The sequence below is a fragment of the Quercus suber genome, unplaced genomic scaffold, assembly GCF_002906115.3.
Source record: "Quercus suber isolate HL8 unplaced genomic scaffold, Cork oak 2.0 scaffold_697, whole genome shotgun sequence".
Lineage (NCBI taxonomy): Eukaryota > Viridiplantae > Streptophyta > Magnoliopsida > Fagales > Fagaceae > Quercus > Quercus suber.
The window spans coordinates 185,510-257,598 of NW_027070138.1; the positions used below are offsets into that span (position 1 = coordinate 185,510).

The window sequence follows — 72,089 nt, forward strand, 5'->3', positions numbered from 1 at the left end:
TGATTGTAATTTCTACAATCATATTTCCTTGTATTTATGTGGGTTTTTAATTGTAAGGAATGAGTGTGAGAGAGTGTGAAGACTCAAACTTAAAAGGATGAACAAGTAGATTTTGCGAGTGTCTCGTGAGAAGCGTACCGGCGAAAAAGCCATGTGTAGAACACATGACTGGAATATGAAGAGTCATGCCAGCCTGGAAGTTTTCGCAAGTGTCTCACGGGTAAGGTCATCCCATGAAGTACTTACGAAATTCTCTGTTTGATAAAAAGTTGTATTTTACTTTACCAAGTCTTTACCCATACTATATATACCCTCATTACCCACAAATTGTAAGAAGTGTTTTTGAGAGAGAAAACTCTAGAAAATACATTTGAGAGTTAGAGATTGTTATATTTACAATCATCTACACATTTCTTTATGATTTTTCTCGACTCCTACCTTTTCATCTCTATATCCTTGAGAAGTTGATAGCCCAAACACTTACCACACTCATTTTAAGTGTAAAGTGAGATTTTAATGCTGTTGAAAAGTATTGGAAGGAGTCATTCATTAGCGGATGCAATTGGGCTGAATTGCGGGATCCGGAAAGTTAGAGAAGACAAGGTTTCGAGAAGCCAGTTGATAGCAGGAGTTTGGAAGACTCGAGTACATGGGATAGACTAGGCTTGGAGGGTCTTTTATTATTCATATACTCCAACTTTATTCTCTAGTTGATCAATTTCAACTTGGAGGGTCACGGAGAGGTTTTTCACCAAGTTCTTTAGTTTCATCTTCGATAACACGTCTCTGTGTTATCTTGTGTTTGGATCTCTCTTTCCTCCTCTTTAAGCTTTTTTTTTTTATTGTAGATAATGGATGAATATGGTTTAGGGTAGTGTTATCGGTTGTTTGCGCTCATTTACTCTTATTCCACACTTAATTTAAGTTAGAGTAAAAACAATCTAGCCGTAATTTTTAATTGGGGGTTTGAACAAGTTTTTGTGTTTTCACACAAATTTGAGCTTTTAAGGCAATAACATCATTTTGATCCTTACATTTTGGGGTTATAGTCAATTTGGTCCTTATATTTTAGTAGCGGTCAATTTATCCCTATTATTTTCAACATGTAGTCAATTTAGTCTCTACCCTTAACTCATTGACTAAAATTCCTACATGGCAAACGGCTTACATAGCTGGCAGCATACATGGCTAGTAAAACAATAAAAATACATTTGATTATAATTTAAAAAAGCCACAAATAAAAAAAAAATCACATCTAAAAAATAAAATAAAATAATTGAAGGTCGTGAACTAACAAAATTTCACCAAACTTTCTTACACTTTCTTTGCAACCAAACACAACCCAGATTTCAAACCCAAATTTAAAACCAAACACAATAAGGTGGATCTCTCTCTCTCGAGTTTGTGAGCTGGCAGCATACATGGCTAGTAAAACAATAAAAATACATTTAATTATAATTTTAAAAAGCCACGAATTAAAAAAAAAAAATCACATCTAAAAAATAAAATAAAATAATTGAAGGTCGTGAACTAACAAAATTTCACCAAACTTTCTTACACTTTCTTTGCAACCAAACACAACCCAGATTTCAAACCCAAATTTAAAACCAAACACAATAAGGTGGATCTCTCTCTCTCGAGTTTGTGAGCTGGCAGCATACATGGCTTGTCTCTTGATGTGACCTACCATAACAAACAACGGTCTCACAACGGTGCCGCCACCAACAGCTGTGGCCATCGCTCCTTATCTCCCTTTGCTTTTCTTTTTTACTTTCCTTTTTTTTAATTTCTTTTTAATTTTGTCCTCTTGTTTTTCTCATGTATGACTGAAACTCATTTTGTATTTCATTTTCCATTTTGATTGATATAATGGGTTAGTTTTGTTTTAGTTGTGAGAAATCTTTGATTTTTGCTTGGGTTTACGAAGTGGGGTTTGGCCTTTGGGTCACTGTTAGTATTCGAGTTTGCTTCTTCCTCACCTTCTTTGTCCGACCTTCTATGTTGTTGGAGACGTTGAGCTCCTGGGTCCACTTGGTATTCTTTAAACATATGGATGGTTTGGGTTTTTTGTTTGAATGACTATTTCAGTGGGTTTTCTTATTTCTTTGATGTGGGTTTACAAATGAAATTTCTTCAGCTACGTTCGGTTTGCAGAGAAGGTATTAGATGCTGACGTGGCATTTTAATTATAATTTTAGTGGCCATTGTCATAGTCAACTTTACTATTTGTGTAAGCCGTTTGTCATGTAAGCATTTTTGTGAGTGAGTTAATGGTAAAGACCAAATTAACTGTATGTTGAAAATAATAGGGACAAAATTGACCGCTACTAAAATGTAAGGACGAAATTGACTGCTACTCCAAAATAGAGGGACTAAAATAGAGTTTTCGCCTATATATATATATATATATATATATAAGATAAACTAAAAACAATGGACCGCTACTTAATTTAAACATAAATATGAAAGTATAATAAAGATTAAATTCAGTAAAATAGTATTATTAAAAAATAAAAATAAAAATTTATCCCATAAAAAAATTAATATTTTTTTTCATATAAAAATGAATATAAATAAGATGCTTGAATTTATCCTTTGGCTACTTAATTTTAAGGTTTAACAAAAGACTTAAAAAAAATAACAACCATGCATTAAAACACTCGACAATTCAAATAAAATCATGCACTTTAATATTCTTCTATAAAAAGTCAAACTATCCTTTTTTTTTTTTTTTGTTTAACTAAGTTTTTTTTTTTCTTTTTTTACAAATCTAGTATCTTATTTTGTATCAACCTGAAATTTCACACAATTCGATGGTTTGGCTGATCAACCACTATTCTTGTATAGTTTTAATAGCTATAATCTCAATTGTAGCATGCACACATTATTTAATGATATTTATAATTACCTTCTTATTTGATTATATCGCAATTTAATTCGCATTACATTTTAAGATTTGGACATAATCGTTAAAGTATTAACTATTAATCACTCACAATTTCATTTTAGTCCAAACAATTAAGAAGATAAAAATTAACAATTGAAAAAAAAAAATTCATATGAATTAAGATCTAAAAGTATCTTGAACAAGAACACCAACTCAGACTTAAGATCTCAAAATTGAAAACCAAAAATCACAAATAACTCAAAAAATAAGATCACAAAATTAAATATAAGATCCACATCAGAATAAACATGAAAAATGAATTGAATAAGAACATCAATATTCCAAGCTCAAAACAATATTTCCCAAACTATTAACCAGGATCTAAGCATATAGAACAACACATGAACTCCCTAGCAAAAGCAACAAAATATCAAACCCCAGTAGAGTTGTATTTCTCTCTCTCTCTCTCTCTTCAATCATGCACACCACACTCTTTCTCCCTCTCTCTTTCCCAACGGCAGATATGTAACCATACTTCTCTCTATTCTCTTTTGCTGCCAATCTATCTCAATGGTGGCGGCGTGGTTGTGGCAGTGGCGGCGTGAGGGTTATGGGCTGTGGGTTAGGTAGGTTGTGGGTTTTGTGGCATGGGTTTTTGCTAGGTTATGGGGTGGTCCAATGGTTGTGGCACGGTGGTGGCATGGCCATGGGTCTTGGTTGGGTAGCCAGACTCTAAATCTCAAGAGTTCCTCCCACTCTCTCATCCTCTCAGCTCTTGGGTTCCACAAGTGACAAACCCACAAGGTTGGATTTGTCATGGGACGTCCGGATCTGTCATTGTGTTAGCCGTGTTTGGGTGGTCGGATCAATGGTGGTTTGGTGTTTGGGTGGCTGTGGGTTGGTGTTTGGGTTGGCCGAATCTGTGTTTGGGTGGTCAGATCAATGGTGGTTTGGTGTTTGAGTGGCTGTAGGTTAGTGTTTAGGTGGCTGGGTTAGTGTTTTGGTGGCTGAATTGGTGTTTGGGTGAGTTTTTTTGTTGTTGTTGTTGGTGGTTACTGGGGTGCGTGTGGTGGGGGGTTATTTTCGGGGTTTGTGATTTTAGGATTTTAATTTTGTGTTTTTAGATTTGGGTTTATGTTCTTATTCAAGACACACTTAGATATCAATTCATGTAATTTTTTGTTTTTATTTTTGTTTTTAATTTTTTATTTAGTTAAAATTAATAAATTAATTTTTAAAATTTTTTAATGCCAAATAACATTTATTATTATTATTTTAATGGCCACGTCAGCCAACAGTGTACTCCGTTTGTCACGTGTGCATTTTCCGTCTCTGATGTAACAGCAGGGACTAAAACGAGGCGCGTTTTCAAGGATAGAGACTAAAAGCGGTGGAAAAAAAAGTTAGGGACTAAAGTGGAATCGAGTGAAAATGTAGGGACGAAAATGTGATTTTTGCCTTAAACATAATCCAAACAAATTTTATATAATCAAAATTTAAAAAAATCCAATTTTAATAGTTAAAAATTCATTAAAATGTATTTAAAATATGTTAATTGAAAAGATAATTTAATGATACTTAACATTTTCTATTAAAAAAATTGTAATTTTAAAATTTAAGGACCAAAGACAAGTGTGTTTAGGTTTTACTTATTTTTACTAGTATGTATCCCCGTGCTACTGCACAAGAATGGATATGTTATTAATCATGAGTTTATTCATGTTTAAAAGGCTCAGTTAAGTCTAAATTCATATTATTAACTGTAAAATTTCATTTAATAAAATTTAGTAGTATATATATTTTACACAGAAGGATGAACCTTGGTGACAATGTTTATCCAAAAGATCCATTCACGCTTTTGAATCTTCAATCTCGATTGGTGATTGAAATTTTCGTAGCTTAAAAAATTTAAAATTAAAAAAAAAAAAAAAAACCCTTAAAGTTGTACTCATTTTGTAGTTTTACGATGAGTCATTTTGGAACATGATAGGCATTTGTGTGAAGAAAAAAACCTCTAAAGTTCTATGGGTTTGTGTGTGTTTTTATACATCCTTCATAATTGTATTATCACGAAGCAGGTCCAATGGATTTAGATTGGTACTACCGATTCTCAAAGCATGAGTGTTTAATGTTTTATTAATTTCATTTCATTGGCTTCTACACATGATAGCAAAATTAAATATAATTAGATTGTACACATGTATAGTAAAATTGGACTCCAATTTCATATTCTAATTGAACAATTGGAATGATAATATATGATAGTAACAACAATAGGAAAATTCAAATAAAATTTCGGATTAAATTGTAACAATCTGAATAAAAAATTCCAGTAGAAAGACAGGGTGGAGTGATCCACTCCAAGAAGGCGACCAAATTTGCGTAAATATAGAATAATAAATCTTTCTCCAGAAAATTTACATTGTTCATAACCTTTACCTTCACTGAAAATTTTAAAAATATAGTGACTCACATCTGCCATCCAGACATCTACAGCCAGGTCCTCTCCAATTCGCGTGAGATTCCATTGATCACTAAGTTCCTTTATAGCCTGCAAAAAGTATCATCTATCGGTCCGCAGCAGTGCTTTCTTCATTGCTATAGGTGTCAAACCTGAACAAAAGGCCAAATATAAGAATAGTGAATTTTAGGCATAATGTGCATCTAATTACATATTAGCAATTTATAACAAATGTAAATATGCAAACTTTGTAAGTGAATAGTAAACAAAACTCAGTGTCAGAACCAAGAAGAAAGCACTTTAATTCAAAACTTAGTACAAATGTAAAGATGCAAACTTTGTAAGCAATTTATAACAAAAATGCAAACTTTGGCTTTGCTATCTTTTTGGAAATAATGCAATGTATCCAAACCAAGTTCTTATCACCGATATTAATCTCTTTGGTTTTCACATTTGACTGCAAAATAAAAAAATAAAAAAAAAACTTAATTAGCACAGTAACTCATTTGACCCGATACGTAGAAGTGGTTTTAATGAGAATGAGCCCACATACATTTAGCCGCACGATGCAAAATTCAACTTCAATTTCACCGATATTAATTTCTTTGGTTTTCATGTTTGACTGCAAAATCAAGAAAAAACTTAATTAGCACTAACTCACTTGACCCGATACATAGAAGTGGTTTTAATGAGAATGAACCAAGATACATTTAACCATATGATGCGAAATTCAACTTCAATTTCATATTCTAGACACATGGCACAAAATTAGAACTCTAATTAGGAATACACGTGGCACACAATTAGAGTTTTAATTTGGAATTTAATTTCACACTCTCCCTGCTTCACCTATTATTATATATATATATATATAGATATATAGATTTGCTTTTATTTAGGGGAAAAACCCTAAAATAGTGAACCAGATCTCTGACCAATCACCGTCCTTATATTTCCCTCCACAAACCCTAAACCCCTCTTTTTCTCCCTCCCTATATACTCTCATTCAGCGCCTCAAAACTCAGACCCATCTCTCTCTCTCTCTCTCTCTCTCTCTCTTTGTTATTGCCTCAAAGAGTGCAGAGTCTCTTTGAAGCCATGGCTTTGGTAAGCTCTCACAAATCTCTCCTCTGCCCTGTGTTTTTTTGCCAAAAATTTTCACTTCAAGCTTGCATTTTGATGCCCATTTAGATCTGCATTCGTGTTTATTTTGTTGGTTCTTTGTTAAATCCAATTGGGTTTTATTTTGTTTAATTTAATTTTTGTTTTTTTGGTTTTTGTTGGGTTTGTGTATATATGATTGGTTTATGGGAAAAGTCTCAAAGAGAGGAAAAGAAATGACCTTTTGAATTGATGTTTCGATTCAATTGATGGGTTTTATTTAGTTTTTGATTTGCTTCTTAATTAGTCATGGATTTGTTTTGTCTGTACAGTTGTTTAGGTTTTAGATGGCAATGTGGGAATTTTGAATTGATAATTTGGGTGTATTTGGTTCAAAATTTTGGATTTGAATGTGATTAGTTTTCTTTTTATGTTGAACTACGAAATTATTGACACCAAATGGAAATGGGGAAATCTAGGTTCATGTCAATTCATTTTTCGGATGAAGAAGAATTGAATCTAGATTCTAAGAGTAAACAAACATGTGATTGTGGGTTTTCTCTTTGTATTTGTAAATGTAAGTTGCTAAAAACATGAATCAAACTGATTTAGATAAGTAGATGTGACATTTATTAAGATCCTGTAGTTTTAGATTCAAAGGATATGATCCTTTGATCAAGCATTAGTTGTGAGGACACACGGTAATAATCAACATCAGAATTATCTTGAGTGCATGATGTAACTTCATGCAATGGAAAATGGTTTTATGTAATGTATGTGTTTGGTTAACTTTAGGTCCTGCATGCGGGGTGTGCCAACAAGAATGCTTTTAAGGCACTTATTGCTGCGAGAAAATTTACATTGTTCATAACCTTTACCTTCACTGAAAATTTTAAAAATATAGTGACTCACATCTGCCATCCAGACATCTACAGCCAGGTCCTCTCCAATTCGCGTGAGATTCCATTGATCACTAAGTTCCTTTATAGCCTGCAAAAAGTATCATCTATCGGTCCGCAGCAGTGCTTTCTTCATTGCTATAGGTGTCAAACCTGAACAAAAGGCCAAATATAAGAATAGTGAATTTTAGGCATAATGTGCATCTAATTACATATTAGCAATTTATAACAAATGTAAATATGCAAACTTTGTAAGTGAATAGTAAACAAAACTCAGTGTCAGAACCAAGAAGAAAGCACTTTAATTCAAAACTTAGTACAAATGTAAAGATGCAAACTTTGTAAGCAATTTATAACAAAAATGCAAACTTTGGCTTTGCTATCTTTTTGGAAATAATGCAATGTATCCAAACCAAGTTCTTATCACCGATATTAATCTCTTTGGTTTTCACATTTGACTGCAAAATAAAAAAATAAAAAAAAAACTTAATTAGCACAGTAACTCATTTGACCCGATACGTAGAAGTGGTTTTAATGAGAATGAGCCCACATACATTTAGCCGCACGATGCAAAATTCAACTTCAATTTCACCGATATTAATTTCTTTGGTTTTCATGTTTGACTGCAAAATCAAGAAAAAACTTAATTAGCACTAACTCACTTGACCCGATACATAGAAGTGGTTTTAATGAGAATGAACCAAGATACATTTAACCATATGATGCGAAATTCAACTTCAATTTCATATTCTAGACACATGGCACAAAATTAGAACTCTAATTAGGAATACACGTGGCACACAATTAGAGTTTTAATTTGGAATTTAATTTCACACTCTCCCTGCTTCACCTATTATTATATATATATATATATAGATATATAGATTTGCTTTTATTTAGGGGAAAAACCCTAAAATAGTGAACCAGATCTCTGACCAATCACCGTCCTTATATTTCCCTCCACAAACCCTAAACCCCTCTTTTTCTCCCTCCCTATATACTCTCATTCAGCGCCTCAAAACTCAGACCCATCTCTCTCTCTCTCTCTCTCTCTCTCTCTTTGTTATTGCCTCAAAGAGTGCAGAGTCTCTTTGAAGCCATGGCTTTGGTAAGCTCTCACAAATCTCTCCTCTGCCCTGTGTTTTTTTGCCAAAAATTTTCACTTCAAGCTTGCATTTTGATGCCCATTTAGATCTGCATTCGTGTTTATTTTGTTGGTTCTTTGTTAAATCCAATTGGGTTTTATTTTCTTTAATTTAAATTTTTTATGTTTTTTTGGTTTTTGTTGGGTTTGTGTATATATGATTGATTTATGGGAAAAGTCTCAAAGAGAGGAAAAGAAATGACCTTTTGAATTGATGTTTAGATTCAATTGATGGGTTTTATTTAGTTTTTGATTTGCTTCTTAATTAGTCATGGATTTGTTTTGTCTGTACAGTTGTTGTTTAGGTTTTAGATGGCAATGTGGGAATTTTGAATTGATAAATTGAGTGTATTTGGTTCAAAATTTTGGATTTGAAAGTGATTAGTTTTCTTTTTATGTTGAACTACGAAATTATTGACACCAAATGGAAATGGGGAAATCTAGGTTCATGTCAATTCATTTTTCGGATGAAGAAGAATTGAATCTAGATTCTAAGAGTAAACAAACATGTGATTGTGGGTTTTCTCTTTGTATTTGTAAATGAAAGTTGCTAAAAACATAAATCAAACTGATTTAGATAAGTAGATGTGACATTTATTAAGATCCTGTAGTTTTAGATTCAAAGGATATGATCCTTCGATCAAGCATTAGTTGTGAGGACACACGGTAATAATCAACATCAGAATTATCTTGAGTGCATGATGTAACTGCATGCAATGGAAAATGGTTTTATGTAATGTATGTGTTTGGTTAACTTTAGATCCTGCATGCGGGGTGCGCCAACAAGAATGCTTTTAAGGCACTTATTGCTGCGGAGTACAGTGGAGTCGAAGTTGAATTGGTGAAGGATTTTGAAATGGGTGTGTCAAACAAAACTCCGGAGTTTCTCAAGATGAACCCAATTGGAAAGGTGGCCTTCTTTCGTGGAGACAATGCCTTTTACAAGCCATATGTTTCTTATGTGTTTTCCTGAGAAAAGGTCTCTTGTTGTGTAGGTTCCTGTGCTCGAGACACCTGATGGTCCTGTATTTGAGAGTAATGCCATCGCACGCTATGGTAAGGCTGTCTTTTAAACTACATTTGTTATACTTTGAAGGCTGTTTTAAGATTTGAATTTCATTGTTGGTTATTACTTTCTGCAGTGACACGCGTGAAGGCTGATAATCCTCTCTATGGCTCTTCACTGATTGAATATGTAAGTGGTGTGAGGATTGTCTGGGTATCAAAAGATTTGTTTGTTGCTTCCTATGTTCTTGAGTTTGCAGGGTTTAAAATCTTTTGTGTTTACTCTGATACTTTTTTTTAATAAAAAGTTGGAGTCCATTTGAAATATTCTACATCTGTTGGTATATAAAGGGCTTGTTTGGTTTGGATGTTTAAAAGTGTTTAAATCTTGTGGTTCTCAGTTCTAATTCTAATAAGAGTCACTCATATCACACAACTAATTTTTTTCCCTATATTATTGCTATTATTTTCATAATGCTAACATTCTTGTAAATTTTGTCATGTCACATTCGCTTCCTGTTGAATTGGAGACACTTGACATTTCTGTTTTGCAACTTTGTTTCGGCAGGCCCATATTGAACAGTGGATTGATTTTGCTTCAATGGAAATTGATGCTAACATATCGCGCTGGTTATACCCACGATGCGGTTTTATGGTTTACCTTCCACCGGTTAGTCAAGTTATACTTTTGCTTATTCTGTTCTCTTAACATACTTAAAAATCTTCTATCTGGAAATAGTGGAACTTTTTCATTTAAAACTTAGCTCTTAACTTCCTGTTATCTGTGTGAAGGCTGAAGAAGCTGCAATTGCTGCACTGAAGAGAGCACTAGATGCTTTGAATATGCATCTTGCTTCCAACACTTACCTTGTTGGGCATTCTGTGACACTGGCTGATATCATTACGACTTGTAACTTGTATACCGGATTTGGCCGGATCTTGACTAAGAGTTTTACCTCTGAATTCCCTCATGTAGAGAGGTACTTTTGGACCTTGGTTAATCAGCCAAATTTCCAGAAGATATTGGGTGAGGTGAAGCAAGTTGAATCTATTCCACCTGTTCAGTCAACAAAGAAGCCTTCACAGCCAAAAGAACCTGCAAAACCTAAGGAGGTCAAGAAAGAAGCGGCACCACCTAAAGCAGAAGAGGCTGCTGAGGAGGAAGAGGCACCCAAGCCCAAAGCAAAGAATCCTCTTGATCTTCTGCCCCCTAGCAAGATGATTCTGGATGAATGGAAAAGGCTGTACTCGAACACAAAGACTAATTTCCGTGAGGTTGCAATTAAAGGTATATCCCATATATAAGCCTTTTCTTGCCTGTGCATTTGAGTGGATTCATTTTAATGCCAGTTTGTGAATGTGGTTGCTTTTGGTAATAATAGTTATGAGTATGCCAGTGTGAAGTGGTTTGTCATGTCTCTTTTGTTTGTTTGTTTTTGTTTTTGTTTGTTCGATTGTTTGTTTTTTCAATTTTTTCTTTACTTGTTTTTTCATCCAAAGCTTTGTCTTATTAATTTTATTTTGGCTCTGTATTTGTAAAATTATACTTTCTGTCCCATGTTGTCTTTCCACCTTAGTAGGTCAAACTTTTTAAGGGGGTATCATTTAATGCATACTATTGATATTTAAAAATCACTAGTTTCCTATCAAAAAAAAAAAATTCACTAGTTTCCAATATTTTCCTTCTTAATATAAATGCAAATAACGCGTATGGAAAACAAATATTGATTTTTCAAATAAAGCAAAGGGTAAGTTAGGAACGTATTAGAATAGCTGATTCTGTGTCTAAAATTGCGACTTGGCCAGAAGAATCTACTGCAGCAACATCTATCCACCTTTATGAATTCTAACCCCAACCAGCATGACAAGGCTGAATTTATTAGAACATGTTATGCATGATACTAAGGGAAAAAAAAGATTGATTGCATGATTTTTAAGAGATTTAATGAAGGTTGTTTAAGAAGGTTTAGTGGGTAGTCTCCTTGTGCACTTCCAAGTGGACCCCCGAATGAAATGCCAAAGTGGGATTTTGGTTGGGCTTCAATATCTAATATAAAACCATAAAAGTTGATGTTACTTACAATGTTTTATTCCCAATTCAAAATTCCCCTTTTTATGATTTTTATGGAGTTTATAGTTCAGGGATGTTCGTACTTCATATTATGCAATTTCATTTTACTTGTAAAAGGAAAACGAATTTTATATCACTTAAGATTTGGAACTTCCATCGATCAATCTTGATGTGTGTGTGTATATATATATACATATATATTCCTTTCTATTGGCAGCTTTACTTTTTCACACTTCTACTTTAATTTATTCACCTGTTCTATAACTGTTCGCTTGGTGTATGCACTTCTGGGCCTTCTTGGTGTATGAGATTCGATAATTTAATCCTTTTGCACTCTTGTTAGTTCACATTTGTGTGCATGTGTTATTAGTGATGTTAAGCAGTGCATGTGTGTCTGTGTGTGATATATATAATAATTGGATTGCTGTATGTGTTTTTTCATCTTTGCTTCCTCTTGCAGGGTTTTGGGACATGTTTGATCCTGAAGGCTACTCCCTTTGGTTCTGTGATTACAAGTATAATGATGAGAATACTGTATCATTTGTTACTTTGAACAAGGTGGGGGGTTTCCTGCAACGTATGGATTTGGCTCGTAAGTATGCATTTGGGAAGATGCTGATTATTGGCTCAGAGCCTCCATTTAAGGTGCAAGGGTTGTGGCTCTTCCGTGGAACAGAAATTCCTCAATTCATTATTGATGAGTGTTATGATATGGAATTGTACGAATGGAAGAAGGTTGACATTAATGACGAAGCCCAGAAGGAGCGTGTCAGTCAAATGATTGAAGATTGTGAGCCTTTTGAGGGGGAGGCTTTACTGGATGCCAAGTGCTTCAAGTGATAAGGATATACTACTGAGAAGTAGATCAATTGTTATAGGGTCCTCTTATGACAAACTTCAATTCAAATTTTCTAGGTTTTTGCTCCAGACAAAATTGGTTCTTTTCTCATATTTTTGCAGTAGTAGTTAAATGACACTGGTATCATTCTATGTTTTTTGGTCTCATGACAATGTGGTGGGATATCGATAGACGCATTGAATTATATTAGGTAATGGTGTTAGCTCATTGTAATAAGCTTAAAAGCATTAATGGTAACCTTCTGATCAGAGCACACTGATCCAAGAGGTCTTACCAGTTCTACTCCAATTTTATGGGACTAGCACAACACCCGTATTCTTTCTAATTCTAGCTTTTGAATTTATACTGCTTTTTTACATTTATATGTGTCTTTTTTAGTTCTATTGGCAGTTGCTATGTATTAATATATCTGGGAGAGCAGGCTCAGGTGCTTATTCCTCCATTAATCATGTTGGAGCTTACCTTGGTCTCCTGTAATTGTATTGAGAGGTTGCAATGACAGTCACTGGGAATTCTGCATGAGGCACGCACAATTAAGATTAAAAATGTGGCCTTTTGGGTTATGTATTCGTTTTACATTTGTAATGGCTTATAGTTACTAGAACAGTTCTTTGTGGTGCATCTCTGGTTGTTGTGACAATAGGGCTGCGAAATAAATTATGGAATGATTAGTAAGTAGTCTAGAGGATCCAACTCCATCTAACTAACTAAGAAAAAACATCACCCTTGTAAGAGATGCTTTCATTACAAAGTTTAATATTTCAAATGGTGCCCTACACTATATGTTCCCAGAAAAGTTAATGCAAACCATGAGTTAGACTAGTGGATTCCTACTTGCCCTTGATTATGTAGGGATCAGAATGATCTAAAGTTAATTGGAGAATTATATAGTTCTGGACTCCTATTCATTTAATTGGTTATTTTGAAGACATTTTACACCTCCACATACCCGTCCCGCTTGGAAGAGGTTACAAACTTAATTCAAGCTAAGGTGTCAGAGGAGATGAATGGTGATCTTACCAAGGATTTTACCGTAGAGGAAGTCAGGATAGCTCTTCAGCAAATGCATCCAACTAAAGCACCTGGGCCAGATGGTATGTCTGCTATCTTTTACCAGAAATATTGGGACATTGTTGGGTTTGATGTTACTAATATGGTGTTAAATGTTCTAAATTCAAATGCTTCTTTATCTGATATTAATAATACTTATATAACATTGGTGCCAAAAGTTAAAATGCCCAACAGGATGAAGGACTTTCGCCCAATCAGTCTCAGTAATGTAGCGTATAAATTGATCTCCAAAGTGCTTGCAAACCGTCTTAAGACTGTGCTGTCTCAAATAATATCTGAAAATCAAAGCACCTTTCTACCTGAGAGGTTAATTACAGACAATGTGCTTATTGCCTTTGAGTTAATGCACTATTTGGATCACAAAAAGAGTGGGAAGGATGGCTACATGGCAGTCAAGCTTGATATGAGCAAGGCTTACGACAGAGTAGAGTGGAATTTCATTGAGAAGGTGATGAGGAGGTTGGGTTTCCATGAGAAATGGGTTGGATGGGTGATGAAATGTATAACAACAGTCACATACTCGGTGTTGATTAATGGGGAAGCTCATGGTCGAATTTCTCCAACTAGAGGACTTCAACAAGGCGATCCATTATCGTCCTATCTTTTCCTTCTCTGTATGGAAGCCTTCTCTACCCTTATATCTGATGCAAGTAATAGGAATCTTCTCAATGGAGTGTCCATTTGTAGGGGCTGTCCTAGAGTCACGCATTTATTCTTTGCTGATGACAGCCTGTTTTTCTGTAAGGCTGAGAGGGAGGAGGTCAGCAAGTTTGTTGAAATTTTGGAGCTTTTTGAGGCTGTAGGGCAAAAGATCAATATGGATAAGTCTTCGGTAATCTTTAGCTAGAATACCCTGTTTGAAACAAGAGGGGAGGTCTTGGAAATTCTAGGGCCAATGCAAGAATTAAGGCAAGGAAAATATCTTGGGCTCCCATCAGTAATAGGCAAGTCAAAGAATCAGGTTTTTGCAAAAATCAATGAGAAGGTTGGAAAAAAACTCTCTGGATGGAAATAAAAAATGCTTTCAGTAGGGGGAAAGGAAATTCTGATTAAAGCAATCATGCAGGCAATCCTTACTTATTCTATGAGTTGCTTCCAACTTCCAAAAGGACTATGTGAAGATCTAGAAAGAATGGAGAGAAATTTTTGGTGGGGTCAGAGAGATCAAGAAGCAAAAATGGCCTGGGTCAGTTGGAGGAAAATGTGCAAATCAAAAGCAGATGGTGGTATGGGTTTCCGCAACATCCAAGCCTTCAATTTGGCAATGCTTGTGAAGCAAGCATGGCGTATTATGACGAACCCAAACTCGTTGATTGCAAGAATTTACAAGGCCAAGTACTTCCCCTTTAGTGATATTTTGGGTGTAAAGCTTGGATGCAGCCCTTCTTATGTGTGGAGAAGCATTTATAATAGCTTGGAGGTTATTCGGAAGGGTACAAGATGGAGGGTTGGTAATGGAAAGATGATACATATTTGGGAAGACAAGTGGTTGCCTAATCCCACTACTTACAAAGTATGCTCCCCCCTACAAGATATTGGAGATTTTCCAATGGTGTCATCGCTAATCGATGAAGAAACAAGGCACTGGAAAGTGAAGATGGTTAAGAGGTTTTTTCTTCCTTTTAAGGCTGAAACCATCCTTAACATTCCCCTCAGTTATAATTTTCCGGAAGATAGAATAATTTGGTTGGGAAACAATTGAGGAGTGTTCATTGTTAGGAGTGCATATTATGTTGCGCTTCCTATTGTGGAAAATTCTGAAGAGGGTGAATGTTCAAGTGGGGATTCTAGGACTCGCTTATGGAAAACTCAAGCTCCTTGCCAAAGTCAGAATTTTTGCTTGGAGGGCTTGTATGGATGGGCTGCCCACTAGGCTAAATTTGGCCAAGAGAGGTCTAAATGTGGGGGCTAAATGTCCACTCTGTGAGAAGGCTGTTGAAAGTTCTAGCCATGCCTTAATTTATTGTAATAAGATTTGTGAGGTTTGGTGGAATTGGCAGGATTGTCCAATAAATCTATTGGCTGTGAACAGGTGCTTTGTGGGCTTAGCCTTGGAAATATTAGATGCTGGCTCTCCGAATGACCTTGAGACTCTCCTTGTTACTGCGTGGGCTATTTGGTTTAACAGAAATCAAGTGGTTCATGAGTCTAAAAGCAGTCCCCATTCTTAAATCTGGAACTTGGCAGTGCGTACATAGGAGGATTACAAAAATGCTGTACTGTTTTGTCGGGTTCAACAACAACAAGCCCCAGACGTTGGATGGGCAGTGCCTCCTCCAGATGTATATAAGATAAATGTTGATGGCGCTACGACTGGGATTGGATGTAGGTCCTCTGTTGGTGTGGTTATTCGAGATAGTAGGGGAATGGTTGTTGCTGCGGCTTGTAAGGTGCTGAATAGGGACTATGGGGCGGCTGTTACGGAAGCTTATGCAGTGGATGAAGGGATTCGGTTGGCTATGGAGATGGAACTTCAATGAATTATTGTGGAGTCTGACTCTTGTGGGGTGGTTGACGCTATTAACGAGAGCAGTTGCAATGGTGAGTTTGGGATGGTCGTCCAAGGTTCTTTGGAGTTGTTGCGGTCTTTTAGGAGCTGGAAAGTGCGACATCTGAAAAGGGACTACAACAGAGCCGCGCATGAGCTGGCTCAGTTAGCTAAGACTTCCGGTTCTTCTCAGCATTGAAAAGGAATTGAACCACCTGTCATACAACATGTGTTATTACTAGATAGAGCGAAGTGTTAGCTTTGTCTTGTTTTTTGTTAGTTTTTACCTGTTGTTGTGCTATGTTGTTATCCAATTTTAGATTAATGAAAATTCAGTTTCAGTTTCAAAAAAAAAAAAAAACCCAACTTAAACAATTTGAATATACTTATGTAATGTCTATTTGAATTATTAATGACATAGCCAAATCCAACAATTTATGTATTTTATAATAAATAAATAATTTTAAAAAAATGCAAGACATGAGTTATCACTTTTAGCGAAAGACGCTTGTTATCACATGACTGAAGCTTTCACAGCAATGCTAAGGAGCTTGCTTAAAATGATATTAAAAAAGTGAAATTTTGATTTGACATGAATTTTGAAATTTTCAAGTTTTTTTAATTATGCACAAAAAATAAATTCATTAATCAAATAATAAATAACATTTTTAAATTTTGACATGTCAAGTTAAAACATAAAAAAAAAAAAAAAAAAAAAAAAAAAAATTCATTATTGATGAGTGTTATGATATGGAATTGTACGAATGGAAGAAGGTTGACATTAATGACGAAGCCCAGAAGGAGCGTGTCAGTCAAATGATTGAAGATTGTGAGCCTTTTGAGGGGGAGGCTTTACTGGATGCCAAGTGCTTCAAGTGATAAGGATATACTACTGAAAAGTAGATCAATTGTTATAGGGTCCTCTTTATGACAAGCTTCAATTCAAAATTTCTAGGTTTTTGCTCCAGACAAAATTGGTTCTTTTCTCATATTTTTGCAGTAGTAGTTAAATGACACTGGTATCATCTTATGTTTTTTGGTCTCAAGACAATGTGGTGGGATGTCGATAGACGCATTGAATTATATTAGGTAATGGTGTTAGCTCATTGTAATAAGCTTAAAAGCATTAATGGTAACCTTCTGATCAGAGCACACTGATCCAAGAGGTCTTACCAGTTCAACTCCAATTTTATGGGACTAGCACAACACCCGTATTCTTTCTAATTCTAGCTTTTGAAATTATACTGCTTTTTTTACATTTATCATTTATGTGTCTTTTTTAGTTCTTTTGGCAGTTGCAATGTATTAATATATCTGGGAGAGCAGGCTCAGGTGCTTATTCCTCCATTAATCATGTTGGAGCTTACCTTGATCTCCTGTAATTGTATTGAGAGGTTGCAATGACAGTCACTGGGAATTCTGCATGAGGCACGCACATTTAAGATTAAAAATGTGGCCTTTTGGGTTATATATTCGTTTTACATTTGTAATGGCTTATAGTTACTAGAACAGTTCTTTGTGGTTCATCTCTAGTTGTGACAACAGGGCTGCGAAATAAATTATAGAATGATTAGTAAGTAGTCTAGAGGATCCAACTCCATCTAAGTAAGTAAAAAACACCACCTTGGTAAGAGATCCTTTCATTATAAAGTTTAAAATTTCAAATGGTGCCCTACGCTATATGTTCCCAGAGAAGTTAAATGCAACCCATGAGTTAGGCTAGTGGATTCCTACTTGCCCTTGATTATGTAGGGATAGGAAGATATAAAGTTATTTGGAGAATTATATACTTGTGGACTCCTATTCATTTAAATCCAACTTAAACAATTTGAATATAATTATGTTAATGTCTATTTGAATTATTAATGACATAGCCAAATCCAACAATTTATGTATTTTATAATAAATAAATAAATTTTAAACAAATGCAGGATATGATTTATCACTTTTAGTGAAAGACACTTGTCATCACATTAATGGAACTTTCAAAACAATACTAAGGAGCTTGCTTAAAATGGTATTAAAAATGTGAAATTTTGATTTAATATGAATTTTGAAATTTTCAAGTTTTTGAGTAAAATATTATGTATAAAAAAATAAATTTATTAATCGATTAATAAATAACATCTGTAAATTTTGACATGTCAAGTTAAAAATATGTAATCTGACTGATAAATTTTCAAATTTTACACAAAGATGGAAAGCTTGTCCGCCCAAGTCCATATATTTCCCTCCACTACTAAATACTCTCGTAGAGCTCCTCAAAAGTCAAAACTCAGACCTTTATCTGCCTCTCTCGCCTCAAAGAGTTCAGAGTCTCTTTGAAGCCATGGCTTTGGTAAAGCTCTCAGAAATCACTCTCTTCTTTTTTTCGAAAAATTTTCACGTCTAGTTTGCATTCTGATGCCCATTTAGATCTGGATTCGTGTTTATTTTGTTGGGTCTTTGTTGAATCCAATTGGGTTTTGTTTAATCGGTTTTTCTTTGATTCCTGTATATCTGATTGGCTAATGAGAAAATACTCAAAGAGAGGAAAATAATTGACTTAATGAATTGACCTTTGGATTCAAGTGTTGGGTTTTGTTTAGTTTTTTTATTTTCTTCGTATTTAGTCATGAATTTGTTTTGTTTGTACTGTTGTTTAGGTTTTAGATGGCAATGTGGAAATTTTGGATTTATAAATTGGGAGTGTATTTGGTTCAAATCTTTGGATTTCAATGTGATTAGTTTTCTTTGTATGTTGAACTACGAAATTGGAGGCATGAAGTGGAAATCTAGGTTCATGTCGATTCATTTTTCGGATGAAGAAGAATTGAATCTAGATTCGAAGAGTAAACAAATACGTGATTGCGGGTTTTCTCTTTGCAATTGTTTTCTCTTTATTTGTAAATGAAGGTTGTTAAGAACATGAATCAAACTGATGTAGATGTGACATTTATTAAGAGCCTTTTGTTTTAGATTCGAAGGATATGATCCTTCGATCAAGCATTTGTTGTGAGGATACATGGTAATAATCAACATCAGAATTAACTTGAGTGCATGATGTAACTTCATGCTATAGAAAATGGTTTTATGTAACGTATACGTTTGGTTAACTTTAGGTCCTGCATGCGGGGAGCACCATCAAGTATGCTTTCAAGGCACTTATTGCTGCAGAGTATAGTGGAGTCGAGGTTGAATTGGTGAAGGATTTTGAAATGGGTGTATCAAACAAAACTCCTGAGTTTATGAAGATGAACCCAATTGGAAAGGTGGGCTTCTTTAGTATAGACAATGTCTTATACAAGCCATTTTTTTCTTATGTGTTTACCTGAGAAAAGGTCTCTTGTTGTGTAGGTTCCTGTGCTCGAGACACCTGATGGTCCTGTATTTGAGAGTAATGCCATTGCACGCTATGGTTAGGCTATCTTTTAAACTACATTTGTTACACTTTGAAGGCTGTTGTAAGATTTGAATTTCATTGTTGGTTATTACTTTCTGCAGTGACATGCGTGAAGGCTGATAATCCTCTCTATGGCTCTTCACTGATTGAATATGTAAGTGGTGTGAGGATTGTGAGATTGTCTGGGTATTAAAAGATTTGTTTGTTGCTTCCTATGTTTTCAAGTTTGCAGGGTTTAAAATCTTATGTTGGTATATAAACTATAAAGGGCTTGTTTGGTTCGGATGTTTAAAAGTGATTAAATCTTAAAATTTGACTCAATTAGTTTTTCCCCAAGATACTGCTTGGTAAATTCAAATATAGTATAGGATTGAAGGATTTTAAAAGCAAAAGTAATAAGGACAAAGTTTCCTACACCATTAAAAAATTAACATGACTACTGTAATGACCACACCCCAACTGTATAAATATTGTCTACTTTGGGGCCCATGTGCCTCCTGGTTTTGTTCTACCCTAAAGCACATAGCAGTGGGGGAAAAGGTTCCTACGCATTAAAGAGAGATCACTCCTTATAAGCGCATCAAAGCAAACAATATTTGCACAATTAGGGTGGGGTCGTTATAGATGGTATCAAAGTATGCTTATAAGAAGTAATCTTCTTTCAATGTGTAGAGACCTTTTCCCTTACCACTGCGTGCTTTGAGGGAAGAACAAAACCATGAGGGGTATGGGCCCCAAAGCAGACAATATTTACACAGTTGGGGTGGGGTCTTTATACCTACATATTTTGAAAATTTAATCGTTAGATTATATATTCTTAATATTCTTAACATACATGTCAAATTTCGTTCAATTCAGATGTTATCTACTATTTGATCCGTAAACTTATTTTTATGTATAATTTAAGACTACAAAAACTTGAAAATTAAACATTTGATTAATGATATAACTATTGATCTTTGATCTTCTTGAAATTTTGCAAATATGGAGGATATAATAAGAAATTGCAATCTAATGATGAATTTGTCAAAAATCACATTCAATAAAAAGATAGAGAGGGAGTTTGTAGCCATTGCCTACAAACTAGTAGCATTGTAAGATAGTTTTGTTTCATAAACTTTGTTCAATTACTAATATCATTATAAGACAATTGTTTACTCAAAAATGAAAAAAGTTCGTGTATTTGGATTCTAATTCTAATAAGAGCACCCATATAACGCGACTAGATTCCCCCCCTCCCCCCCTATATTATTGCTATTGTTTTCATAATGCTACCATTCTTGTAAATTTTTTCATGTGCTTCCTGTTGAATGGAGACACTTTTGACATTTCTATTTTGCAACCTTGTTTTGGCAGGCCCATATTGAACAGTGGATTGATTTTTCTTCAATGGAAATTGCTGCTAACATAGTGCGCTGGTATTACCCATGACGGGGTTTAATGGCGTACCTTCCACCGGTTAGTCAAGTTCTGCTTTTGCTTATTCTGTTCTCTTAACTTAAATATATTTTCATCTATCTGGAAATAGTGGAACTTTTTCATTTATAATTTAGCTCTTAACTTCCTGTTATCTGCATGAAGGCTGAAGAAGCTGCAATTGCTGCACTGAAGAGAGCACCAGATGCTTTGAATACACATCTTGCTTCCAGCACTTACCTTGTTGGACATTCTGTGACACTGGCTGATATCATTACGACTTGTCACTTGTATACCGGATTTGACCTGATCTTGACTAAGAGTTTTACCTCTGAATTCCCTCATGTAGAGAGGTACTTTTGGACCTTGGTTAATCAGCCAAATTTCCAGAAGATATTGGGTGAGGTGAAGCAAGTTGAATCTATTCCATCTGTTCAGTCCAACAAGAAGCCTTCACAGCCAAAAGAACCTGCAAAACCTAAGGAGGTCAAGAAAGAAGCAGCACCACCTAAAGCAGAAGAGGCTGCTGAGGAGGAAGAGGCACCCAAGCCCAAAGCAAAGAATCCTCTTGATCTTTTGCCTCCTAGCAAGATGATTCTGGATGAATGGAAAAGGCTGTACTCAAACACAAAGGCTAATTTCTGTGAAGTTGCAATTAAAGGTATATCCCGTATATAAGCCTTTTCCTGCCTGTGCATACAAGTGGATTCATTTTAATGTTAGTTTTTGAATGTGGTTGCTTTTGGTAATAATAGTTATGAGTATTCCGGTGTTAAGTAGTTTGTCATTTCTCTTTTTTTTTTTTTTTTTTTTTTTCAGAGCTTTGTCTTATTAATTTTATTTTGGCTCTGTATTTGTAAAATTATACTTTCTTTGTCCCATGTTGTTTGTCCACCTTAGTAGATCAAACTTTTTAAGGGGGTATCATTTAATTCATACTGTTTATATCTAAAAATCATTAGTTTCCAATATTTCCCTTCTTAATATAAACTCAAATGAAGCATATAGAAAACAAATATTGATTTTCAACTAAAGCAAAGGGTAAGTTAGGAACATATTAGAGTAGCTGATTATTTGAATAAAATTGTGACTTGGCCAGAAGAATCTACTGCAGCCGTACCTTTATGAATTCTAACCCAACCAGCATGATAAGGCTGAATTTATTAGAGCCTGTCATGCATGATATTAAGGGAAAAAAGTTTGGATGCATGCTTTTTTAAGAGATGTAATGAAGGTTATTTAAGAAGGTTTAGTGGGTAGTCTCCTTGTGCACTTCCAAGTAGACCCCCAAATGAAATGCCGAAGTGGGATTTTGGTTGGGCTTCAATTTCTAATATAAAATTTTAAAAGTTGACATTTTGGCTACTTGCAATGTTTTATTCCCAATTCAAAATTCCCCTATTATGATTTTTATGCAGTTTATAGTTCAGAGATGTTCATACTTTGTATTATGCAATATCATTTTACTTATAAAAAGAAAAGGCATTTTATATCACTTGAGATTTGGAACTTCCATCAATCAATCTTGATTGTTTCTTGAACCTACTTATATATATTCCTTTCTTCTAGCAGTTCTGCTTTTTCATACTTATACTATAATTTATTCACCTGTTCTATAACTGTTCGCTTGGTTTATGCACTTCTGGGCCTTCTTGGTGTGTGAGATTTAATAATTTAATCCTTTTTCAGTCTTGTTAGTTCACATTTGTGTGTGTGTTAGAACTCCAGTTATTTAGTGCTGTTAAGCAGTGCATGTGTGTCTGTGTGTGATATATAATAATTGGATTGCTGTATGTGTTTTCAACTTTGCTTCCTCTTGCAGGGTTTTGGGACATGTTTGACCCTGAAGGCTACTCCCTTTGGTTCTGTGATTACAAGTATAATGATGAGAATACTGTATCGTTTGTTACATTGAACAAGGTGGGTGGTTTCCTGCAATGTATGGATTTGGCTCGTAAGTATGCATTTGGGAAGATGCTGATCATTGGCTTAGAGCCTCCATTCAAGGTGCAAGGGTTGTGGCTCTTCAGCGGAACAGAAATTCCTCAATTCATTATTGATGAGTGTTATGATATGGAACTGTACGAATGGAAGAAGGTTGACATTAATGACGAAGCCCAGAAGGAGCGTGTAAGTCAAATGATTGAAGATTGTGAGCCTTTTGAGGGGGAGGCTTTACTGGATGCCAAGTGCTTCAAGTGATAAGGATACTACCTTGAAGTAGATCAATTGTTATAGGGTCCTCTTTATGACAAGCTTCAATTCAAATTTTCTAGGTTTTTGCTCCAGACAAAATTGGTTCTTTTCTCATATTTTTGCAGTAGTAGTTAAATGACACTGGTATCATCATATGTTTTTTGGTCTCATGACAATGTGGTGGGATATCGATAGACGCATTGAATTATATTAGGTAATGGTGTTAGCTCATTGTAATAAGCTTAAAAGCATTAATGATAAGCTGTGGATCAGAGCACACTGATCCAAGAGGTCTTACCCGTTCAACTCCAATTTTATGGGACTAGCACAACACCCATCTTCTTTCTAATTCTAGCATATGAAGTTATTTTGCATTTTTACATTTATATGTGTTTTTTTTTAGTTCATTTGTCAGTTGTTATGTGTTAATACATCTGCTAGAGGAAGCTCAGGTTCTTGTTCCTCCATTAATCATGTTGGAGCTTACCTTGCTCCCCTATAATTGCATTGAGAGGTTGCAATGACAGTCACTGAGAATTCTGCACGAGACACGCATATTTATGATTAAAAATGAGGCTTTTTCTCTTTTATGTAATCGTTTTACATTTGTAATGTGGGTTTCTCATAGATACTCTTAACAGTTCTTTGTGGTGCCTCTATGGTTGTTATGACAACAGGGTTACATTGCGAAATAACATGTGCAATGATTGAGATGTAGAGAGGATCGAACTTTACCTAACTAATTAAATAAAAAAATAAAAATTTGTGCCATTGTAAGAGATGCTTTAATTACAAAGTTTAAAATTTCAAATGAAGCCCTACATTCTGCATTCCTAGAGAAGTTAAAGGTACCCATAACTTAGGCTTTCAAATGGTGCCCTACATGGCGTTAAAGGAATCATCTAAGGTTTCTAGGAGAATTATTCTTGTGGAGTTTTATTCATTTAAGGCAAATGTTAACAAGAACAATGAGATACTTAGTGTGTGTTTGGCTCTAAATTAAAAAACCAACTTAATTTACCATTCAACTTATTTTTATTACCATTCATGGGTTTTACTGCACCTTTTGGTATTATTAATGGGTTTCACTGTATTATTTCAGCTAACTTTTACTTTTATCTACAGTGCTTTCAGCAAAAAGTTTTCAATTTCAACAAAATAAGCGAATCCCAAATAAACCTTCATTAAAGTTGAGTTATTGTGAGATCTTGTTAATAAAAAATTGGCATAAATGAATGAGAGGGGCTAGAAATGGCTAAAGTGATAAGCGTGGAACTCAAAAGCATGGTTTTAAAATCGGACCAGCTAGTCCGACCGGTTTAAGCACCAATCCAGTCTGATAAAAAACCCCCCAAAATGGGTAAAAATTGATAATAAAAAATAAAACCCAGTCAAAACTAACCAAATTGGGTTGAACCAGGAGCCAGAGGCAAAAACAATTTTGCCCCGGTCTAATTTTTAAAACCATACTCAAAAGTTAAAATGATACTCTTTGGACAAAATTGCCCTTTGTAAGAGATGCTTTCGTTACGAAGTTTAAAATTTCAAATGGTGCCATACATTGTGGCATTGTGCGTTCTTAGAGAACTTAAAGGCAACCCATAACTTAAGCTGGTGGATGTGGATGATTCCTCCTCCTTGTCCTTTGTTATGTCAAGATCAGAATCATCTAAACTTTCAAGGAGAATTATTCTTGTGGAGTCCTATTCATCTAAATCTAACTTAAACAAAATTTGAATATAACTATATTAATATCTATTTAAATTATTAATCACATAACCAAATCCAATAATTTATGTATTTTTCAATATAAAATAATGTTTAAAAAATGCAAGTCACAACTTGAGCTTTGAAAGCAAAGGAGTATGTATGCAATATATATTCCAAATTTTTTACCATTTGTTGAAATAGGTGAAATATATATAGTTATTATATTGCCATAATTTTATTTACACAATAATAAAATAAATTAAACATCTATCCAAAAAGATATATATAAATTAAACAAGTACATAATAACATATTTACTCCTTTAGATTCTGCCCACTAGCAAGTCATATTCACATTTTAGGCAGCCAGGGAGAGTCAACATTGTAACGCGGAGACCCATCACGACTTTGAAGTTGCAGTTGTTGTACATAACGTAACTACATATTTATTAGCTGATGGTAACAAGAAAGAATTCCAAAATGGGCACATAGGTCTTTTTCCTTTTTCAATTTTCTTTATTCCCAAACAGAGAAACAGAGAGAAACAGAGAGAGAGAGAGAGAAAGAGAGAGATGAGTAGAATTCCAAGCCTAAGATCTCTGCAATCCCTTTTCCTCTTTTGCTTGATCTCTCTGCAATTCATTTCAGGTCTCTCTCTCTCTTTGTTATTATTATTTCAATGTCTGAATTTCACTATTTTGTTCAAACATATATATTTTTTGTTTGGTTTATGATAAAAAAGACAAAACCGTACAAGAATTAGAAACCAAGGAACATAAAGAGTAGTGGGTGCTTTTATGTTGTTCTGTACAAGAATCTCTCAGTTGGGTCTCAGATCAATTTACTTTTAGCTTTGCGTTGGCCAATTGTTTTTGGGTTTTCTTGGAATGAATAGAAAAAGGAGGGAATGCATGGTTAAGGAATTGAAAAGTTTTAATTTTTTTTTTCCTTCTCTTATTAGTTCTATGTAATTAGCATGTTTAATTTCATTGCTTTTCTGCGCCAATTTTCCTGGGAAAACGGAAAAAAGTAGCTCTAGAATTCGAACTAACTGATGCATAAAACTACAAGATTTGGTTTTTCTTTTTCTACTTTTTCTTTGCAACCAAATATATAGGTGGAGTGTTTTGCATGTTATGGAACCTTGCCAATTAGGGACAATATAACTGGCTTTTTAGTTGTTTTTAATTTGGATTTCATTTTCTGATAGATACGATAGGATTTGAAATTATGGTTCCATCCATGATTATTGCTTTTTATCATCAGGCCATGGACGAGATTCGAACCTAGTTCCTCATTAAATGATAACGGATCTTACTAGTTAAGCTAATTGGGACCAACTTTAGTTTGGGAAAATGAATGTAGACGAATTAGATATAAAATAAAATTCCAGTTCAATTATATTATTGGTTCAGCTTATATCAGAACGGAACCAGTTCTGTGGTTTACCAGACATCACCTAATTGCTCATTGTAAATACAGTTTACCTAGTAACATGACTTGGTTTCATTCTGTTACTCTATAGTTAGATGGGGCATGGATCAGGTGATATGTGTTGTTTGGAAATGAAAATTACATAAAAAGAAGTTTAATTTGAAACTCAAAGTTGTTTTCTTTGTTTTTAGTTTCATCAATATCTAAACAAAGGGTTTAATTTGTTATTTTGTGATTTATCTAACAATTTGTGTGTATTTGAAGGCTTTGCAAATGATTCTCCAAGTACAAAAGATGAAAATAATGCTGGGAGTCATGGTGCTTCGGGTAGTTCTGTAGGTATCAAGATAGTTATTGTATGCCTGGGTTTGGTGGCAGTTTTTGCTTTTGCTGTGTTGTTATTCAAGATATGGCAGAAAAAGAAGAGAGAAGAGCAGCATGCTCGTCTTCTAAAGCTGTTTGAGGATGACGATGAGCTTGAGGTTGAACTTGGTATTCGGGACTGAGATCCTTTCTCATTCATGTATTGACTGTAATCAAGAGGTGTGCCTCATGGCTTTTGTTTTGCCTTTCATTAGTAGCAACCACTGCTTTGTTGATATAGGTTGTTTGAAACTTTATATTTATAGCTTTTTCTGCATTATATCTTTATTGAATACTGGTTTGTAGATCTTATTGTGATTATGCTTATAGGTGATCTATTCCAAGGGATTGTTGATTTTTCCAAGAAATGAGTTTTGTTGTGAACTTAGATTTTTCAAGGCTTTGGCATTACGGTTCTACTAGCTCCTCCTCATCCCGCCCCTCCCTCTCATTCTATGTGTTACTGTCATTTTTGTATGTTATCATTTCCTGCCTCTAGTACATCTTATTGTGAAACAATGATGTTATTGCACCCCACATATTTGCACCATGATAGCAAATCAGCAAGGTCTATCATTTTACACTTAAACAAATTAAAATACAATGTAAGAATATAAATGCACCACCTCTATCTAGCTTGTAAGAATAACCCATGAACTGTATATGGACATTGGACAAGCAGGGTAAAATTAGTTGTTGGAGAACACATTGGAGAAAGTATAAACACCTTCCAAATTTACATCCCAGATAATGGATGATTTCACCCCTTTTCACTAATTGGTCAGCTTCCAGATACATTTTCAGCATTTATAACCTAAGCTATCCTCACCAAGCTTTTGGAATAGATGATGAGGATAGCTTGGTGATGATGATTTATAAGCAATTCTACTTTCAACTTGCATTTGAGAAGGAAATGGTATATTCTGTCATATGATTGAGAGTATTTAAGACTTTTAAGGATTTTGATCATTATCTGTGAACATTGCCTTTGAAGCAGAATTGTGTTTTTGAAACAGATTTCTGTGTGTAAAAATCTGGAGGTGACATGTTTGAGAACAAGATGATTGGAAGTTGTCTGAGATAGTTTGGCACGTATTAATTATTATGAAGAAAATGAATGTCACGGTTTTACTTGAAACAAAAGCAAGGCCAACTAGGATGTGGGCCAAGTTGGTTAGAAACAATATGACAGTCTATGACTAATGGAATAAAATAATATTGATGGCACTGGTTGTTAATTGGTTGTGCTGTCTACGATTCCATGGAATAAGAGTGTTGTTGAAGTAGTCAGTTAGGTGCAATATCACAGTTATTGTGATGTGGAAATTAATATTTATTTTGATTAGGACATCATTTCTCTTCTTGTTGGCATGATTAGTGATTTTGATGATGTTGGTGCCCCTTCACTATGGTAGTTTAAAACATCAACTAGTTTCTTTCTTTCTGCATTTAAATGGGGGTAAGCGGGTCTGGTATTGCTGGGAAAAAAAAATAGAGAGAGAGTATTAGACGAACAAGAAAAAGAGTAGTTATAGGAAAATCTGATGCATATTTTGTATTTTAAATTGGTTTAATGATGATGATGTTGGCAGTTTGCCTTTTCATTTTGAAAGTTTAGGACTACCATAATGAGCTATATGGTTTGTCTTTGTTTTTTTATTCAGTTGGATGATACTATAGGCAAGTCAAATGAGTATTTTGCTATATGTTCCGTGATTAAATTAAATGTAAATATAATTTTTTAGTCTTGTGTGTTCAAGATCAAGTTGGAAGGCCTTCCAAATTATTGCCGCTGTAGCTAAACTAGAGCACTCCCGTGAGATGTAAATAGCCTCAATGCGTATAAAAAAAAAAACAAAAAATAGCCTCAATGCATATTTTTAGAAGTCTGCATTTCATATCATTATTACTCATTCTTAGGGGATTTTAGAAACTATTGACTGACCAATGGATAGGACTATATACTTCAAGATCTAGCTCACCACAGAAAGAAGCTACAGGGTCTGGTCTCCTGCCACTGGTTGTGTAAAGATCAACTTTAAAATTAGACCCAAGAAATCAGTGAGTACACATGGGAAGTCAGCCATTCTGATGCAGAAAATTGGTGGTTCATGAGCTATGTTGGAAACTCTCTGATTTCTGAGGGGAAAGCAACCTGTTATTAGCTTCCCTAAATGCAAGATTCTTTGCAGCCCCCCGAGATTAATCTCATGGAATATGTGAGTTTCATGCAGATTCCCTCCTGGAAGGTTGTTTTATTCTCATCATAGATCAAGTAGGCTAGCCATTCATTTTTTATATTAGTTTTTCAGGTTCTCTTCTAATGGACAGTCTGTTTGAAATGCATTATTTAGTTCTCTAGAATTTGTAGCTATTACATTCTTCTAGCCAATTTTCATCCTAGGCTTACAAAAAGTCTTACCTCAATTACTTAGCTAAAAAATATGATATCCATGGTTGAAGGGAGACTAAATATTTCTTGTCAAGAAGACGACATTGGGCAGAAACAACATGACCCTAGACATAAACTGAATATTGTATGGCATGTTTTTTGGAGTGAAAAAATGACATTCAGCAACAAATGCCGTGTTGAAGTTGTGTTTTTCTCTTATTATTTTAAAAATGTCATGTTGCTTCATGCTTGCATAATGGTATACTTAAAAATGTCATGTTGTTTGCATAAAATAGTATATTTCGTTTAACAAATAGGGAATGTTGATCTTGTCATAAACGTACATGTTTAGCCCCATGCGTTTCTCAATTTATTTTTTGACACAGAGGAGGGAACTTAATATATTACTACTTCCGTCCCACTTTGTTTGTCCTCTATTCCATTTTGAGATGTCTCAAAATATTGTCATGTTTTTAAAAATAAAAGTCATTAATTTACTAATGTTCCTATTATACCTCTATTTTATTAATAATTCAATTTTTTGATAAATTTATTTAAGGGTAGTCTTGGAAACTTATACAATTTTAAAAGGTAAATAAGATAATAAATGATGTTCTCTTAAAAAGTTTAATTTTTTAAACATGACAAATAAAGTGGGACGGATGGCGCACTTAAAATCAACTTGACAATTCAAAAATATTACTCCACAAGCAAAGTCAAACACTTCGTTTAATCAAACCTAGCCGCAGGAGTATACATATTGTGATATTAAAGCCTTTAGGGAAAATTATTTTATATTAGATGAGCAATTTTTTATCTCTTCTTATATTCTATCAAAAAGGAATATTTTTTTCTTCTTATAGTAATGCACTCACTATTATGTGGGTAGGATATATATATATATATATATTATACATACAATTTTTTATCACTAAATGTAATATATATTACATTTAGTGTACTAAATAATTACTTTTAACTTAAATGAATTAAGTTCTACATTGGTATTGAATTGATAAATTTCACAGTGAGTCAACTGATTCACCACCAAATTGGGAGATGTTTAAGCAAAAGAGTGGCAGCTTGGTAAGAATTATAGCAGACTGAGACCAAATTTTCATAGCCCCAAAACTCATACAAGCCCTCCACGATTAAATATTTTGCATTCAAATATAAGTCTGACATTTAGCAAGTGAGTTTGGCAAGCTCCACTCACAAAAAGAAAATCACCACCCCCATTTTTAAAAAAAAATTATGGTTACCATACTTTCAACAAATAAGCAATTATTAAAGCGCATCTAACCAAACTTTGGTATTTTAAGAGGAAAACTGGGGTTGAAAGTGATTCATTAGGGTTGAAGATGGCAAGTCTATTATATGATTATTGAGCTAAATTGACAAATAAAATTATGATTAAGCAAATTGCACCAAACAACTTTGATAGTTGAGATAGACTCACACACACACACACACACATATATATATATATATATATCTTTTTTTGTTTGCTTCAAGAGGAAGTGGATATTTAAATAATAATGTCTTTGATTATATTGAGCATCAAAAACCAATCTATCATCAATTTGATTTAAATAGCCCAAACTTACTCTAGAATTATCAATCCTTTGCATTATCCATTTTGTTTTAATCCGTCTTTCAATTACTTTAGAATTAAGAATTGTTTGTATCTAATAAATAAATAAATAAAAAGTATTTGAAGTTCTGGGTATATAACTCAATTCACAAAATTAATTTTACTAAAAGCCAGGTTTTTGTAAATTTAATAATTGATGATCCAATATAATAGCCAATTAGCCATACACTTGGCTTCAAAACTGTTCTAGCTTGAATGAATAGCATATTTTGTTTTACAGGCAAGGTAGTATACTCTTGTGGTATATTTGGCACAGGAAACGTGAAACCAATAAATTCCTTGTAATAAATACTCCATCACATATAGAGCTTGACATTCAAACTGAAACAAAGGGCCATTTTCATAATAAAAAAAAAGATAAACAAAGTGATGAGCCATCACATATTCACATGAGTTCCCCCCTCACATAAATTTCCTTATTTATGTGTTATGTACTATCTAAATTTGTATAGTCTGACTATGAATAGCTACTGGTATAAAGTACATCAAAATATCACTATTGGTGATAACATATGAATTTGATCTTGTGTTTGTGAGTCACTGGACTTCATCCTATTGTAATGGAAAGTGTGGAATAAAAAATACTGATAGAGTGAGACAAGTGTTGGGAGATGAAATATGAAAGAGAGGGGAAATATGTATTTTCATCTCATTAAAAAATTGTGAGGGAAATTCAGCAATTTTGGCCAAACCAGAAACAATGCATTCGGCCATTAATTTGTTAAAAATAATAAAAAAAAAAAAGGAAAAAAAAACGTCTTATCAATGTTTCCAATCTTTCACGTTTCCAATTTTCCACATAAAAGTTGAGCGATTAAAGTCAAGTGACATAACATGTTCTTCTGACTCTAACCTTTAAGTTATAAATTAATGAACCATTTTAAGAAATTTAATACATATTTACATAAAATTGTTTTTTGATAATTAGAATAATTTGTTAAGAAAAAGGAAAAGAAAAAAAAAAAGTGTCTTATCAATGTTTCTAATTTTCCACAGAAAAGTTAAAAGAATAGAGTCAAGTGACATAACATGTACTTTTAACTCTATCTTCTAGGTTCTAATGCTCCTTTTTCATTATTGTAATTATCAAAAAGCAGTCTCATATAAGAAGAAGCCATTACAACTACTTCATCAATGGGTGACCTTGACAAAAACCTTTTAGAAAATAAATATATATTTTTCATCCACATAAGATATTTATTCATGTTGAAGGGTGGTTTTGTCATGTAATAATTAACCATGATAATAATAGTTAAAATTTTAATTATTTATTTTCTAAATAAATTTGTAAACTTTGTATTAGGTTATTTGAAACAATATATAAACACACAGAATTTTTAACCTTTGAGAATTGTAATTTTTGTGAGTGTAAAAACTCTAAAAATGTATGGCACTTGATATGTAAATTTTATAGCAACTGAATAGGTCTTGATATGAAAATTCATGACTCTTTAATCGAAAATTTGCACCACTTTGTAAGTTATGGATTCCCATCATTGTCAATTGTCATGTTGATGTTAGGACCCACTCTACAAAGAAAGAAGAGCCTGCTTTATTTTCATCACATGATGGTCACATCTCATGCAATCATAGATCAAGATATATCAATTTCATAAGCTAAATTTACCACCTAAAATATTATATATATATATATATATATTAACCTTTGAATTTCTTAACTAAACTGATTTTATATTCAATTCTATAATTAATCATGATCTTATTATTTTCCACTATATTGAAGGTTCATGCATGCACCTCAATTCAGAACCTCAATTTCACACTAATATATTTAATTAATTTAAGGGAATGTCAAACATAGTGTGAAAAACCTCAAAATCGTACATCACAAAACCCCAACCTCAAAATTCTTTCAATTCACATTACACAGTAAGTTTCAAGGGAATTTACATCACCCAGTGTTATGACTTTTTATTTATTTATAATTATTTGACCATCTTTACATGTGTCACATGAGTGGTAGAAAATGTCTATTAATTGGCCTACAGTTTCTATGACTTGAATTGTTTTCCATTGACTCATTGTCTTTAAAATAAAATATAAAATAAAATAAAATAACAAAAATGAAAGAGAATACTTGTCCATTTAAGGCATTAACTAATGCATTTTACTCCCATTCCGTTATTTAGACAACAACAATGTTAGGGGTACAACTTTTATCATCATAAAATTTATCCATATAGATTAGAGTAAATATTGTTATGAATTAATATTGATGTTATTTGTATTCTACATCGATAGATCATGTCAGTGATTTTTTTTTAATTGTGTTTTTAGAAAATACCCCCCCCCCCCTCCAAAAAAAAAAAAAAAAAACTTATTTAGAAAGCCCAAATATTTTCTTAAAAATAATTAAGTTTGTCAATTTTTCAACTTTCCAAGCATCCATATAATTAATGCTCATACAATATTTCTCTTTATTATTATTATCTTTTTCTTTCCTTAACCTATTGAGAGGGAATAATCTTGGCCAAATCATCTTAATTAATCATGTTGGATCGATCTCTACAATAATTTCTTTAATTAAAAAAAATGTCTTTTAAGAAAAAAAAAAAAAAAAAAAACCAGAGAGAATATCTCTCAAATCAATTGTACTCAAGTCCTATTAGACCATTCCACACGTTGCCAAACCTACATGGCCTTCATGAGAGCTTTGTCTCACTAGTTCTACCATAGGTCTATAATCTTATGGCTTTATTTTTTATTTGACCAACTTAACATGCCTCACATAAGTGGCAGGAAATTTCAATTGGCCTATAGTCTCTCTATGACTTGAAAAGTTTTCCATATACAAGAGAATACTTGTCCATTAAGGCATTAACTAATGCATTTTGCCCCATTCCGTTATTTAGACGGCAACAATATTAGGGGTACAACTTTTATCGGCATGATATTTATTCAAATGGATTAGAGTAAATATTATTATGAATTAATATTGATGTTATTTGTATTCTATATCAATAGATCATGTCAGTGATTTTAAAAAATTATAGAAAATACTCCCCAAAAAAAAAATATTTAGGAAATACAAATATTTTCTTCAAAATAATTAAGTTTGTCAATTTCTCAACTTTCCAAGCATCCATATAATGCTCATACAATATTTCAATTTATTATTATTATCTTCTTCTTGTTCTAAAACCTATAATAGTGCACTTAATATTTTCAACTAGTAACCTAATGGTCCGTTTGGATTAAGGGGAGAGGGAGAGGCTGTTTTTAGGCAATCTATTTACTCCCCTTTAAGCCCCTCCCTCCACCCTTAATCCCTAAGTAGACAAGCATGGTCCATTCTGTAAATTGTGCAGATTTTTCTAAACTGGAGATTAGAGTCATTAGACCATAGATATAAATGTCAGCAAATTGACAATAGCCATGGTGCTAAAAAGTCTACAACCTATAGATTTATAATAATTATTCTACACTATTAGGCCAAGACATTAATATAAGTTTATTTTAGTATAGGCTGATTTAATATGTATCCCACAATAAAAATAAATGAATTTACTAGTTAAACTAACAAAGAATTCATCTTCAATTTGTAAAGCCAAGTGACCAAACCTTTATTGATAGAACACAATTCTAAGAGTGTACAACACAAATTCAAAACCAGAATAAAACATAAATTCTAAGAGTGTAGAACTTGCGCCTTGATCAGTTTTAAATGATAAAAATAAACCTACTTTGTAATTTATTTTTAATAATTTTTCCATTCATGTTAATTTCCCTTACTCGGTCAAACCCTGCATTGACTATGAAAACGAAATACCAACCACCAGGGAAAGCTCATATATATGCATGGTGCCAATGTGCCTAAACCATAGCATTTAGGCTCTATTAGTGACAAATACTAATTGGTTAAAAAATAAAAAGTGACACACGATAAATATAAGACTACATGCCCAACTTTTATTACAACAAAGGCTAGCGTCAAAAGGTAGTACTGAAGACTAAACAAATTTCATAATAATTGATTGATTGAACATTACTTTCAAGTGGGTCCTTCAATATTAATGATACTACTTTTACTTGAATCAATCACATCACACTATTTAACTAATAATTGTGAAAAATGAAAAAAATGAAAAACTTTTGCCTTTCTATATTTCTTTTAATATAAGATTCTTGGAATCTATTTGTTTTATTGAAATTGAAAACTTTTTTTAAAAATATGTAAATAAAAATAAAAGTTACTAAATATATAGATAGGACCATAAATAATACAAAAAGTGCAATAGATCATGAATAATAATAATAATAAAATAAATAGTAAAATAAGTTGCAAAAATAATCTTTACAAACGGACACTAAGACATAAACACCAATTATTTTCTTTTCTTTCCTCGTTTACAATGAACTCAAATTTGCATAACACTAATATAAAAGATTGGTATCACCAATTTTATTCTTCCCTTTGCTTTATTATATATAGATTTGCTTTTGCGCCTAGAATAAACAAATATGCGCTGAAGACGAAGATGTTGTTCAAATGGAATTCGTTAGTTTTCTTATTTAAACTTACTGAATATTTTATTTTATTTTATTTATTTATAGGTAAAATTACTGAATTGTTTTGTTGTAATATTATTTCATGATCATTTCCAATTTCGGTATTCTATACAATCAAGCCATCATTCAATAAATCATGTTAATTAGACTTTGGCAGTGTGGTTATGCTTAAATCATACCTTCTAATATTACTCCCTCAATTAGCATCAGATGATTAAATTGGTTTTTTTTTTTTTTTCTCTAAACCATACCACATTAGCTATTCATTTTTTTTTTTTTTTTTAAGTAAACATGAGCTATTCATTTTTCAAGGTAACATTGTGCCTAAGAACAACGTCCATATATGCAAGGAAAATGTGGCCCTAAACCATAGATTTGAGCTCTATTATTGAGACATACTAAATGTTGTTAAAAAAAGAAAAAGTGATTAAATGCTAATTTTTTTTTTTGAGAAGCCGATTAAATGCTAAATATAATATGCCAAACTTTTATCACCATCTCAAAAGCAAAAATTTCATAATAATTAACATGTCCTATTGTGATTGAAACATCATTTTTACTAGGTCCATCATTAATGATATATATTTATTTATTATCAATCACATCCATTATGTTAGTAGTAGTAGTAAAAAATGATAAAAATCCTACAAACTTTATTACATAAATTAATGTGGTAATAAATATGATTTGGGAATTTTGATAGCATAGTAAATTAAGAAAAATTCAAAAAATACAACATATTTTTCTATATAACTTTGCAAATTATGTAACAATGAATTTGATTGGTAAATTTTCAAAAACATAAAAATAAAATATGAATAATTTTTTTGTAATTAGTAACAGTACATAAATTTGTATAGATTATATAGTAAAATTAGTAACATATCTATCATCACACATATATGAATGTTTGAATTGCTATTTTCTAATTGGCAGGACTCAATTATTTTGTAAAAGTTAGATGGTAAAATTTATAACATCCCTAATATAGTCAACAAAAATTTATTTCCCTAGACTGATTGGCATCAAAATGACCATATATAATGTGTTTTTTTTTATTGTCCGTCATTGACATCCTAGTGCACATATTTGGACTGCACATGTCCTAATCTAATGCAGAAGATACATTTTTGTTTCCTTCACACACATTATCAATCAGTCTCAGACACAGACACCATCATATGAATAAGGCATGCCTGAGACACATATGAAAGTTGGATTCATGAGATAGATTCTTGAAGGGCATGTTAGTCACTCAAAAAATAAAAAAACAAAAATATTGGATAAGCTTTTGCCCTATTTGGTGCTCATTGCACCTGCAAAAGCATCCACCTTGCACAAAAACTACTACGTCTTGTATGGAATTTTAGCAAATCACTATTCCCCACGTCATTTTCTCTCTCTCCTCTCTCTCTCTCTCTCTCTCTCTAGGTAGACAAAGACAGAAAGAGCTATTAAAGGAGGAGAAGTAGTACTAGAGCTCTATGCAAAGTTTGTTTGGTATTAGAAAAAAATTCCAAAAACTAACTAGCAGGGGTGAGTTCCAAAGCCAGGTCTGTGCTTGCCTACCTCATCACATCTCTTCTAGTTGTAGAATTTATTTCAAAGTAGGTGTAGTTTTGAATTCATCTCTTGGATCTGTTTTCAGACAAAAGAATATTTTGTCCAAAGCCAGTGCTGTTTCTTAAGCTTATTTTCTAGCTTTTCCATGGCTTTTTATGGAAATATTTTTTTTTCCTCAAAATGATTAATGAAAACTTTGCTTGATGTTACTGATTTTGTTCTTTTTATATATATATGTATATATATATATATATTGGCTTCTAGAGCTCTCGGTTTTATGTAATAAGTTCATGATGGTGCTTCATAATTTCAGTGCTAGTTCTTAAGCCTATTTTCTAGTTTTTCTTTTTCTTTTTCTTTTTTTCCACAAAATGATCGATGAAAAATTTGCTTGATATTATTGATTTTGTTATTTTTATGTACTTTTTTTTTAGTTCTAGAACTCACGGTTTTATGTAATAAGTTCATGATGGTGCTTTATATTTCAGTGCTAGATAATGTTTCTTAAACTTATTTTCTAGCATTTCCTAGGCTTTGTATGGATATGTGTTTCTTTTCCTTATTCTTATTTTTTTCCCCTCAAATGATTAATGAAAAATATTAGGCCATTGGTTCAAGTCTCATGCCAAGTTTGAGTCCTAATATATATTTTTCTGATTTTTACAACAAAAAATTCTCAATTTTCTTGAGCTGATCTGAGTTGATTTTGACATTTTTCTAGTCTTTGAGCTTCTCAATCTCATGTAGATCATGGATTTGGTTAGTGTAACCATAAAACCCTAAAAACACACACATGTACAACACTTGCACACAAAGACACAAACACAAAAAAATCGTAGTCATTTTACTGTAGGATCTGGCTTTGTTATTAGGTCAAGTGCATGTTTCAACAGTAGTTCATAGCCCTTAATTTATGCTTCTCCTTAATATTGAAGTAATTGTTCACTGTCTATGACGTCATTTCTTCTTAATAATTGACATTCATTCAACACATTAAACCAATACCTTTTGGCAATTCCGCAAACTCGTTTTGGCAAGCATCAATTTTCTGTTGCAACTTTCAAACTAATCAACTCTACATTAGTTGAAATGTTTAATTACACACATCAAAGACAATATTTGTGTAATAGTCTCATATTGAACATATAAAACCTACTGATTTTGCTAGAGAAAGTAACATATAACTACATGATGTCACTTGCTAATGTGTTTAGGCCTCTCAGGTTGTGCAATGGGGAGAAGAAAGATTGAGATCAAGCGGATTGAGAACAATACAAAACGCCAAGTCTCCTTCTGCAAGAGGAGAAATGGACTCTTAAAGAAAGCTTGTGAACTTTCTGTCCTATGCGACGCTGAAGTGGCTCTTCTCATCTTCTCCAGTCGTGGACGGCTTTATGAGTATGCAAACAACAGGTGAATTAACCTCACATATCTTCATTTTCATTGTTTATCATGTTTCTCTGCTCATTGGGTGAAAATAGCTAAATCAAACATATGTATTTGTCTTGTGGGATTTCCTAATTCATCTATAGATCATGTACTTATTTATTTTTCTTTTGACATTGATACCATGGATCTTTATAATTTTATGTTTATTCGGTATTTCTTCAAATAAAAAATTAATAAATTCTAAGTATATATATTTTATATGTGGAAATTATGGTCTTCTTTTGTGTCATGACTTGTGTAATGATCTAATTAAAAGACGAGTGAGGGCAGAATGTATTCAAAATAGGTAAATGAAAGTGAAGATACAAACATGGAGTTATAATTAAGTACTATATTATGACATTTTATGAGCTTAAAGAAATTTTTGGAAGCCATTTTTTTAAAACATGGCTAATTAACATATATATATATATAGAGAGAGAGAGAGAGAGAGAGGGTTTTTTTGGCGGGGGAGACTAACAATGATTTGTGTAAGCATCATTCATGCTGCTACCTAGAAAAAAGGAAAAAATAAAAAAACTAAGTTGCAGTTATCTCTTAAAACAATATAATAGAATTTTCATGTGATATTCTTTGAATTGAATTACTTTTTAAGAAATGTCTGCATTAATGTGTGTATATTAATATGGAAAAAGGGAGTTTCAAATCCCATGAGATGATCTAGAAACAGGTATCTTTAACTTGGAAAACAGGCAGTGGAGTTGTGATGCCTATTATGCCAAGAACTTGGTTGATACCGTTTGAGTTTGCGTGAAACAATTGAGTTAGAATGCACGAACACTTCATTTAGGGTGTCATACCTGTATCATATCTGTGTCTTATCCGTATCATACTAGTATTATACTTACCATTTCATATTATAATTTTTTAAAAATTACTTGTATCACTATGTTATACCCGTACCTGTATTTGTACTCGTATCCATGTCCGCATTCGAGGCACAAACCTTTTCGCTTCATCCACCACGATTAATAGTTTATAACTTGGAGAGCAAATAGACATTTTACATACTCTCCTCACTCTCACTCTCTCAGATTTGGCTTTGTCGTCTACAGGAAAAATGAGAGAGATCCTTCATTTCATATACTCAGCGATATGGATTAAACTATACACGAAAACCAATTGGTTTTGCTAACAAAACAACGAGAGAATTACATACAAATGCAGGATATCCATCCAAGCATTGATGAAAATAATGCACTGCTGCATCTCACAGTGTGTTCATATGTACTCAAAGTTGTTTTATAAGACTGAGATGCATGAAGAAAAGGCAACAAATTCCCAGATGCAGCTCTAGCAGCACTTTTGCATAAAAATACATATGTTTACCAACAGTGACCATAAGAAACAAATCATTGCTAGATGTCTTTTACACTTATTTGATTTCACTTTTTAGATTTGTGATCTTTGAGAATCTAGCAGTGTAAATAAAAAGGTTGCAGAGATTCTGATCCTTTTTCCTCTTCTGTTGTTTGTGGGATCTCAGTTGAAGTAGTCTTCTACTTCCACCTTTTGCTCTCAAATCTTCCTATCATTTCTTTTATATTTTTTGACTGAGCAATTGCTTGATATTTTATACTCAATGGACCGTGTGTGTACTGTACACTTTTGTTTGGTATACTTCACAATGAAAGTTCTAATAAAAGTATTAGTGAAGTTTTTGGTCTCTCTTTCTTTTACCAATCCCATGCTAAGAGCTAATGCCAAAGTCACAGACTACGTTCTATTAGATTTTAATGGTTGGCTCGTGGTCTACAAGTGCTTTAGGGTTTACCATTACTCTCTTCTGTAATAAAACAAGTGAAACACTGTAGTGATTCTGAAAGTTTCCCTTTTGTTTCTGATTTTCTGTGGCACGTATCATAAGTTTCTGACATGAAATATCCACCTGTTTCTGGACCTTAAAAATGGGTGTCCTTAGTTTCCATTTACTTTATTATTCATTTTGGTTCAACTACTCTCTCTCTCTCTCTCTCTCTCTCTCTCTCTCTCTCTCTCTCTCTCTCTCTCTCTCTATATATATATATATATATCGGACTTTTGCATTTTAACATTTTAAAATAAGAAGAGATTGAAATCAGGTTCAAACTGAATACTACTTGCTGATTTAATATCATAAATAAATTATTACCTATTGACTATTGTTTTAAAAGTATAGTTATTAGAAAATTGTGGAATCAATTTTTCAATCATCAATCTGACACTTTATTCAGAAAAGGAAAGCTATTATGCGTGACAAAATTGTGTTGGCAAAACAACCTTAACCATGATATAACTAAAGAGATTCAGCTACACCTACACGTTATCATGTAAAAGTTAAGTAATAATAATAACAACAGTAAATGAATCCTAATTAGGAGTCATAAAACTGACTTAACATGCATAAGTGCTTTCCTATATGTTGTTTATACCATACAAGGTGTTAGAATAATTAGGTGGAAACCCCTTTGGGCGAAATAACTTATATTACTTGTATTTATGCACTAATTCCAATCTAGTTAAGCTTAACACCCTTTATCGCAAATAATAACCTTATGAAATTGTGAGGGGTTTATCACAAGTAATCAAAGTTGTTCAATGTATATCCCAACAACTAATGACAATAATTACAAGCCAAATAATAATGATGATAATACTAGTACTAACAAGAGAATTAAGCATTATCAAAGAAGGAAAACTAACTCAGTTCACCGAAATGACTGACCTATTTGGAAGAAATAAATAAATCTAGGGTGTCAGCTCTTATGGTCCATTTGGATTGAGGGGGAGGGGGGGAAGTAGAGTAGAGTAGAGTGAAATTGGCTCAAAATTAGCCTATTTTCAGCCAACTTTACTCTACTCCCCTCCACTCTTCTTTCCTCCCCCCTCAATCCGAAAAAACCCTGAATGTTCTCCATCTTCATATATGGCATGTTGTGGTTGCTCTGAACTATCCTTTGCTGCCTCTCTTTCTCCCTTTTTCACCTTTCTTTTTAGTGTTACTATAAATGAGAATCTTTGGCCTATTAGCACAGAATAATGGAAAGGCTGTTTCTAGACCTTTCTTTTTCAGGATCTATTTTCTTTGGTTACCTTCTACCAATTCTAGCTTTGGGAATTACATCCCCCCATCTCTTGTTTTCTTTCTTAAGTGAAAAGAATGTAAAACATATCTTTCTTTCTTTTCCTTTTTTTGGCCATCCATGAAGGGTTAAAGACTTGCAAAGAGTCTTTGGTCCTTTTACTTTCAATTAGTACTTTTTGGTATAAGAGAATGACGCAGAAAAAGAAGACATTGTCAAAATATAATGTTCTTGTGATTGCACAAGGATAACCCTTTCTGATCCATCAAAATGTCACAAAGGAAACAGACTTGAGTGTCACTAAGACACTGTAGTACTATTGTAAAAAAAATTTGCAATTAGAAAATCGGGTAATGCAAGTTATTTGTACTTTGATGCTAAAATATACCATATTTTGCCATTTACAAGTCCGGATGCGAATGCTCTAAAATGTTTTTTAATCAATCTTCAGGTCACATCACTAAAGATAACTAGCTCCACTAACATGTACTGCATTCAGCACCCATTACTTCCTTGATTCGTTGTTTCAAGTTTGTTTACATTTGACATTTGTTTCCTCATTTATGTCTTTACATATGTATAACTTAAATTGCGTTTCAATTAACATTAGAAACTTGATTTGTTTTTAACAAACAGTACAAAATCAACCATTGAAAGGTACAAGAATGCATGCTTGGACAGCTCAGAAACAAGCTCTATTGCAGAAACAAATACTCAAGTAAATGAAGTAAGCTATTTCTCTATATTTCATTTTCCTTTCTTTTTTTTTTTTTTTTTTTTTAATATATATATATATATATATATAAATTTTTTTTTTTGGGCTTCTAGAGCTCTCGGTTTTATGTAATAAGTTCATGATGGTGCTTTATAATTTCAGTGCTAGTTCTTAAGCCTATTTTCTAGTTTTTCTTTTTCTTTTTCTTTTTTTTTCCACAAAATGATCGATGAAAAATTTGCTTGATATTATTGATTTTGTTATTTTTATGTACTTTTTTTTTTAGTTCTAGAACTCACGGTTTTATGTAATAAGTTCATGATGGTGCTTTATATTTCAGTGCTAGATAATGTTTCTTAATTACTTATTTTCTAGCATTTCCTAGGCTTTGTATGGATATGTGTTTCTTTTCCTTATTCTTCTGTTTTTTCCCCTCAAATGATTAATGAAAAATATTAGGCCATTGGTTCAAGTCTCATGCCAAGTTTGAGTCCTAATATATATTTTTCTGATTTTTACAACAAAAAATTCTCAATTTTCTTAAGCTGATCTGAGTTGATTTTGACATTTTTCTAGTCTTTGAGCTTCTCAATCTCATGTAGATCATGGATTTGGTTAGTGTAACCATAAAACCCTAAAAACACACACATGTACAACACTTGCACACAAAGACACAAACACAAAAAAATCGTAGTCATTTTACTGTAGGATCTGGCTTTGTTATTAGGTCAAGTGCATGTTTCAACAGTAGTTCATAGCCCTTAATTTATGCTTCTCCTTAATATTGAAGTAATTGTTCACTGTCTATGACGTCATTTCTTCTTAATATTTGACATTCATTCAACACATTAAACCAATACCTTTTGTCAATTCTGCAAACTCGTTTTGGCAAGCATCAATTTTCTGTTGCAACTTTCAAACTAATCAACTCTACATTAGTTGAAATGTTTAATTACACACATCAAAGACAATATTTGTGTAATATTCTCATATTGAACATATAAAACCTACTGATTTTGCTAGAGAAAGTAACATATAACTACATGATGTCACTTGCTAATGTGTTTAGGCCTCTCAGGTTGTGCAATGGGGAGAAGAAAGATTGAGATCAAGCGGATTGAGAACAATACAAAACGCCAAGTCTCCTTCTGCAAGAGGAGAAATGGACTCTTAAAGAAAGCTTGTGAACTTTCTGTCCTATGCGACGCTGAAGTGGCTCTTCTCATCTTCTCCAGTCGTGGACGGCTTTATGAGTATGCAAACAACAGGTGAATTAACCTCACATATCTTCATTTTCATTGTTTGTCATGTTTCTCTGCTCATTGGGTGAAAATAGCTAAATCAAACATATGTATTTGTCTTGTGGGATTTCCTAATTCATCTATAGATCATGTACTTATTTATTTTTCTTTTGACATTGATACCATGGATCTTTATAATTTTATGTTTATTCGGTATTTCTTCAAATAAAAAATTAATAAATTCTAAGTATATATATTTTATATGTGGAAATTATGGTCTTCTTTTGTGTCATGACTTGTGTAATGATCTAATTAAAAGACGAGTGAGGGCAGAATGTATTCAAAATAGGTAAATGAAAGTGAAGATACAAACATGGAGTTATAATTAAGTAGTATATTATGATATTTTATGAGCTTAAAGAAATTTTTGGAAGCCATTTTTTTAAAACATGGCTAGTTAATATATATATATATATAGAGAGAGAGAGAGAGAGAGAGAGAGTTTTTTTGAGCGAGAGGGAGACTAACAATGATTTGTGTAAGCATCATTCATGCTGCTACCTAGAAAAAAGGAAAAAATAAAAAAACTAAGTTGCAGTTATCTCTTAAAACAATATAATAGAATTTTCATGTGATATTCTTTGAATTGAATTACTTTTTAAGAAATGTCTGCATTAATGTGTGTATATTAATATGGAAAAAGGGAGTTTCAAATCCCATGAGATGATCTAGAAACAGGTATCTTTAACTTGGAAAACAGGCAGTGGAGTTGTGATGCCTATTATGCCAAGAACTTGGTTGATACCGTTTGAGTTTGCGTGAAACAATTGAGTTAGAATGCACGAACACTTCATTTAGGGTGTCATACCTGTATCATATCTGTGTCTTATCCGTATCATACTAGTATTATACTTACCATTTCATATTATAATTTTTTAAAAATTACTTGTATCACTATGTTATACCCGTACCTGTATTTGTACTCGTATCCATGTCCGCATTCGAGGCACAAACCTTTTCGCTTCATCCACCACGATTAATAGTTTATAACTTGGAGAGCAAATAGACATTTTACATACTCTCCTCACTCTCACTCTCTCAGATTTGGCTTTGTCGTCTACAGGAAAAATGAGAGAGATCCTTCATTTCATATACTCAGCGATATGGATTAAACTATACACGAAAACCAATTGGTTTTGCTAACAAAACAACGAGAGAATTACATACAAATGCAGGATATCCATCCAAGCATTGATGAAAATAATGCACTGCTGCATCTCACAGTGTGTTCATATGTACTCAAAGTTGTTTTATAAGACTGAGATGCATGAAGAAAAGGCAACAAATTCCCAGATGCAGCTCTAGCAGCACTTTTGCATAAAAATACATATGTTTACCAACAGTGACCATAAGAAACAAATCATTGCTAGATGTCTTTTACACTTATTTGATTTCACTTTTTAGATTTGTGATCTTTGAGAATCTAGCAGTGTAAATAAAAAGGTTGCAGAGATTCTGATCCTTTTTCCTCTTCTGTTGTTTGTGGGATCTCAGTTGAAGTAGTCTTCTACTTCCACCTTTTGCTCTCAAATCTTCCTATCATTTCTTTTATATTTTTTGACTGAGCAATTGCTTGATATTTTATACTCAATGGACCGTGTGTGTACTGTACACTTTTGTTTGGTATACTTCACAATGAAAGTTCTAATAAAAGTATTAGTGAAGTTTTTGGTCTCTCTTTCTTTTACCAATCCCATGCTAAGAGCTAATGCCAAAGTCACAGACTACGTTCTATTAGATTTTAATGGTTGGCTCGTGGTCTACAAGTGCTTTAGGGTTTACCATTACTCTCTTCTGTAATAAAACAAGTGAAACACTGTAGTGATTCTGAAAGTTTCCCTTTTGTTTCTGATTTTCTGTGGCACGTATCATAAGTTTCTGACATGAAATATCCACCTGTTTCTGGACCTTAAAAATGGGTGTCCTTAGTTTCCATTTACTTTATTATTCATTTTGGTTCAACTACTCTCTCTCTCTCTCTCTCTCTCTCTCTCTCTCTCTCTCTCTATATATATATATATATATATATCGGACTTTTGCATTTTAACATTTTAAAATAAGAAGAGATTGAAGTCAGGTTCAAACTGAATACTACTTGCTGATTTAATATCATAAATAAATTATTACCTATTGACTATTGTTTTAAAAGGTTAAGTTATTAGAAAATTGTGGAATCAATTTTTCAATCATCAATCTGACACTTTATTCAGAAAAGGAAAGCTATTATGCGTGACAAAATTGTGTTGGCAAAACAACCTTAACCATGATATAACTAAAAAGATTCAGCTACACCTAAACGTTATCATGTAAAAGTTAAATAATAATAATCTATATCTATATATTACTAAAAACTGAAGCGTAGCATTTAATATTTCTACGCTCAAGTTAAGTCACATTAACTGCCATGTCATTACAATTCTTTTTCCTAAATTTGTCCTACAATTTAAAATAAGTTTTCTTAAATTTAAAAATATTAATAAAAAGAAAATAATTCCCAACTCTTTGTCTTCCACGGTTACAATTCTAGATGACAACCCTTTGTTTTCCACGGTTACAATCTCAAATGGCAACCCTTCAGCTTCCTAACATTAGACTTTGGCTTTCTAACTCCTTCATCTCTTCCTCTCCTCACACTATATTAATACTGAAAAGCTGGATGATTCAGTTTAGGTACCTCTAAATCTCAGTTGCTCTTGACCTCTATTCTTGTAGTTGCTTACATAATAGTTCAATGTAAGGATTAGATTAATAGTGTTTTTTCTTTTTTATTGATTTTTTTTCTTTTTTAATTTTGTTACTACCTCTTTTGTGTTGTGGGTCATATATGAGTTTATATGTATTTAGGTTGGGTATTTGTATTGATAGATGATTGTTTGTTTTTATGTTTAAAATTGATTTTTTTTTTTAAATGTTTGAGATAGTAACATTATTGGTTTATATTGTGTAATTCGTGTGATAGAGTTTTTGTAGTATCCGTGTGATAGAGTTTTAGTAGTTAGAAAATTGAATGATAGAGTTTTAGTACTATCGTGTCTGCAGAAATTCAATTAAATGATGTAATCCATGCCTAAAGAAATTCAATTTGCTAACTACTAGAATACCTTAGTAAATTGAATTATAGAGTTTAAAATTCAATACTATACTCAGAACACGATACTTCTCATTTTTTTCTTAGTCTCCTCATTTAAATGAATCTCTCCTTCATCATTGAAATTAATTTAAAATTCCTTCTATTAGCTTAGATTGTACTCTTGACTATATCATAAAAGACTGTTTTTTTATATAATCTTTTTATGGTAATTATCATCATTTTTGTTGTAGTTGAATCAAAATAAGATTAAGCTAGATCTACATAATTAGTAGTTGTTGCATCTTCATCATTATCACAAGTTTAAGATAGAGATTACCCTCATCAATAACTGTTGCATCTTCTTCATTGTCAAACTTGATCATCTTGACAAATCTTTTATTTATCTGATTGTACCACATGTATTTATTTACTTTTGGATTCTATTTGATTGTAAGATTTTTATGTCTTTTGAAATAAATTAACTAGCTGGTATGCTAGCCAAACCGCTTGCTTCTTCAGTTTTTTTTTTTTTTTTTTTAATCTTTTACATTGCCTCCAACACTATCGTAATTGGTTGTCTCTTTAAAAGCATTTTCTGTCTCCATCAGTGTATATATATATATATATATATATATTGTTTTGTAGGATCCAAGCAAGAAAGAGTTTAAGATGCTTACTATGTTATTCTCTCAAATTTTTTACAGTATGAACAACTTGCGATATTGAAGTAATTACAGAATATTTTATATCAATAGTTGTTTAACAACTTTAGAATATGAAAAGTTTTAGGTTAAGTGGGTAACAACTTTAATTTTGTTAATTTTTTGCTTTCTAAATTACTAATAGTAATTTATCATGTTAAATTAGTAGTTTATTTGTATATTAATCAACTACAATGTTGTAATGTTTTTTTAATTTTTTTTTCTTCTAATTTGTGAGGTTTAATTCAAATAATTTTGAATAAGTCCTCTGAAATCAAATTCAATACAAAAGAAATTTTGTTAGGGACTCTGTATTTTGTAAGGCTAAGGGGAGGTTGAAGATAATATAAGTTTTGGCCTTATATAATATACTTATATTGTGAGCTTTAGTGGCTGCAAGTAGTATTGTAGTAACTTAGATATGAAACTCTAGATACAACACTAACAGCTAAGGATAATGACATTTACTAATATTTGTCTTTTAATTTAAATGATATTTTGCATAACTGCTTTGCATTCATTAGATTTCATTTTCAGTAATTTTCCCGTGCATCGCACGGGTTAGTGACTAGTAATAATAATAACAACAGTAAATGAATCCTAATTAGGAGTCATAAAACTGACTTAACATGCATAAGTGCTTTCCTATATGTTGTTTATACCATACAAGGTGTTAGAATAATTAGGTGGAAACCCCTTTGGGCGAAATAACTTATATTACTTGTATTTATGCACTAATTCCAATCTAGTTAAGCTTGACACCCTTTATCGCAAATAATAACCTTATGAAATTGTGAGGGGTTTATCACAAGTAATCAAAGTTGTTCAATGTATATCCCAACAACTAATGACAATAATTACAAGCCAAATAATAATGATGATAATACTAGTACTAACAAGAGAATTAAGCATTATCAACGAAGGAAAACTAACTCAGTTCACCGAAATGACTGACCTATTTGGAAGAAAGAAATAAATCTAGGGTGTCAGCTCTGATGGTCCATTTGGATTGAGGGGGAGGGGGGGAAGTAGAGTAGAGTAGAGTGAAATTGGCTCAAAATTAGCCTATTTTCAGCCAACTCTACTCTACTCCCCTCCACTCTTCCTCCCTCCCCCCTCAATCCAAACAAACCCTGAATGTTCTCCATCTCCATATATGGCATGCTCTAGCTCCATATATGGCATGCTGTGGTTGCTCTGAACTATCCTTTGCTGCCTCTCTTTCTCCCTTTTTCACCTTTCTTTTTAGTGTTACTATAAATGAGAATCTTTGGCCTATTAGCACAGAATAATGGAAAGGCTGTTTCTAGACCTTTCTTTTTCAGGATCTATTTTCTTTGGTTACCTTCTACCAATTCTAGCTTTGGGAATAACATCCCCCCATCTCTTGTTTTCTTTCTTAAGTGAAAAGAATGTAAAACATATATTTCTTTCTTTTCTTTTCTTTTTGGCCATCCATGAAGGGTTTAAGACTTGCAAAGAGTCTTTGGTCCTTTTACTTTCAATTAGTACTTTTTGGTATAAGAGAATGACGCAGAAAAAGAAGACATAGTCAAAATATAATGTTCTTGTGATTGCACAAGGATAACCCTTTCTGATCCATCAAAATGTCACAAAGGAAACAGACTTGAGTGTCTGTAGTACTATTGTAAAAAAAATTTGCAATTAGAAAATCAGGTAATGCAAGTTATTTGTGCTTTGATGCTAAAATATACCATATTTTGCCATTTACAAGTCCGGATGCGAATGCTCTAAAATGTTTTTTATCAACCTTCAGGTCACATCACTAAAGATAGCTAGCTCCACTAACATGTACTGCATTCAGCAGCCATTACTTCCTTGATTGGTTGTTTCAAGTTTGTTTACATTTGACATTTGTTTCCTCATTTATGTCTTTACATATGTATAACTTAAATTGCGTTTCAATTAACATTAGAAACTTGATTTGTTTTTAACAAACAGTACAAAATCAACCATTGAAAGGTACAAGAATGCATGCTTGGACAGCTCAGAAACAAGCTCTATTGCAGAAACAAATACTCAAGTAAATGAAGTAAGCTATTTCTCTATATTTCATTTTCCTTTTCTTTTCTTTTTTTTTTTTTTTTTTTAGGGAGTCATTTCTATGTATTCACTATAATGAGTTATGACATTTTATAACTAAAAACAGAAATACCCTAAATGTATTGGATTAAATGAATACATATTGCACGAACATGTTTTGAGTCACAAATCATATGCATATTCGATCGATCTATACTATATAAACGATAGCAAGATTCTACTTGTAATTTGACTATTCTTTTTAGGGCTTAGTGCTCTTTTCATATTAACAATTTTTTTGTCAGTTGTTACTTACTCTTTTTTTTTTAATTATTCTTATTTGGCATATGTACTATAGAATTTATGAAACTGACTAGGCTGACGTATGCTTCTTATATTATTTATGTTCTTGAATGAATGCAGTACTATCAACAAGAATCTGCAAAACTAAGGCTACTAATCCAAAATATGCAGGATTCTAACAGGTGATTTTCATTTGTCATTGTTTCTAAATGCAAATGGCAAAAGAATGATCAAAAAAAAAAAAAAAAAATTTCAAATTTATTTTTCTTTATACTTAATTTATCAAAGACATTGAACATTTGTTTATTCTATGGCAACCAACCAAGAATGAAAATGAAAGAAAAAATAAAACATGCAAATAATCATAGAATTAAATATTTTGAATTACAGTTGAATAAATCTAAGTTTAATACATTCTCAAAAAAAAAAAAAAAATCTAAGTTTAATACTAAAAAGCGGTAGTCCCACAATTGGCAATGACATTGTCTCAATTGCATTTAATACTTTAGGCCTCATCTATTTTGCATGTGATATTGATATCAATCAATCAAAGTTACCGGACAATAAATTTCTTTGTAGCCTTGTCACGAAAGAGATGAAAATCTAGAGGTCATATTATTCCTTTATCAAAACATGTGCACCCATAAAACCATAAATATATACATGGATGTTTACGTAAATGGGAGTTATATAAGAAGTTTCATACCATAGTTTTGTTTTTACCACAAGAACTCAAATGAGTTAGATCAAGGGAATTCTTTTCAATAAATATGTTTAGCTTTATGTGTCGGTAATATGTTGACTTTATGAATTGATGGATGATGTAATAATATAAATAAGTTCAGTGACTAAAGGTACTTTGGAGGCTCTTAAAAATTGCCTCAAATTCTTATTTGGATTTGGTTTCCTTGGTGCTAAAAAAATTATTTTCCTTCGTATGAAAGGAAAGAGTTTTCCTTATCAAAAAAATAATATAGTATTCATTATTCATCAAGGAATATAATTGAAGATTTTAAATATGCATTATTGTAATTTGGTTGCTTTAGTCTTAGGTGAGACTTTTGTCTAAAGTGGTCCTTTTGTGTAAGGAGTGGTGTGGTAATGTTTTTAGGGTTAAAAATACCAAACCATATGAGGGATTTTTTAGCGTATTGAGACTTTTGGATTGTGAGTTTGTATGTATGAGATTTGTTTATTAGTTTATTTTTGTGAAAGCCTTTTAAGTGTAATTTTTTTAGGTTCGGTGGGTGTGATTGTAAAACATATCATTGATAATGGATTTTGGTCAGTAACGACAGTGAATATAAATTTGAAGTTGATAGAACCACAAAAAATATTATCTTATGTGAATATTTTTATTACTTAATTATATGAATGCATTTGTGTTAGCCTGAAATTCATGAATCATAACAAAGAGATTATTATAATTTTCTTCTCTACTTGAAGGCACTTACTGGGTGAGGAAGTGAGTTCTCTAAATAGCAGAGATCAGGAGCAATTAGAGAACAAGATTGTACAAGGGCTCATTAAAATCAAGTCAAAGAAGGTAGAAAATGTTAAGATGCATTCCAAGACACAATAGGAAGACAAGACACAGCCTCAGTTTGATATATCATTGATTTCTTAAGTTCTACAGCCCAATATCTTAAAACCCCCTTATCTATCTCATTTTATTTTCCACTCATGTAATGTAATCTAATTCTCTTACTAGTTCACTGCAACAGCATGAAATGTTGCTGACCGAATCATATCTTACTCTGTTTATTCATTTCTATATTATTATTTGTTAAACTTTGTTATAGGCTAATTGATATCCAAAATTTTCTCTAGGTGATGGAGCTCGAAAATGAAAATGCTTATCTTCAAGCAAAGGTATATTTCCTAAACTTCTTAGACTAAATTATAGAGCACTAATTATTGCACACTCGTTAATGTACACCATCTATACACATCATAAATGTGGATATGTTTAAAAAATGTAGATATCACATGTGAAATTATAGACATTGTGTGTACAATTTTCTACTTTTCACTTCTGAATTTTTTTCTACTTTTCAGGTAGCAGAAGTTGAAAGGCTTGAGCAAGCAAATTCAAATATGTCTGTACTAGATCTCAATGCATTTCAGGCATTATCTCTCAATTCATTTACCCCAATTGCAGTTGAGGGTAGCACTTCCTACTCACAGCGAGAACAAAATATACTTCGTCTAGGGTGATTTATCTACTTCCATTTATTTCATCATTTTTAACATTTATATGTAGACTAATTAGTGCCACTTCTGTTTACTTATAAAATCCAATTGAAAACTTTGCAATCAATAAAATTTTAATACATCAGTAATTGTAAATACTTAGCTCTCTAAATGCAACTACAAGAGCCTATAAGTTTTAACACAAGTAAAAATACACCATGTGGTCCATATGTACTCTAGCTCAAATTTTTTGTCACAAACTATATGAATGTTGGCATTCAACATCTATCTTGGTATTCTTTGACTTACACTTTTTAGAATTACTTTTTTTTCCTTAAAGTTTGATACCCTTTATTTATCAAATATGGGAACCTAAGATACTATTCTTATCAAGTTTAGCAATGCAAAATTTCTTTATGTTTGATTTGATGGTCACTGACACTAGAAAAGAGAAGGATACATGTTCTAACTTTAAATTCTTTATTTTGTTATCAAGTTTTGCAATGCAAAATTTCTTTATGTTTGACTTGGTGATCACTGACAAATGAAAAGAGAAGGATATACATGTTCTAACTTTAAATTCTTCATTGTGTTATCAAGTTTAGCAATGCAAAATTTCTTTATGTTTGACTTGATGATCACTGACACTAGAAAAGAGAAGGATACGTCTTTTAACTTTAAATTCTTCATTGTATTTATGCAGGTAAATTGTTCAACTGCAATTATGCAAGTGGGATCTTAAATAATGCCTAAATAAAGATCTCATTAAGTTATTTTGTATTGAATCACTTTGGCTTGTTGTTATGTAGTATCCAACATTTCTTTCTATAAGGTCATCTTGTATTGGCACTTGTCTCTGCCTAGTAGTATAAGATATTGGTGTGCTTTTATTAAGGAGTATAATATGAATGGCTAGATTAATGCCAAGCATATTTACTACTGTTTACTACCAGTGATCGCATATTAGTTTACTTTTGCATAATGTTTGTCAATCATTTTAAGTAAAGACAATATGACACATATAATGCACAAGGCATGTATATTATCCACAAGATAATTAAACCTGTGATCCTCATTTCCTTTAACTTCACTAGTTCACTTATGTTACCAGAGGTTCTATTGCTTAAGAGCCAGGCACATGATGATCATTTATATATATATATATATATAAGTAGTGGAATTAGTTTAAATTTAAGTTTCTTTTTGATAGTCCAATGATATTGGGTATGCCAAGAGCATAATCTAGATAGTAAAGGTGACTTAAATTTAGTTTAAATTTAAGTTTCTTTTTGTGTAGAATTCTTGTGCAAACAACATTTTTCTTTTATCACTTATTGGAAGATCCCACAATGAATCACTTGTTAGAAGACCACAAAGCTTGTTAGAGGGGTCTTAAGGAGGAAAGCAGTGATATTGATAAGTGGTTTACTTTAACCATAAAATACTGACCACTTTCCTAGCTCAAGTGAATTTTGAGTGGTAAACTGTTTTTGGTAATTTGGTTTCTGTAATAAGAAACGATTCTTAAAATTTTCTTTTTTTTTAGAATTGTGTTCGGTTGGCAAGCAGGTTCCTTTAAATAGGACTGCTTTTTATTTTTAACCAAACCACCTCCACAGCTAGTGCTATCCCATGATCAATTTTGGCTAAAATTGCACAAAGATTTGCAACCATGGTCATGGAGTTTCACCATATAGAGTGCAACATTGAGTGGTCGTTGTTGGATAAGACTTGGAGTCCATCTTTGTCCTTAGTTTTTAGCCAAACCAATAATTAATCACTCAATTATTTTTGAATATTTCAATTAGTTACAATAATGGAAGATAGGTGATTTGAATTATGGTTCTTAAAATATATATTAAAAAAAAAGGAAAAATGTCAATCACCGAACTACGCTCTTAGCATTATTAACTCAATTTCAAACATGTCCAATTCAAGAAATTGACCTTGTAGAGTTACAACGTATTCATTACAATTGCCTATCTCAAAGCCTTTTATTAAGACTAAGTTATACATGAAAAAGGCAATTCTCGGACTCCATTCAAGTGCAGCATTTTCATTACTAGTTACTAGTAATTATAATAAACCAACCAAGACATTTTATGGTGGCGGCAAGTAATAAGCTTGGAAAGCATTGAAAGATACTGTATATAATAGTTGATAATGATTATTATGATCTCTAAAATGCATCATCTGGGTTTAATAATCAGATGAATTAAACATATAAATTGATTATAAGTTTACATTGTATTATTAATGTAAATCTTACATTGCTAGTACAATATACACTTAAAATTTTCCTAAAATTAAACTGATACCCTGATATAATATATTTTAAGTGAATTTGATCTGTTTGTATCCTTTTTTTTGTAATGAGTTTACTATTGTAAACTCATTGTAGTTTTCTTATCAATAAAGTTTTTATTACTTATAAAAAAAAAATAAAAATTTCAAGTGGTATAAAGTTGGTATAAACATTAAATTACATATGAAGCCCACCAGAACAAGATATGCCAGAGAGAGCTGCCATTGTTGTTGTGCTGTGATTGTCAGATTACGACTGGACTAATAATGCTAGATTGTGATGCAGTCTTGCCATTTAAGGGAAAACAAATAGACCACATTGGCATCCTATAATAATGTATAAATGATAAATGATCGGTTGAAGCATGCTTTGGCCTTGTCACATGTTTTTTTTTTTTTTTTCTTTTTTTAGAATATTAAGTATTTTTAACATGCACACACACGGAGAAAGAGGAAAATGTCTTAATCTTTTACTAATTTTTTTTGTTTATTATGATTGATATTTTATTTTTCTTGTAAAAGCATTCTTGTAATAACATTGTCAACTTTTGTATCTACCAAAAATATAATAGGAGATAAATGAAATGGATACCTTAACATTACCGTATACTTCATGGTCCAATTTAAAATTAATACTAGATTTAGTAGGGTATAAAATACATTTTAGCTGCTTCTTTTTTTATTTTCTTTTTTGTTTATTGTGCTTGGTCAATAATAAGTTCAATTACAAAACATAATTTCATATATAGACTTTTATCCAAGGGAAATTACTAGTACACACACCCTATTACACACTCCTATACAAAATTTCAGTACATTTCAAGCATGTGTAATAGGGTGTGCATAATAAACACTACCCTTTTATCCAATGTTAATCTTTTGCATTTCATAGGAGAGAGCGAGGTCAATCCAGAACTCAGTCCACGTCACCTCAAAACCTTTAGCTAAAAAATGGTTATGAAAAGTGTTCCAGCATCTGAATCATGCTTTGGCAGACAAATCATAGAATAGAACCATTTTGTTATTGTAGATGAATCATGAAGCTACTGAAGCTCAAAAATAGTTGCTAGCAGTAGAAAATTCAAGTGCGTGACTTATGGCACCCAAAGCCGAAAGGCCCTCCATGGTTGCATTATAATTCAAGGGTACCAGTATAGTTGAATGCTATAGGTTTCAAGGTTGAAGCTACAAAATTTTACTAGGCAATCAGGAATGTCTCAAAGCATGTGCCTCTAACAAGGTCCATCAGTTGGTGGGATATGCAAAGGGCTGTAGTATAGGTCCTTTTTCCCCAGAACTAGGTAGGATAGTATTATGAAAGACTACGATTAGATTCAACTAGCTAAGTTAAAAGGTCAATAAGACATATCTATATTATATATTCTTGTTTTGATTCTAAGTAGGAATTGTAAACATATACATAGGGATCAAATCTTTTGATGATTAGATAAATTCGCTTAAGAAAACTCCACACAAAACAGAAAAGGGAGGAAAAAAATATATTCTTGATGATCTGCTGAACTCCACAGCACATTTTCTTTATAGAATGGCACACCGATTCTCACTGCGCTTACGGAGCTCCTCCTCCGCTTTCTCTAGATGTTCTCTGAGCTTACGAATTTCATCATTTGATTTCATTTGAGCTAAATGTGCTAGCTCTTCAGCCCTCAGACGTGCAGCTTGCTCTTCTGCCAATTGTTGCTCAAGCCTATTAGTTGTCTCTCTAAGCTTTGTCTCGACCTACAGAACAATGCATCATTCATAAGTAGACAGAATAAAGCAACAATCCAAAAGTAAGTTTCTAGGCAAAGCAAAATTTGAACCTGAAAACTAAACACGCTACCACAAGCCCAACCCACCTTACAGCTTACACTAAACATTTACCACCTAAATCAAGGTCCTGTGACACACATAAGTTGTGCAGAGCAGTTTGCTAAATACTTAAGATTACCACATCAGATACATGTAGTTACATATCTTTAAAAACATCTAGAAAATGGCTTCCAATATTCAAAATAAATAGGACAAAACCAATATACAGAGAGAGAGCAAGAGAGATCTTTCAACTACTCAGCTTACCAATTAATCCTTAAAGATAAAAGAACAAGAAAGGACAACCAGAACCAAATAATAAGAGCATAAATTATAAGCTACTTGAGTGCATAAGAGAATGATATTAAGTTATAAGTACTGATCCTTACTATTTTCTTTTACCAAAAATCATTGACGTGGTAAAAACCAAATACTATTTAAATGAAATCCTACACCAACTTCTATGTTATTAACAAGTCCACATTGTCCAGAGTTCCAAACGCACCAACTCAAAATGCAATTTATTATTTGCGAAATCACTGAAGTTGACACCGACACCATGTCATCCATTTCATATTAATTGCTAATAATAATGCCCCAGAATGTTATTGAATTAATTGTGTTGTTGTGTGGGCGTGTGATGAGTCTCACATTGGGCTTATAAACAACTACAAGGAGCCTCAATTGTGACTAAACTAATCCTTTAAAGGTATAGCGTAGATGTGTCTAGCACTTTACCTTGGATCATTACCGATAATTGTCATCTTATGAGATTCTAGTAGGATATAACTGATAGACAGAGAGATTCAATCAAGGTCCACTTCAGCAAATAAACCACAAGTCTAAAATGTGTATAACTAGCAGAAAAGAAGGGTAAAATTTTACTTGGAAAGCATGTGCCCAGTGCTGCAAAAGAGGCACTCAATCACAAAGGTATCATAGAGCATAGGTGCAAAGCATAAAGCAAAGGTGGGACTGAACAAAGTGAAGCACATGTCTTGGTGAATTCATCTAAGTCCTATATTGGCTAGGGATGGATTCAGCAATTATTCTGTTATATACACCTCATGTACACACAATTTCTTTTTATTGGTGTCACGCTCACCTTTGACCTAGCACTTATAAGGAGAGGATGTGCCAGCTGAGCAAGAGATAAAGAAAAATCCAGAAACAAAAGTTACAAACAAGTTGTTACCAATATCAAAGGTCTACTAATTTATTGAGTTGTGACCAAATCATGTAAAAAATGAAGGAAAAAATTATGTTAACTTAAGCAGCTTCACACACATGTCTAACAAGCAGATAAAGAACAAAATATGTTTCTGTATAATTTTTTTTTTTTGATATGTATGTTTCTGCATAAATTAATCAAGGCTGATAAGACATTTTTGCTGAATGTAAGATATGGGTTCTTAGAAAGTACAAAAAGAACCTTGCATTGACAAAGGGTGGTCTTCCACAGTCATGGATCAAGAGTGCAGCAGTGCACTCCTTACCCAGGTTCTTATTTTCACACATTGATGACAAAATTATACCAAGTTTAAGAAGACACAGATGCAGGTGGCAAAAATATGTAAAATAGAGGAGCATTGAAGATACCATCTCCGTAATTCGTTTGAGCTGCTCCTCGTATGAACGATGCATATTATCCTTTAACTCTAGTATTTCTCGTTTAGAGTAACCTTTCAGAGAATCAACCTGTTCCTGTTGATTGCGGAGTTTCATGGCCCCCTTCTGTTAAATGATCAAATTTGTTAGAATGATACTTTCATAGGAATTTTGATGAAACTGTGAGAAATAACTTAACAATGACCTTCAGTTCAGCAAATATCTCATCTGTATACGGTTGTCCACCATTTTGTGCTATAACCATGTTTACATGTGAAAGAAGCGTCTGAACCTGTTCAACCCTCTTGCTTTCATCCTTAGTCTTGTTATCGAAAAGCACAACCCGATTTTTACATAAAACAAGGATTTCCTATATCAATGTTAAAATCAAACATACAATTAGCATATGTGAGCCTTCTCATTCAAGACAGAAACGGTCAAGCAGAAGAGGCATAAAATTCCAAGGTGTACAGCCAAAAAACATGTGTGCTAATTGATACAAACTAGTTACAGTAAGCTAAGTATTTCATGAGTTTATCTACATTTCTCAAAAACAAAAACTCAACAAACAGGCAAGCCTAAGTTAAACCAAAGTTTAAGAAGTAAAGTTATCAACAGCTCTAAAACTAACCTGTAAAGGCTTAGGGCATTCACGACCCAAATAATCTTCCAATGTCTCATCATTATCTTCAAGTTCATCCCCCCCAGTGAAGACTACAATCATGTAGTCAACAATTTTGCTTCCAAACAATGTTTGCAAGCTACGAAGTGCAGCTTCCTCTTCTTGTGAAAAGCGGGTCCTAACTGAATAAACTATTAGAACTGCATGGATCCCATCCTTTGCCAAGTCAATACATTTCACAATTTCTCTGCCAACAAATTCAGATTCAGCAGAAAAATCAAACAACCCTGCAATGACGTTCACATTAGTCATTGTGTACCCCAACATCAACAAATATGGAGAGGAAAGCTCAAATAACATAGCTCTTAAATACAGTAAACCATACATTATTTAGTAATACAAATTGGTAAATTTATACCAGGAGTGTCAATGACATTAACAATCTGTCCATCTCTCAGTACAGTTCTCTGCAGTTCACAAGTGCTTGTAACACCAGAGGAGCTAGCCTTGGACTTGAAGGCCCTTTTCCCAATAATGCTATTCCCTGTTGCACTTTTGCCATTCCCTGTACGTCCAACTAAAACCACCGTTCGAACTCCATTGGATGGGGAGGTAAGCTCCCAGTCATCATCTATTACACTCCCACCCATTATATAAAATCAGAAAACCTGCAGGCAATTATTGATGTAAACTGTCATTGAGTTCTCTATTATATTAAATAAAAACAAAAAACATATATCATAATAGACATCACTTGCATCTATGCCAACAAGATTAAAACTCTAGACAACTGTATATTTGTAGTATGGCATCTGTAACATTCTATGGCTGGTCCACTCTCCATCTCAGATTTCTGGAATATCTTATTATGTATATAGGTTTTTTCTTTTCTTTTTTGGGGGGGGATCAGATTTCTGGAATATCTTATTATGTATATAGGTTTTTTCTTTTCTTTTTTGGGGGGGGGGGGGCATAGGCAAAGGCCGATTTGGGGACTAGAATTTAACTAAATTCCAGATTTGTTCAGTTCTAGGTGCATATCCCTTCCTTTATTTCTTCTTTGAGGAGGCAACATCTGCCATTAACTGACCTTTCCTGCACCTCCTGCACTGATACTTTGTTAACTGACTTTATCTCAATCAGAAGTTATATATTCCTTTTATGATAAACATGATAGGATTTGAGACCTATGGTGTCCACTCATGGTAATTGCTCTTCAGCTCACAAAACAATGCTAATAATAACTCTGATGATTACCATTAACAGAAACCACAAAAAGAAACAATTTCTTACAATAAACAAAAGTGGTGGAGACACGTTCATCCTTTGGGGGAGGAGGACCATGACCCCCCAAATTTTTTATTTATTTGAAGAGTCCATTAGTAGCATTGATTCTTGTATTCACTTTTGACAAACAAATTGGTAATTAATATTAGAAAGAAATTTGCTAAGAATTTCACTATGGAGATCATAATGGTTGAATGTTATTCTATGAAAGATTCTCGTCAAGCATAACTTTGATTATCAATGCTTAAGTTATTTTGTTGGATCCTTTTGTACATAACTATAGAAACAAGACAACTTTTGTATAATCGTTAGAGTTTAGAAAAATTTGTATGTTTTCCCACACATGTATATGTATGTATTAATACCATGATTCCAGTCTCCATCCCTAGTAAACAATGTAATATTAAAATGTACAATCAACATCAGTCAGAACATATTCGGGGTCAGCTGCACCGATGCAACTCTAGTTATCAATTGGTCATACAAGATACCAATCTTATGAAAAATCACATCAAGTTTAAGCTCCTCCAATATACAATACTTGAATTCATTCAATCAAAGCACAAAACCCTTTAGTTTTCCTTTCCTTTTATTTCTTTCTTTCTTGGGCTAATTATACAATTACTAAAGCTTCACTCTCCTCCTAAAAATATCTTCTTTCCAGGACCAAATCCCACATTTTTTAAGAGCTAAGATTTCAATTAAATTAAGATCAGCCACAAGCAATCAAACCTTCCAAAAGAGTAACAAATACACACACAGAGAACAGTATTAATCAGCAATAAATATCCACACATTTTCATAATTAGCCAATCAAATCAGATCAAACCTACAAAACCATACAGGAAATTCAACAGCCCTCTGTTTGGTTGCCGAGAAAACCAAGGAAAATAACCCCCCCCCCCCCCCCCCCAAAAAAAAAAAAACTAGTTTGAATAAATCAAAACAAATCTGAGACTCAAAACTCCAATTCTTTTGGTTACAAAAATCTTCAATTTTCCTATAAATTGAATGCAAAGAGAAATATCCAAAGTGTAGAATTTGTTACCTGATAAATTAAAAGGGCAAGTGACTTTGAAGCTAGAGAGAGAGAGCGAGAGAGAGAGAGAGGAAAGTGAATATTAATTGAAGGAGGAGACTTGTAAAGTTGGATTTGTAATTTTATATAATGAAATTTCGTTGATACGACAACATAGGACTCTTGTTAAGCGCACGGAGGGGTTGTATTGTGTGGTCCGTGGATAAGGTACGATGTGGTAACTGGGAAGGCAGTGTTGGAGTGAATTATGGAACCTTGATTTTAGGTAGGACCTTAATTTACTTGTGTGATAAGTCCTGATGAACGGCTTAGTATTTTTCAACCAAGAAAATTAAAGGAATAATAAATAATAATAAAGGATAAGTAAAGAATTTTTATTTATTTTAAAACTGAGTTATTCTTTTCTTCTTTGTTTTTTGTATTTTAAAGATTAGAAAAGTTATCTTCATTATTGAGCAAATATCATTTGGAGTTTAAAATTAATAAATACTCTTTTTCTTTTTCTTTTTTCTAAAGAATAGTCCTCCTTTATACTTTTTTCCGTTTCACTTTCTTCTATGTATGGTGCATTAGTTTTTTTTTTTTTTTTTTAATTGTATATTAGAATGATCTCATTATTTAATATCAATTTTAAAAATTTTAGTTTTTTTTTAATTATTTTTTTAATAGTTGGGGTGGGAGGATTTGATACTTGAATGTTTTTATTGAAAATTCCAAGAGATGTCAATCAGTCAAACTACAAAACTATTGGCTTAAACTTTAGTCAAAAAAATGTTTGGAGAGAATTTGTTCCCATGACTTAAAAGGACAATATTAGTGAATTAACCGTTCCACAACCGAATGAGTAAATCTATATTTATATCTATATATATAATAATAGGTGAAACTGAGAGAAAATTCAATTAGATTTCAATTGGATTTTCAATTTTGCGCTACTTGTTCTAACCAAAACTCAAAAAAAAAAAAATCTAATTAGATTATAAATTGGACTCCAATTTTGTGTCATGTATCTTATCTAAATTTTTTAATTTTTGTGCCCAAATAAATGATGCATTAACATTTAACACGGAAGCCAAGAAACCACAATGACAATACTCATTGGTCTAAGTAAGAACATCCCACTTGCACACTTTTATGAGTAGTCTCAATAGAGTTTAGAACTCTTTTAATCCCATAACCAGAACCAAAGAGTCTAACGAGAAAGACTATAAAAGTAAAACATCATCTCCTCCTAATTCCATATCGTCATCCCATATCTCCTCCTCTTTCAACCTCTACCAACTAGATCCACACACTGCCCTCTCCTCCTCCTTACTAATTTCTCAGAGCAAGGTCGGGTTCAAACACAATGTTCAATCCCACTCTTCCTTGCTTCACACTCTCTTACATTAGCGCTTTATTAGCGCCTCCAAGCTCAATGATCAGTTCTTATTTTTTAATAGTTTTTAGTGTGTCTGGATTAAGATTTTGTTAATTTGTTAAAAATGGGCAAAAATATAATCATATATATTATATTAAGTTGAAGTTCAATTTTAGAATTCAAATCAAATCAAATTAATTTCTAATTGTAGTTTAATTTTGTGCTATGTGTCCAATTTGATTTTTAAATGTTGGTGTTAAGTTGCCTCCATTCATAATGCTCAATGTGGAAATTGAATCTACCAAGATAAACATCTTATCATCACAATTATTAATATTTTCGTGCGTAAGCATGGACTACATGCTAGTTATAAATAGTCATTGAGATGCAACAAGAACTTGATCTATTCAATTAAATGCAATTAAGTTGTTACCTACTATATTTGCTTGCAATTTTATTCATTTACTGTGATTATTGACATAATATTATTGATTGAAGTATTATCAAATTCAGTTGATAGAAGTATAAAAGAAAAAAAAAATCAATAAACAAATAGGTGATGGATCTAAACCAATCCATAATTTGAGCTTTAAATTGGTAATTGGAAGTCTTTTTTAAATTTTGAGAATAATGTAAATAAAATTTGAAGTTGAAACATTATGATCAAATTAATTAGATATGGATAGAGAATAATGATTAATTTATTTTGTTGTAGTGTTTAGCAAAAAAAAAAAAAAAAATTGCTGTAGTCCAACTCTATATCATAAGATTCGATACTTCTATTATTATACATCTATAATCGGGGGTGGGGAATATAAAATCCTAGATTTCTTCGCTTAAAACACTGGAAGCTCTATATTTATTAGTAAAAAGCTAGAGAGCTGTATATGTATATATTTATTATCACTTGTACTATGCTTGGGTGACTACAAATTTATAATAGTTACATATAATAGCTTTTTTTTTTTTTTTTTGAGAAAGAAGGTAAGTCAATTTTATTAAGACAACTCAGACTGGAAAATATCATCCAAATCTGGTGGTAGTTCTTCTAACCACACATCCATATCAGCAGTTAAAACTACAAATTTATATGTATCAGCAGTTACATATAATAGCTAATTAAATATAAATACTAAATCCCCCTAAAAATATATATATATATAATTTTTTTTTTTTTTTAATTAGTGGTCTCATTTTGTAGGAAAAAATTGTGTTTTTTATTTTATTATATATATAATTTTTATTTTGAAAATCTATTTTATAAGTGAATAAATCAATTTGAAAATTAATAGAAGAGTGGCTTTATTTTTTAGGCAATATTTTAGTGGGAGTTAGAATTGCATTTTTACCGGATTGTCCTTTAGTTTTGTCTCTACTTAAACATAGGGGTGTAAGGGCACTTTTGAACTAAAAAATGAAGAATCCAAACAGGAAAAGCCTCTTAAATAATAGTATTGCAGGAAAGAGAAATTGTAGATGGTTAAGCCACGGTGGTGCATATAGGCCAAGATTGAATAATGGAATTCATGATTTGTTGAGCTTGATTCGGGTTTGATGTTTTTTGAGTTCATATTCAAGATCTATGTGTTCCAGACTCTAGATCTGAATTCGTGATTTTTTTTTCTTTAAAATTAAATTAATTATTTTTTTATTATCCAAATGCTAATGTGTCATTGTTTAATGTTAATATAAATTTATTATTATTATTTTTGTTGCCACATAAGCTCTGAGTATGTCAACAATGCATATCATTTGCTACATAGGCATTTTCCATTAATGAATTAATAGTATAGACCAAATTGACTGCAAGTTGAAAATAACAGGGATCAAATTGACTATTACCAAAATATAAAGACCAAATTGACTATGACCCCAAAATGTAGGGATTAAAATAGTATTTTCTCCTAAAAAAACCAAAATAACATAACAATATTTTGCATTATATTATCTTAAAGAGCATCTATTGCATTTTTTTTTCTCTTTTCCCAAAATGTAGCCGAGTCATCCTCTCTTTTATTTCTTTCTTATGATGTCCAACAAGGAGGAAAAGATAGGAGTGTCTTTTATGGTTTGATAATTTATGTCCTTTTCTTTTTTTAGACAACATAATCTATGTTGATTTTTTAATGGAGAGGTCTTTTGCCTTAAGTTTTATTGTTTACTCTGTCAGGATTGAGTTAGTGTTGGCTAATTTACATGACAAAATTTCATTTGTAAGGACAAAGTTTCAATCTATTCATTTTTAATGTCGCTTGTATTTGTTTGGTATAACTAAGGATCAAGTCAGATAAAAGTTGTTCGATATGCAAGTCTAAAGAATTTTGATAGAGCCAATTTCATCTCGATTGAGTGAAATCAGCAAGTTTGAAAATCAGTTGCATTAGAAAATTTTGCCTTATGTTTGCCTCTCTTTCAGTTGAGTGAACTTTTAGGTGAGAGAACCAAATTTGTTTTTCATGGAACTTTTTGGCCATTCTTGAGAGGAAATTTCCACCCAAACACTAAGATCACATCCTATTGGAGTGCTTTGTGAAACTATAAAGACAATAAAAATCTTCTAGTAGCCTTGAAGTAATCAAGAGATTAGTTTTACTGTGGGCAATTGATTTGTGGTGTTTGATTATTGTGAAGATGTGGGCTCAATCAACAGTTACATGTGTTGGAATTCTTGTAACTTAAGCCTGTATCACATTTTCCCTATAATGGATTTGACGACCTACGTTAGGCTCTAGAGTATTTCTCCAGATTAGGTTTTCACTTCGTGAGCAATTCCTCCTACAACTGCCACTGTTCAATCCCATTCTGCCATTGTAAAATTTTCTTCCAATTGCCACTGCATCCACGTAACAAAAGGCTTCTTTGTACTTGTTTATCAAAGTTTAGGAAGTAAGAGCATCCGTAGTAGCCGTGGCAAAAATTATACCATTTTACAACATCAAAAGCGTACTTTATTATTTTATCACATCATTTTACAACGCCCCATTTATCAGATGTTCTATACTTCAATTCTATGCATTAAAATAATATTTACACCACATTAAAATAATATATTAAACCACTTTCCCCCATCATCATCATCATTAACAACATCGGTACAACCACCTCCTCTGCAACAACGCCGACAACCACCACCGGCACAAACCCACATCCACCAACACCACCTTATAAATAAAAATAAAAACCACAACCAAAAAAATTGTTGTGGCCACAACCACCAGAAAAACAATAGAACCCACCACCGGCCATCACCCCCACAGCCCACCACCACTGCCACTGTCACCGCCCATAGCCCACAGCCCACCACCACCATCAGATCAACCCAAATTGCTTTTTTTTTTTTTTTTTTTTTTTTTCACCACATCCAGAGAGAGGTAGAGTGAAAGGCGGACAGAGAGGAGAGGGAAGAGGGTGAGATCGACAGCGACCTCGGGCTGAGATAGGCGAGATCAAGCGTGGGTGAGATCGGCGCTATCGAGCGTGGGTGAGATCGAGCTACACCGTCGTCGTGGGGGAGATCGTGGGTGAGATCATCGTCGGAGCTACGCCATCATTGCTGGAGCGTGGGTGAGATCGTCGTCGGAGCACGCCATCGTTGCTGTCGAACTGGTCGAAGAGAGAGGGAACTGGTACAAGGAGAAGAGAGAGGGAACCGGAGAGTGAGAGAGAAGAGAAGAAAAAATGAAGAGAGAGGAGAGAGAAAAGAGAATATAAAATCATTTTTATTTAGACATGTGGTATAATTTTTGAGATTTGGCACATCTCATAATGCTCTATTTTTGTGTTTGGGGTGGCAAATGTGCCAAATATTTAACATTTGGCACATTTGTCACACCTGCTGTAGATGCTCTAAGTCAGATTTACCTACGTAATATACGGTTGTTTGCCCTCTGGTGAACTTATTTTCTATGATACCCTCAAGGGCAAAGTCGCGTACACAGTAGGTGCCCTAGAGGGGCCATCCCTACTGTGTAAAATTTAAGATTCCTATGTAATTTTGGAAGAGTTGGCCCCTCCAAGGCAATTGATTGACCCCCTCACCTGTCTATATTCTTTCAAATTTCTTTATTACTTGCATCTTTTTAGATTTACTCTCCCGCCTATATGTCAGCTACAAGCCTACCACTTTTATTGCTAGTTTAATATATATATATATATATTAAAACAAAAATTATGATCGTGATATTTTCAACCCCAACAAATTTTAAGAGATAATTTATTATTAATCGTTAGGGGTGGAAGAAAAAATAATTTAAATTATAAATTTAAATTATAATTAATAAAAATTATTTATCTATATTTTATTGTAAAAATATTACAGATGGATCATAATATTTGCATCATGCTGAGTTACAGTCTAGAGGTAGGCTCAGCGAACATGTGGCAATCAGGTCCTAGGCTTCCAAACAACTCTATAGCCTAATGGCCACGCATAAATTTAAATTTTGAATAATTAAGAGCTGTTGAAATTTCTAGTATCATTATTTAAGTAGGGTGAAAATATGTATTGAATTAAAAAGTATTATCAAAATATATCTGAAAAATTGTTGTTTAAACACAACTGCCAAATATCCCCTAAATGATAAGGTGAAATCTAAATAATTTTCATCTCTTTTCATGTGCCTTGTTTGGAACAAATCTACCTTCCCCCTCCGCTAGCAAATGCATATTAAAAACAAACATATAATTATAAAAAAAAAAATAGGAAAATTAAAAATTCTGGTCCGTGCAAATGTCAAAAGCTTGTATGAAGATATTTCAACAGCCAAATATGAAAATATTACAACACCATAGTTTGAACAGTCACATAACATAGACATAGACTTACAAATCAATCTCTTTTTTTTTTTTGGAGAAACTTACAAACCAGGCCCGTTACAAACCGTTGTTTAAACAACAGTTTTCAAGTGTTTAAATAATATTACGTGGATATTTTTACTTTTTTACTCACACGTAATTCTAAATAATATTACTAAAAATCTCTAAAGTGCACAATTAAACATAAACATACGCCATAATTGTTCATTACAAATAATAATAATAATAATAAAAAACAAACGTCCACAGCAAACATGAGAATCTCTTCTCCATCTCCTCGGTTCCTCCATAATCTTCTCCTTTAGTCTAGCTTCTCCAACCTATCCAATAAAAAAAGAAAAGGAATTGATCAAAACCAAACACGGTGTTTAGTACATGTTTTCAAACTACAATTTTCAGTTTTAAAATGATACTTTTTGATCCACGTATTTTCAAATATGTTTTCTAACTACGACTTTCAGTTATTAAGTTACCAAACACCCCCCTAAAGTTTTAAATTATTACATTATTTCTGGAGATAAATTTTAAAAATAGATCATTAATATTAAAAAAACAAAAGGAAAGGAAAAAGTTGGAATTCTAACCTCTAGAACATGGGCATAAATCCATTCGGACCCCTGGTTAGAGTCAATCAAGGCCATTATCAATCTGAAAATAGACTGCCTAAATACACTCAATGTATTCATAGCCATTTCCTACTACAACAAGTATGCTCTTTTTATTTGTTCTTGCTTTTTTTTTTTTTTTCCTATTATTATTATTATTATTATTATTATGTATGCTCTCTTTTATTTGTTCTTATGTTGATGCTGGGCATGGAAAGCTCTTATAAAAGCATCAACAATATTTGAGCAAATACCAAGCCACCTAATATTTGTACAATGATCTACCTCCTTATGGGAGGTCTTATTTGAAAAATCAAATAAAAACAAATAAAAGGCAACATATAAATAAAAAAAGCATACCTGTTGTAGTAGGAAATGGCTATGAACACATCGAATGTATTTAGGTAGACTATTTTTAAATTGGTAATGGCCTTGATTGACTTCTTCGTTGAATCTAAAGGGATGAGAATAAATCTGTCTAAATACACGGTCGGGAGGAATATATATCGCCACCACAGATTAATATCATAGTTCTCATCATTCAGGTTCAGTTCAGAATGAAAAAGTCGTGGACGTGAACATCTAAAAGCCTCAATCACAATAATGAACTTGATTCTCTCCTCTGTCCCCATAAAATATGGGATTTTATGGGGCCAGAGGAAAAAAATTAAGTTTATACATATGATTAACTTGAATCTCTCAGACATTAACAACTCGTATGGGTGACCGGGGTAGAACCTCGTAATTAAATTTGATACCATCCTTCTCAGATGGACAATATCACACCTCATACCTTGTACTCTTTCATTGTTGTCATAAGTAGAACAAACAGAATGGTACAAGTTACAGATAAACATATAGGGATTCATCACTAATGTTAAAACCAACCACTTTTCTTCATAAATCCATAAAAAATGGGCCAATGAAAACTTGAAAGTCAACGATCTGTCACCATGTTATGGTTTAAAGTTGTAGAAGAGAACCAAATTTTTGAATTGGATGGTGACAGCATCGTTGTCTTTTAGGTTTTCAAAGCCAACCATATCTAAAAATTCTTCAAAGTATTGAGAAAAAATTATAGAAAAAAAAAATATTAATAGCAGATAAAAACTTAGCTAGATATATGAAACATGGAGCACCCGTTAAGTTTGCATATATAGGCCCTACTTAAGTCTGCCTGATTTTACTAAAATAGCCCTACTTTAATTGAGAAATCAAGAAAAGCAACACCACCTTAATGAGGCACGTCAGAGGCATAGAAAACAACAAATATTGTCTACTTTTACTTAAGTACCGTTTCAACCATTTTACTATTTTTTTTTATCTCTACTCCATCCGTTAGATGAAGGTATGGGATAAAATTAAAGGGCAATTTGGTCTTGTTGCAAAATAACTTCATCTCTCTTTCAAAACTGACATTCTAAGACATGCTTAGAGCATTCTCATTAAGATGGGTAAATGCTATAAATGCTAAAATTTAACCAGCCAAATGCTATAAATACTAAAAAACATGCTCCATCAAAACTCTTATATCTTATTTATTTTGCAATACCTCTACAGTGGACTGCTAACTCTAGCAGCCCACTGTAGCAAGATTGTAAAAAAAAAATCATTTTATATTCACTCTTTGTCTTCTTTCTCCAGACTTTCTTTGCTCTCTCTCATTTCTGTTTCTTCCATTTCTCATTCTTGCTCCCATTTCTATGCTCTCTCTCTCCCTCTGCTCGACGTCTCTGCCTCCTTCTCCGACAAAACCCAGGCCAGAGCATCAAGCCAAGCCAATCTCTATCGCAGTGGTTTTTTTTTTTTTTTTTTTTTTTTTAGTTTGTGATTTGATGTTAGATTTGGCAGTAGATTTTTTTTTTTTTTTTTTTTTGAGAAACTTACAAACTAGGCCCATTACAAACCGTTGTTTCAACAACAGTTTTCAAGTGTTTAAATAATATTACGTGGATATTTGTACTTTTTTACTTACACGTATTTCTAAATAATATTACTAAAAATCTTTAAAGTGCACAATTAACCATAAACATACGCCATAATTGTTCATTACAAATAATAATAAAAATAAACAAACGTCCACAGCAAACATGAGAATCTCTTCTCCATCTCCTCGGTTCCTCCATAATCTTCTCCTTTAGTCCAGCTTCTCCAACCTATCCAATAAAAAAAGAAAAGGAATTGATCAAAACCAAACACGGTGTTTAGTACATGTTTTCAAACTACAATTTTTAGTTTTAAAACAATACTTTTTGATCCACGTACTTTCAAATATGTTTTCTAACTACAACTTTCAGTTGTTAAGTTACCAAACACCCCCCTAAAGTTTTAAATTATCACATTATTTCTGGAGATAAATTTTAAAAATAGATCATTCATATTAAAAAAACAAAAGGAAAGGAAAAAGTTGGAATTCTAACCTCTAGAACATGGGCATAAATCCATTCGGACCCCTGGTTAGAGTCAATCAAGGCCATTATCAATCTGAAAACGGACTACCTAAATACATTCAATGTATTTATAGCCATTTCCTACTACAACAAGTATGCTCTTTTTATATGTTCTTGCATTTTTTTTTCCTATTATAATTATTATGTATGCTCTCTTTTATTTGTTCTTATGTTGATGCTGGGCATGGAAAGCTCTTATAAAAGCATCAACAATTTTTGAGCAAATACCAAGCCACCTAATATTTGTACAATGATCTACCTCCTTATGGGAGGTCTAATTTGAAAAATCAAATAAAAACAAATAAAAGGCAACATATAAATAAAAGAGCATACCTATTGTAGTAGGAAATGGCTATGAACACATCGAATGTATTTAGGTAGACCATTTTCAAATTGGTAATGGCCTTGATTGACTTCTTCGGTGAATCTAAAGGGATGAGAATAAATCTGTCTAAATACATAGTCAGGAGGAATATATATTGCCACCACAGATTAATATCGTAGTTCTCATCATTCAGGTTCAGTTCAGAATGAAAAAGTCGTGGATGTGAACATCTAAAAGCCTCAATCACAGTAATGAACTTGATTCTCTCCTCTGTCCCCGTAAAATATGGGATTTTATGGGGCCAGTGGAAAAAATTAAGTTTATACATGTGATTAACTTGAATCTCTCAGACATTAACAACTTGTATGGGTGACCGGGGTAGAACCTCATAATTAAATTTGATACCGTCCTTCTCAGATGGACAACATCACACCTCATACCTTGTACTCTTTCATTGTTGTCATAAGTAGAACAAACAGAATGGTACAAGTTACCGATAAACATATAGGGATTCATCACTAATGTTAAAACCAACCACTTTTCTTCATAAATCCATAAAAAATGGGCCAATGAAAACCTGAAAGTCAAACGATCTGTCACCATGTTATGGTTTAAAGTTGTAGAAGAGAACTAAATTTTTGAATTGGATGGCGACAACATCGTTGTCTTTTCAGGTTTTCAAAGCCAACCATATCTAAAAATTCTTCAAGTACTGAGAAAAAATTATAGAAAAAAATATATATTAATAGCAGATAAAAATTGAGCTAGATATATGAAACATGGAGCACCCGTTAAGTTTGCATATATAAGCCTTATTTAAGTCTGCCTAATTTTAATAAAATAGCCCTACTTTAATTGAGAAATCAAGAAAAGCAACACTACCTTAATGAGGCGTGCCAGAGGCATAGAAAACAACAAATACTGTCTACTTTTACTTAAGTACCCTTTCAACCATTTTACAATTTTTTAATCTCTACTCCATCCGTTAGATGAAGGTATGGGATAAAATTAAAGGGCATTTTGGTCTTGTTGCAAAATAACTTCATCTCTCTTTCAAAGCTGACATTCCGAGACACGCATAACACTTACATCCAGCTATTTTTCCACTCCCAAAAAAAATTAGTATTTTAATATAATTTTATACTACAATAATGGGTGCTGAACAGCAGCACCTTAACTAGACCCCTAAAACATTTACCATTTCATCGTAATTTTCTGGACAAGGCCACATGGGGATGCAAATTTATTATGATAGGATAGGACAGGGCCGAGCCATGAGGAGATGCATATTTATTATGATAGGTATGATGTTCATGTTTTCAGACTTTTTAATTAGATTTTAATGCAATCCTGTTCTTGGTGAGGGTTAGGTGAGCACTTGTGTCTTTCAAGTTGACAAACCTATTGGATTTCAACAATACAGTCAATGACTCTACCGAGTTTCATGGAACCGAAACCAATGTCAAGATATCGTGGGAACCTTGTCACCTTTGAGAACATTTTTATCGTAATATTTTCAGAATTAACAAGGTGTCTATTTTTTTATATAAAATAATAATAATAATAATAATAAACTATTATATTGAAACTAACCATAATTGAAAATATTTTTTTTTAGAAACAAACACACATAAAAGAGAAAGACACACACAAGAGAGAAAGAAAGAGGTTCTAATACAAAGATACACTACAACTGTACTCAAAAGTCATAGTAACTTTTAAGAGAGAGTGGGGTAAGTTATACTACATATAACACTTTCTCTAATTGAAAATAAATTTATTGTCAAAAGTTATAACATTTTTGGTATTGTCATAATATTTTTATAATTTTTGATGTATCAGTTGCATTTAAATAAAATAAGGCGAAAACCACCTTTTAGTCCCTACATTTTCAAGCGATTCCTATTTTAATACCTACATTTTATTTTTACCGCTTTTAATCCATATTCTGAAAAACGCTTCCCTTTTTAGTCCCTGCCGTTACATCAGAAACGGAGAAAGGTGATGTGGCAAACGGCAGGAATAAATAATACTAAATTAATGTCCACGTGGCCTAAATTAATAATAAAAAAATATTTTGTGGTATTTAAAAATGCCACATCAGCATCTAAATTTAAAAAAAATTATTAATTTTAACTAAATAAAAAAATGAAAACTAAAAATCATATAAATTGAGATCTAAGTGTGTCTTGAACAAGAACAACAAGAACACAAACCCAAATCCAAGAACACAAACCCATAAATTTTAAAAAAAAAAAAAAATACTTACACAGTTGCTTAATTATTTTCTGGTGGTGCTTTCCTCTGCCACTACTGTCCAATCTCAAGAGCCATTGGCGGGATTTCTCTATCAGCGTGACGTCGTTGGAGGTTGGAGACATAAGGAGGTTGAGATTCTCC

The 72,089-nt window shown here is 32.6% G+C and overlaps 4 protein-coding genes and 1 pseudogene across 5 annotated transcripts; 4 read left to right on the forward strand and 1 right to left on the reverse strand.

Moving 5' to 3' along the window:
• The first annotated feature begins 8,299 nt into the window (after positions 1-8,299).
• LOC112039735 (elongation factor 1-gamma 2) lies at positions 8,300-12,785 on the forward strand. The gene is made up of 7 exons (XM_024072635.2): positions 8,300-8,456; positions 9,253-9,402; positions 9,488-9,548; positions 9,635-9,687; positions 10,066-10,167; positions 10,290-10,785; positions 12,029-12,785. The coding sequence occupies exons 1-7, from the start codon at positions 8,448-8,450 to the stop codon at positions 12,406-12,408; spliced, it is 1,251 nt and encodes a 416-aa protein (XP_023928403.2). The 5' UTR covers positions 8,300-8,447; the 3' UTR covers positions 12,409-12,785.
• Positions 12,786-18,222: 5,437 nt separating this feature from the next.
• On the forward strand, positions 18,223-23,329 carry LOC112015693 (elongation factor 1-gamma 2-like; annotated as a pseudogene).
• A 2,889-nt stretch (positions 23,330-26,218) lies between these two features.
• On the forward strand, positions 26,219-38,042 carry LOC112015696 (uncharacterized). The gene is made up of 3 exons (XM_065766274.1): positions 26,219-26,234; positions 26,388-26,615; positions 37,840-38,042. Exons 1-3 carry the CDS (start codon positions 26,219-26,221, stop codon positions 38,040-38,042), a joined length of 447 nt encoding a protein of 148 aa, XP_065622346.1.
• Positions 38,043-42,900: 4,858 nt separating this feature from the next.
• Positions 42,901-52,408, forward strand: LOC112039742 (agamous-like MADS-box protein AGL11). 2 transcript variants are annotated; one of them, XM_065766284.1, is made up of 7 exons: positions 42,901-43,119; positions 48,886-48,976; positions 49,390-49,451; positions 50,716-50,815; positions 51,100-51,141; positions 51,328-51,482; positions 52,166-52,408. In XM_065766284.1, the coding sequence occupies exons 1-7, from the start codon at positions 42,911-42,913 to the stop codon at positions 52,167-52,169; spliced, it is 663 nt and encodes a 220-aa protein (XP_065622356.1). In that variant the 5' UTR covers positions 42,901-42,910; the 3' UTR covers positions 52,170-52,408. The 2 variants fall into 2 exon arrangements, with proteins under 2 accessions (XP_065622356.1, XP_065622357.1); XM_065766285.1 differs by having other exon boundaries at positions 48,907-48,976.
• A 2,705-nt stretch (positions 52,409-55,113) lies between these two features.
• Positions 55,114-60,258, reverse strand: LOC112039728 (immune-associated nucleotide-binding protein 9). The gene is made up of 6 exons (XM_024072626.2): positions 60,144-60,258; positions 58,227-58,476; positions 57,818-58,095; positions 57,392-57,556; positions 57,178-57,312; positions 55,114-55,506 (listed from the first exon to the last, which is right to left on the reverse strand). Exons 2-6 carry the CDS (start codon positions 58,456-58,458, stop codon positions 55,306-55,308), a joined length of 1,011 nt encoding a protein of 336 aa, XP_023928394.1. The 5' UTR covers positions 58,459-58,476; positions 60,144-60,258; the 3' UTR covers positions 55,114-55,305.
• Between the last annotated feature and the right edge of the window lie 11,831 nt (positions 60,259-72,089).

Bases quoted from the DNA above. Each gene is read 5' to 3' on its own strand.
- LOC112039728 (XM_024072626.2), bottom strand. From the start codon at position 58,458: ATGGGTGGGAGTGTAATAGATGATGACTGGGAGCTTACCTCCCCATCC. The intron at 57,557-57,817 runs GTTAGTTTTAGA...ACATTGATATAG, and splicing joins AATGCCCTAAGCCTTTACAG to GAAATCCTTGTTTTATGTAA. The intron at 57,313-57,391 runs GTCATTGTTAAG...ATCATTTAACAG, and splicing joins AGATATTTGCTGAACTGAAG to AAGGGGGCCATGAAACTCCG.
- LOC112039742 (XM_065766284.1), top strand. From the start codon at position 42,911: ATGTGTTTAGGCCTCTCAGGTTGTGCAATGGGGAGAAGAAAGATTGAG. The intron at 49,452-50,715 runs GTGATTTTCATT...CTCTACTTGAAG, and splicing joins AATATGCAGGATTCTAACAG to GCACTTACTGGGTGAGGAAG. The intron at 50,816-51,099 runs GTAGAAAATGTT...AATTTTCTCTAG, and splicing joins TTAAAATCAAGTCAAAGAAG to GTGATGGAGCTCGAAAATGA.
- LOC112039735 (XM_024072635.2), top strand. The intron at 9,403-9,487 runs GTGGCCTTCTTT...CTTGTTGTGTAG, and splicing joins AGATGAACCCAATTGGAAAG to GTTCCTGTGCTCGAGACACC. The intron at 9,688-10,065 runs GTAAGTGGTGTG...TTGTTTCGGCAG, and splicing joins GCTCTTCACTGATTGAATAT to GCCCATATTGAACAGTGGAT.
- LOC112015696 (XM_065766274.1), top strand. The intron at 26,616-37,839 runs GTATTCGGGACT...TAATGTGTTTAG, and splicing joins TGAGCTTGAGGTTGAACTTG to GCCTCTCAGGTTGTGCAATG.